This window comes from Sinohyriopsis cumingii, chromosome 7, assembly GCF_028554795.1.
Source record: "Sinohyriopsis cumingii isolate HCF-2022 chromosome 7, ASM2855479v2, whole genome shotgun sequence".
Classification (NCBI taxonomy): Eukaryota; Metazoa; Mollusca; class Bivalvia; order Unionida; family Unionidae; genus Sinohyriopsis; species Sinohyriopsis cumingii.
The window spans coordinates 41,125,143-41,197,231 of NC_142967.1; the positions used below are offsets into that span (position 1 = coordinate 41,125,143).

The 72,089-nt window shown below is 34.1% G+C and overlaps 4 protein-coding genes and 1 long non-coding RNA gene across 5 annotated transcripts in view; 3 read left to right on the plus strand and 2 right to left on the minus strand.

Moving 5' to 3' along the window:
* The first annotated feature begins 14,582 nt into the window (after positions 1 to 14,582).
* LOC149795091 (PI-stichotoxin-Hcr2g-like) lies at positions 14,583 to 19,478 on the plus strand. Its single transcript, XM_089964798.1, has 3 exons — positions 14,583 to 14,663; positions 17,585 to 17,696; positions 19,104 to 19,478. Exons 2-3 carry the CDS (start codon positions 17,603 to 17,605, stop codon positions 19,280 to 19,282), a joined length of 273 nt encoding a protein of 90 aa, XP_089820924.1. The 5' UTR covers positions 14,583 to 14,663; positions 17,585 to 17,602; the 3' UTR covers positions 19,283 to 19,478.
* Positions 19,479 to 27,345: 7,867 nt separating this feature from the next.
* Positions 27,346 to 32,259, plus strand: LOC149795092 (PI-stichotoxin-Hcr2g-like). The gene is made up of 3 exons (XM_089964799.1): positions 27,346 to 27,426; positions 30,366 to 30,477; positions 31,885 to 32,259. The coding sequence occupies exons 2-3, from the start codon at positions 30,384 to 30,386 to the stop codon at positions 32,061 to 32,063; spliced, it is 273 nt and encodes a 90-aa protein (XP_089820925.1). The 5' UTR covers positions 27,346 to 27,426; positions 30,366 to 30,383; the 3' UTR covers positions 32,064 to 32,259.
* Positions 32,260 to 33,777: 1,518 nt separating this feature from the next.
* On the plus strand, positions 33,778 to 45,219 carry LOC149795093 (uncharacterized). The gene is made up of 4 exons (XM_089963752.1): positions 33,778 to 33,903; positions 40,232 to 40,268; positions 43,253 to 43,364; positions 44,845 to 45,219. Exons 1-4 carry the CDS (start codon positions 33,778 to 33,780, stop codon positions 44,924 to 44,926), a joined length of 357 nt encoding a protein of 118 aa, XP_089819878.1. The 3' UTR covers positions 44,927 to 45,219.
* Positions 45,220 to 58,346: 13,127 nt separating this feature from the next.
* On the minus strand, positions 58,347 to 59,487 carry LOC149795094 (protein RRP5 homolog). The gene is made up of 2 exons (XM_089964034.1): positions 59,328 to 59,487; positions 58,347 to 58,577 (listed from the first exon to the last, which is right to left on the minus strand). The coding sequence occupies exons 1-2, from the start codon at positions 59,462 to 59,464 to the stop codon at positions 58,403 to 58,405; spliced, it is 312 nt and encodes a 103-aa protein (XP_089820160.1). The 5' UTR covers positions 59,465 to 59,487; the 3' UTR covers positions 58,347 to 58,402.
* A 10,893-nt stretch (positions 59,488 to 70,380) lies between these two features.
* LOC149795095 (uncharacterized) overlaps positions 70,381 to 72,089 on the minus strand; it is a 1,976-nt gene continuing 267 nt past the window's right edge. Inside the window, exon 2 of the long non-coding RNA XR_016422085.1 lies at positions 70,381 to 70,599. This is a non-coding gene — a long non-coding RNA (uncharacterized LOC149795095). The remainder of the gene's footprint in view (positions 70,600 to 72,089) is intronic.

Here is a 72,089-nt window from a genome sequence, read left to right on the forward strand (position 1 = left end):
CAGGATCAACCTGTAGCAGCTGTGGCCATCGTAGACCACCTCGTGGTCCACCACCTCGTTGATAAATTCGTTCAAACGCATCAGCTACTTCAGATGATGTTTTCGCTGATAGCGGCTCTGCTTCTTTATATCTACTTGCAACATCAACTACGGTTAGCGCGTACTTGTACGTTTTTCCACGTACAGTATCATGCGGTAAAAACAGAATATCAGCTTGATGAACTTCATTAGGAACACTGACATCGAAATACGAGTACTGAATTTGTTTAGGACGTGGTAGATAAATTTGCCATATTGCTTGTTTAGATAACCACGTTTTAGCAGTAGAATGTTTAACCGATGCTGCATCAGCAAGTTTACCAATTGCTGCTTTGCCTCTCCAGTATCCTCTCGGTGAATAATAAATTGATTCCATTATTAATTACCAGCCCCAATCGCTAATTTACCTTTCATCGAGGATCTTACTAACCAATTAGCTAATGATTCTCTAATATTTTTATTTTTTATAGAATTTAATGAATGAATTAATTTTACATCTGCAATATGCCTATCTTGTAGATTTTTACTTTTATAAGCTACATCATGAGCATGACAAGCTCGATCAATAGCGTTTATTGGTTCCTCGCCTGGTTTTGGTTGATCTTGATTATCGAGCCTGATATCGAGTCGAGTACCAGGACCGCAATAATTATATCCTGGTAGATGTTTTTCTCCGCTGTATTTAGCCCATGGAGCACCTGGAAACTTTGACATCAAATTAGCAATATCACCACCGCGCTTATTAGGTAAAAAGGAAAATTTCTTTCTACAGCATATAGAACATTTTCCACCGTACGCTATTTTTTTGTTTTTTGTTATAACTGTAGCTAAATCAATAGTTGGAGTTTTAACTTTACAGCGTAAACAATATAAATTCATGTTATAATATATATGGATATAATTGATTTCTCAGCAACTCGGCAACGAGAGCCAGTTAAGCATCATCCTGCGCTACCGAACTCCATCAGAATGATTATCATAGGACCATCTGGATCGGGTAAGACGCAATTATTACTTAATCTGATAATGAGATGGTTGAAATGGGATAAGTTGTATTTAGTAGCACCATCCGTTGATGATCAACGATGTTATGATGTACTTAAAGATTTCAATGAAAACGCGCGATTACTGGATGAAGATAATGATGTTATAGAGTTTATAACCGATATTGATGAAGCACCATCTGTAGATTCCATAAACGGATTTATTAATAATTTAGTTGTGTACGACGATGTGATGCTAGATAAACAATCAAATCCAGCCAGAATATTTTCCCGAGGGAGACATAAAAATACAGACGTGATCTATGTTACTCAACGATATACACAAATACCAAAAGTGATCAGAGACAACTGCAACATTTTAGTTGTGTTTAATGGCGTAGACACACACACGTTGCGAAATATTCATCAAACTTGGTGTGGTGGTGACATGGATATAATTAAATTCAAAAATTTCTTCTCACGAGCACAAGCTACCCCGCATGGATTTATAACAATAAATTTACATGATCCAAGAACAAGATATCGTGTGGGTATTGATAAAATATTTGGGTAACAGGGGTGATGATAAAATTAAATTTAATTAAATAGATAATGAACAACTGTGCGTGGCTGCGTCAAGGAACAACAGATAAATGCAACAAAAGGTGCCGTGGAGAATATTGCAAGAAACATAATTATCTTATAAAGAAAAACCCTCATGCTGGTCCACGAAGATGTGTTGGATGTAACAACGGCGTTAGAGGATTATATCAGATTTGTAAAAATTGCGGTGGAGATCGATACAGAAGTTTGATGATATATTATAAACACAGAAAAAACATAAATCCAAAAATAGAAAAACCACCATCAGAACTTGAATATTACTTGAAACATGGAACAAATTCCGAAGATTCAGATAAAGATGAAACAGATGAGGAAAAACGACAGCGAGAACGAGTTCAAAAATATTCATCAAACTTGGTATGGTGGTAAATTAATAGCAGCAGAGAGGGTACCTACCAACGTTGGTCGTCAAAAAAATAAACAAGAAATAAATAAACACGTAGAGTACTTTATTTTTTCAGCTACTATTTCGAACTGAGGTTTTATTGGCACAATCGGTAATTGCAAAAATAAACATCTCAAGGAAAGTTCATTTGTAAAATCTGGACCTTTCTACGAGATGATTTATTTGTTTGTTTTATTTATTTTGTCGGAATTCTATGGTCTGTTCACCCTCTCTGCTGCTCGTTGACAAGATGAATGTTAAGATTATTTTTTTTTTAAACATGCTACGTCAGTTAATGTAAGAAGACAGTAATTAAAAACATTAAAACGTACGTGCATAAAAACGTGTGTTTTTGAGGCGTATCAATCAATGTAGAAATTTTGCTTAGGTCAATTGCTGGTTCAAGTCGACAGAGTGAGATTATTTTTGTCATTCGTACGCCGAAATAAAGGCCTAGCGACAGTACGAATCAAATAATGAACATTCCTAGTTATGGTGACTTACACGTGTCTTTCCGTACAATGAGATAATCAAGCACTCCACTTATACTGACTTACATGTTTTCTTCCTTATGATCAGAATAGTAAATGATAACAAATTGACAAAGTCGTCTGGGTAAAAGGTCATTATACTTGGTATACAATGTAATTGTTTAAGACTTATTCCTATTTATTTTCCTGCCGTAGAAAGAGATTACAAAATATGTGGTTAAAATATGAATCACCTACGCAAATGACGTGATTAAATTACAAATTGTGTCACTTTAAAAATGTATGTTATGATATTATTTTTTTGTTATATGAAGATAAACATTATAGTACTTACTGTTTTGTTTCTTGTGAATTCGTCTTACTACTGTTGTTCAAATAAAAGAAACATACGTTTTATTTGATACAAAAGAATGCCCTTTATTTCAAATCAAATTGTTACGTGTATTGTTGTTATAATGCTGTGAATATTATTAACATTGATTACTTGAGTAATGCAAATTGAGTAAAATAATCATGATATTTTTCGATATTTTTCAAGTATGGTCGAGTTTTGTTTGTTTATTAATCCATACTAGTATGTGTTTCTGCTTTTTCTAAGTTCTTTCACAGATTTAAACAGCTTCGATTGTTTTGAAACCTATCTTTGTAATATATACGGTATTTGTTCTTCTTTAATAGCCTTTTAATATAATATTATCCCTCATCGGTATCTGTCTAAAAAGTATCATGTATACATATTTCTAAGTTTGACTAAGGTCACAAAATGGTATATGTACTGATAACTGCATTCTAATTATATCATATTGCACAAATGACGTGAATAGCCCTAAGGCTCGATATTCTTTATATTGTAAAACAATTCTGAATTAGTCCTTTCGATTATATATATATATATATATATATATATATATATATATATATATATATATATATATATATATATATATATATATATGTATGTATATGCATACATACATACATACATATATATACAATAAAGGAATTGCAATCTTTAGTACAACATTCTGCTCAGGAATGAGGCGATCTACAGCTGCCATTGTCTAACCAATCTTAATTATACCCCATTTCTAAAACTGTCCGCTTTCTCAAGATGTTTTGCCCAGTGTCGACTTCTGTTAAATAAAATATATAAAAATACTTGAGAGAATAATATTTAAGTAACAGTTACAAACATGTCACGTGTATTGACCTATCGGGAAAAATTTAAACAACAAAACAAACAAACCCTTTTCTCCGGCCCCTCCCTCCCCCGAAAGACAAACCAACAGAAAATGGTACACACAGTTATTAGAGACACTTTTCTTAAATCTGCATTTTTATCCTAAAAAATGATCATGACGACTGACAAAGTCGTCTAAGTTTGTCTTGGTTAGTTTCGCAAGTCAAGTTAAATACTTGTGTGACGATAGCTGATGTTTAGCTGTCGCGTTCAACAAAAAGGATCAATTAGGACATGACCATGTTTCAGAATGATGTAACAACTTCCCTGGGTCTGAAAAGTGTATTTATGGACGGATGAGTAAGAGTACAAGATTACAGTTGTCATTACACAACTAGACATGGAAGTCACCGTGAATAGAAGTGACAAAGTACTGATCTAATTGCACTTTATAACACGTGTAAATCATCATTAGTTCTGGTGCTAGGTTACTAGTCTCATTCAACGGATGAACACATGTAAGTCACCATTAGAACGAGCGCTAAAATACTGATCTCATTGTACGCGGGGAAACGTGTAAGTCAGCACAAGTATGAGTGCTAGATTTAATGATCTCATTGTACGGAAGGAAACATGTAAATCACTATAACTAGAAGTTCTAGATTACTAACCCCGTTGTACTGAAGGACACATTTAAGTCACTATAAGTAGGAGTACTAGATTACTAACCCCATTGTACTGAAGGACACATTTAAGGCACTATTTGTAGGAGTACTAGATTACTAACCCCATTGTACTGAAGGACACATTTAAGTCACTATAAGTAGGAGTCCTAGATTACTAACCCCATTGTCCCGAAGGACACATTTAAGTCACTATAAGTAGAAGTACTAGATTGCTAACACCATTTTACTAAAGGACACATTTAAGTCACTATAAGTAGGAGTACTAGATTACTAACCCCATTGTACTGAAGGACACATTTAAGTCACTATTTGTAGGAGTACTAGATTACTAACCCATTGTACTGAAGGACACATTTAAGTCACTATAAGTAGGAGTACTAGATTACTAACCCCATTGTACTGAAGGACACATTTAAGTCACTATAAGTAGGAATACTAGATTACTAACCCCATTGTACTGAAGGACACATTTAAGTCACTATAAGTAGGAGTACTAGATTACTAACCCCATGGTACTGAAGGACACATTTAAGTCACTATAAGTAGGAGTACTAGATTACTAACCCCATTGTACTGAAGGACACATTTAAGTCACTATAAGTAGGAGTACTAGATTACTAACCCCTTTGTACTGAAGGACACATTTAAGTCAATATAAGTAGGAGTCCTACATTACTTGATTCCGTACAATGAGATAGTAATCTGGCACTCGTACGTATGGTGAGAGTATTCTAGTACTCGTACGTATGGTGACTTATGTGTCCTTTCTTACGAAGAGATCAGTAATTTAGTACGCGCAGGTATGATTACTTATATGTGTACAAGGTTATCGGTAAACCATATCAACAAATAGCTATTGTAATTAGTGAATTTATCAAGGAGGTAAATTGTTTAAAGTATATACTTTCGGTGACATACATGTGTTCTTCCGTACAATGAGATCAGTAACGAAGCACTCCTACTTTCAGTGACATACCTCTGTACTTCCGTACAATGTGATCAGTAATTTAGCACTCCTACTTTCGATGACATACATGTATCCTTCAGCACAATGAGATGAGTAATCTAGCACCCCTACTTTCGGTGACATACATATGTGCTTCTGTACAATGAGATCAGTAATCTAGCACTCCTACTTTCTATGACATACATGTGTGCTTTCGTATAATGGGATCAGTAATCTAGCACACCTACCTTCGGTACCTTACATGTGTCCTTCCGTAGAAGGTGACTAGTAAAACATATAAAGAAATAGTTATCATAATTAGTGTAATTTTTCCACGAAGTGGGCTGACAATTTGTCCCTCTTCTGTGAGGGGAAGTGTTATGGTATATATACATAATAATAATAATAATATCAACATGCTCTCCTGTCCGACATGTAAATATTCACACCTGGGTGATTAGATTGGCATTTGGTCAAGTTAAATATTTTTGTGTAGGTAGTTGTTTCCTTTGTGATTTAGTTATACCAGTTTCGGGTCGACTCTGTTCTACAACGTATCACCTTGAGTAGGTTATTTCTTTGGTTTTTGTTATGAAGATTTAGTCTATCTGTATTATTCAATTTACCACGTAGAAAAACAATTTGTCTTGTTGTTTGTTTGCTCCCAAAATCTTTTTCCTTTCCTTCAAAATTCATATGAACTCGTACATCATCGTTAGCAAGGCAAAACCCCAAACCTAACTACAATACGAAAAAAGTGTTATCAATTTGTCAAACAAATCTAGTGTGTAGATAGTTATGTCAACTTCCTTGTAATTCATACGTAGGTGTAGCGAGGAAAACAATCTGATCGATATAGAGTAACATAAAACCTACATTTAAGCCACTTAGACCATTGTGTATAAATTCTTCTTCAAGTCGTTTACGAAAGAAGAAAAAAAAAAGTTAGACAGACATACACCTTGTCTTACACCAAGCACATAGCGATTCCTAAGTTGTTGTTGTTGTTGTGGGGTTTACGCCATTTTTCAGCACACGATAGGCTATACATGGCGGCCAGTATTAATGGTGGAGGAAGAACCCGGGAAAACCCCGGAAAGAACCACTGACCCACGAGAAGCTACTAGCAAGCTTTCTCACATACCCACATTGGCCGAATCTGAGACTCTAACCCACGCAGACAGAGGTGAGATGGCAGTGATCCGTAACGAAGAGCGCTTTAGACCACTCGGCCACTCGGGGCCCCCCATTCATGTGGCTTCTTAGGCGTTTCAGAATGACAGCAGTTAAACTTGTATTGGTCTTTTTAAGGACCAAAATAATTAAACTTGTAACGGACTTTTTATACCATAATAGTTAAACATGCAACAACCTTTTTTAGGACCATAAAGGCAAAACCTTGCAATTAACTTGTTCACGACCATAGTAATTAAACTTGCAAAAGTTATTGTACTTGGGTATCTATATATATATATATATATATATATATATATATATATATATATATATATATATATATATATATATATATATATTGAAGTATTCGTGTTTGATACAAAAGTCCTGGTAACTGCCACTTCTTTATTTTTATATTTCCACTTTAACATCAAACATTGCTTGTATGGCTTATAAATTAGTCTATTTGAGTTTTTAACTTGATTTTCATCTTAACGTATCCGACACTATCACTACCAAAGGATGGATCGTTCGTCTGCAGAGCGATAGTTGTTAAAGCAAAAGGATCACAATTATAACTCGGAGTCTTCTTTCTTAAATTCGCATTTATACAAATTAAAAAAACGGGGAGGAAAGATTTCTGTTACAACTTGACGTCTTCTTTCTTGGATTCGCATAAAAAAGAGGGGAGGGGAGATTTCTGATACAACTTGATGTTTTCTTCCTTGGTTTCCTCATAATGCATGCGTTGATTATCTAATGGGAATATGATGTGGCCATGAGTTGATGACGTTATAAATAAATGTGTGTGTGTGTTTGTGTGTGTGTGTGTGTGATTTGGATTTTGAATGTAGCTTTAATAATGTATCAGTCAGTGTTTAGTCATGTCTAGCACTGTGGCATCATGCCGCAGACATGTAGCATCATTTTCCACCTATTCATATCCTGACACTAGGCCGACAAGTCCTAACACCAGCCACTTAAGGCTGAGCGCCAAACGAGGCAGCTGTTAGTATCATTTCTGTAAGTCTTTGGTATGACTCGGTCGGGGCTCTAAACACTGGGCCACTACGGAAATATAAAGAGGATCTCAAATGAGTAACGATTTAATACTGAATATGTGAAATAAGCTAATAATTTTAAAATTTTGCCAGCATTGGCTCGCAAAAGCTGGGCATTATTCAACGAATTTCATAAATTGAATGTTAAACCATAACCCATTTAAGATTATCTGTCACATAGGTTTTAGTTAAAAGAGAAGAAATAGGTTAAAAGAGAAGAAGAAATAATTTTGTTTATTCTTGTCGACGCTGCAACTTTCAACTGTTGCGCGTGAAAAGAATAGTTCCAGGCGCTAGCTGAATGTACAATGCATAGTATATAACTAGTAAAATTTAAAAATATATATTTTTACAAATTATAATTCAAAGTGCAACTGACCTTTCAAATCGACAGAAATTTAACATAGACGTAATTTTCCCAACACTGGATTTCTTATGGAAGTTACTGTGTTATGTCACATGGTTCAATCAGATCAGGTTAGACGCGCCATTTCCATCCAGTTGGACGAGAATATCTACAATGTTTCCACATTGAATGTGATATTTCCACTACTATTGATGCAGTATTGTATATGGTAGAAAACGTTGCATTCCAGTTGTTTGATATCCATATAAAGGGGATGGGATGAGTAATGCATGCAGAAATTGTATTATATCTAGAGTGAAAATGTTGAGAATAATAATTATAGATTTGTTACCAGGATGTTTACATCGATTTGGAAGAATGATGTTGTTAGATAACTTTCTCTCAGTCGAGAGACTGACATTTGTCGACATTCTTCACGAAACAAAAGTGAGTTTATTTACTCCTATAGATTAACGTTTAAACTACGCTTGTCAAATATGCGGAGTGCCTGTTATTGGTTTGCACCCATTCCCGTACTCTTTTCAGTGAACGATACCTTTAATTTCATTTGTAACGAGCTCCCTTGAGCTAAAATGGCCATATTTCGACAGACGTAGCCTTTGTTTCTTCCCCAATGCCACTTGTGCAATCGATTCAAAAGAAGGCTGATAAATGTTGATAGTAACAGTAAAACGAAAGTTCCAGAAGGTTCGGCAAGGAAAATGTCCCCTATAGCAGCCAATCGGGATATTGCGCAAAAATTGCGCGGGATTATTTGGACCAATCAGGTTCACATAAAGTAATATCTTAACATGTTGATATATCAAACATATTAAAGCTTCACAAACTAAATGTAACGCGTAAAAACTATCTGATAAATTAGAAATGTCAGTGGATCATAGACAGATGGATATGTTACATGTGAATTACTACAAAATTGTTGATACGCTGAAATTTCGGAGCGTAGCAACTCTCTCTCTCTCTATATATATATATTATAATTAAATATCTAATTTTGTGTGAAAATATTCTGGCTTATTACCATAAACCACGACATTAGCGTGTGAAATTATTTTCCATTGTATTTAACCAGGTTTAAACTATGCGTGGGCACTGGCTACACCGGATTCAATTATGTCTATTACAATCTGGCATGGAAACAAAAAACTACTCAGGACGAGGTTCAAACTACTTTTTGGTTCAAACCAATTCTGAAATTTGTCTTCGCTGGAATGAAGACTGCTCTACTAGAAGTTTAAACAATTTCCGTTCCGGTTTTTAACATGCGCTGAAATTTGATTGTTCTGTACAAAGTTCAAACAATTTCATATCGCTTACTGTCGATAGAGACTTTCTTCTACATCATTTCCTCTTGCACAATTTGTTTTTAACATGACTGACACAAAAGTAAATAGAGGAGTTTCACAGCCGTCGATAATCAGAGGTAACGCGATACATCACATCGTCTCGATGATCTAAAGCGATGCTTGTGGTGAATAGTATTCGCACTTAGAATAGTGCACTATCAGTATCATATTATGGTCGGTCGGCCGGCTTAGCTAAGGTTTTATATATTTAAAGGTCATAGTTTGAAGTGGGAAAATCCCTTCACAATAGAATGAAAAATAAAAATACTAAAGAGGTCGATGAAGATAAAAACATTCTAAAAGCTAGATTTTATGCTCTTGATCCCATCCCCGAGGCCAAGAACTCGATCGAGTCTAACATGCATCATACAAAAAAATGTTCAAAACAGTCGGATTATACTAAATTAAATTACATATATTGGCCTTTCAAGGTTGATAATTACATAAGATTGTTTCCTTAGTAAGGGGCACTTTCGATGGCCCAAGGGCCACACCACCTTTGTTACCTCTCATATCACCTTGTGACGCCAATCATTTTGCTGGCAAGAGGATACGGATTGGCTAGCCGCATGCAGCCCGCGTAAAGTATGCTCTCAGTATAACTTTCGTCCTATCCTACATGATACAAAGGATGGGTGTGTGTGAACGGGGTGGGGGAGTTATATATAGTACAAGTTTGTCGACAAAGACGTAAAATAAAAGATGAAAAAATAAAATAAAATAAAAATTGGACCCAATGGACTAATGGGTCATCATCCAAAGTTTTTTTTAATACTCAAATATATGAGTCAACATGCAATGTTTCACCGTGGTTTTTGCACTCTACACCTTTTGGGCAACGACGTTACAATCTCAGCTTCGTTTTCGATGCGTTTCGAGCGCAGGAGACAAGACAGAGGATACTGTGATTGCATATCCTGAAAAAGTCTATTGTGTGTACAAGATTGGGAACAGAACGAATGATACATTCTTGCCTTGCAGGCGAACCGTCAATAATTTCTGAAATGTATCAATTTTAACATACGGATTTTAGTTTTGCTACCGTTAAACGAAAGCATTTGGTTCACTTGATCTTTTTCCCTAGTATGTTAATCAAATTCTAAGATGTAGAAATTGACTGTTTGACAGAGAGTTTCGAAAATTTGGGATGGGATTCAGAGACGCTCGTTATTTTACGTCATATAATTTTACAAAAAGCAAAAAAAGTCATGCTAAGTTCGTACGTACCACTGCACCAACGCTATACCAATAAATAGAGAAGCTCACGACTTTAAATTAAATTAAATTGGTTTTCTGTCCCTATTTTTAATTTAGGACTTTTTACATTTGTTAATTAAAAATATCAGAATTTTTGAAAATTTTGATGATACTTATATTTTTCGAGCGGTCAAACTTGTGCGATTCGTGATACTTTTTTAAGTTGGCTAACAACGCCACGTAGCATCCATTGTTTGTTGTAGGGAAAGGAAATGAGTGAATGGACGTGGGTACTCGCAAACGTAAACAGGTGTATTTTAATTTTTTCAGGATACAATTAGGATGAGCCAAGAACACGCATGTATTTTAACAATTTTGAGAAACTATAGTAATGTGGTGAATCATACCAGGAATTTCCTTACTATTTGTTACACTAGATAGATAGATAGATAGATAGATAGATAGATAGAAAGATAGATATATACACACATATGGGTCTATACCAGGCCTTTGTTTGCCCACCCCAGGTCTATTTTACTCGATGCTACATCGAGGCTACGTTTTTTTTTTTAGTTTCATATATTATTTCTTATGAGGGTAAATGGAACGAATGCTGATAAATGTCGTGACAGAAGGTTTATATTGCACTGCAAGTCAGCAAAAACAAAACCCAAATACGAAAAATAAATAAAACCAACCTCATAAAAATGATAGATACGTATCGTATCCATCTACATTCCCTCCACTCTATCATTACTGAATTAATTATACCAGTTTCGGGTCGACTCTGTCCTACAACGTATGACCTTGTATAGGTAATTTCTTGAGTGTTGTTATGAAGTATTAGTCTATCTGTATTATTCAATTCACCACGTAGAAAAACAATTTGTCTTGTTTGTTTGCTCCCAAAATCTTTTTTATTTCCTTGAAAATACATATGAAGTCGTACATCATCGTTAGCAAGGCAAAACCCCAAACCTAACTGCAATACGAAAAAAGTGTTATCAATTTGTCAAGCAAATCTAGTCTGTAGATAGTTATGTCAACTTCCTTGTAATTCATACGGAGGTGTAGACATTCACCTAGTCTTACACCAAGCACATATCCATTCCTAACTAGATCACATTGTCACACGCGAGATTTAGCAGATGAGTGCACTGACATCACAAGATTAAACGTTTTACAGCTTAATCTAAATTTTATTAATTAAAATCACACCTTTTATCTTACAACATAATGAAATGCATTAGAAAATCAATAGAAGCATAATAAAGTATATTTCTTAATGATACAAAACATATGGAATCAAACATTATTTTATATATTTATGGTCACTTTCACGCGTCTTTTCATGCAACAAGATTAGTAATCTTGCACTATTATTTATGGCCACTTAAACGTGACTTACTTTACGACGAATTCAGTATCCCAGCACTGATACTTATGGTGACTTACAAGTGTCCTTCTTTACGATGAAATCAGTATTCCAGCATTGATACTTACAGTGACTTACAAGTGTCCTTCTTTACGATGAAGTCAGTATTCCAGCATTGATACTTATGGTGACTTACAAGTGTCATTCCTTACGATGAAATCAGTATTCCAGCACTGATACTTACAGTGACTTACAAGTGTCCTTCTTTACGACGAAGTCAGTATTCCAGCATTGATACTTATGGTGAATTACAAATGTCCTTCCTTACGATGAAGTCAGTATTCCAGCATTGATACTTATGGTGAATTACAAGTGTCCTTCCTTACGATGAAGTCAGTATTCCAGCATTGATACTTATGGTGACTTACAAGTGTCATTCCTTACGATGAAATCAGTATTCCAGCACTGATACTTATGGTGACTTACAAGTGTCATTCCTTACGATGAAATCAGTATTCCAGCACTGATACTTATGTTGACTTACAAGTGTCATTCCTTACAATGATATCATTCATATGTCTCTCTACGTTATGGTGTCTTACCCTCGTTCTTCAGTAGAAGCTGATCTATAAATTATATCAGCAAATTGATAGAGGGCGGGTGGTGAAAATGGTCAATTTAACTGAGCTACAACATAATTATTTAAAACGTATTCTTATCTCCTTTTCTCATGTGGAAAGCGATTACAAAATATGTGCTTAAAATATGAAGCGCCTATGTAAATGATCTCATTAATGTTTAAGTTGTGTCACTTTACCAAGGCATGGTTTTAGAGTAAACTGTTGTTATGTGGAGTTAAACATTATAGTGCTCACTATTTTCTTTTGTCGTAATTTCGTTATAGCCTTATGTTAGAATATAAAAGCTTGTTTCCTCTTTAATGGTCTTTTAATAAATTATTTCTAATTTTTAATATATCATGTATGTATATTTTTAAGTATTTGTAAGGTTACACCACTCTATCTGTACTGTTAATTGCGTTCTGATTATCTCATATTATACAACTGACTTGAATACCCCATATGCTCGATGTTCTTAACATTCTTAAACAATTCGGAATTAGTCTTTTTGAACTGTGAATACACATCATGTAGAAATTGCAATATTGAATACAGCACCTTGCTCAGAAATAAGGCTATTTACAGCTGTCTTTGGCTTATCAATTTTACTTATACTGCATTTTTACTGTCCGTTCTCTCAATATGTTGTGCCCAACTTTCAACGTCTAATAAATAAAATATAAAAAACTTTCCAGATAATGAAATTTAAGTAACTTCTCCAGACATGTCACAGGTATTTACTCGTCGGGAAAAATTAAACAAACAAGCCCTCCTCCCCCACCCAAGGAACCAATAGAAAATGATAGACCCGCTTAATAGAGTCTCTTTTCCTACATCGGTAATTTTATTCTTAAAAACATCATGGTGACTGACAAAGTCTTCTAAGTATGTGGTGTAAAGTTTATTAAAATTGCACGACAAATATTCTGGTTAGTAAGATTTTAAACTGACCACAAGGCCTAACGGCGATTGGCAATTAATAATTACATAACATAGATTCCAATGACCAGAGGAACAATAAAAATTTCCTGTCGTGGCGTAAATCCAATTACCTAGCTATGCATGAATGAATCTTGGTGCAAGTGACTTTAATTATATAGCTAGATGTGAATTAATCTTATTGCCAAGCTATATGTAAATGAATCTAATTACATGGATAGGTGTAAATGAATCTATTGAATATCTAGATATAAATTATAGCTAGGTGTAAATGATTCTAATTACATAGTTAGGTGTTAAATGAATCTAATTACATAGCTTGGTGTAAATGACCCTAATTATATCGCTAGGTGTGAATGAATCTAACTTCTTAGCTAGGTGTAAATGAATCTTATTACATTATTTTGCGTGAATGAATCTAATTACATAGCTAGGTGTAAATGAATCTAATTAAATAGCCTGGTGTAAATGACTCTAATTATACAGATAGGTGTAAATGGATCTAATTACATAGCTAGGTGTAAATGACTCTAATTACATAGCTATGCATAAATAAATCTAATTACATAGCTAGGTGTAAATGACTATAATTACATAGGTGTAAATGAATGTAATTACATAGCTAGGTGTAAATGAATCTAATTACAAATCTATGCGTGAATGAATCGAATTACACAGCTTGGTGTAAATGACTCTTTGAAAATAAATGCAGATTTAAAGAAATAACTATAAAAATGTGCTCCATATACTTAAACGTCTTTTAATCACAGAGATATTTTTCATATATATATATATATATATATATATATATATATATATATATATATATATATATATATATATATATATATATAAACATGGGTTACTCTCCGACCTGTAAACGTTCACACCTGGTGTCAGTTTTATATGTACTAACTTCAATTTGGTTGTCATGACAGTTGATTTATAACTGTCGCGCAGCAAATAAAGAATCAATTAAGATATGGCCATGTTTCAAATTTGATATAGCAACTTCAAAAATCTCTTTGTTTTTTCAAAATTTTTCTTGTTTTCTCTCCATCAATTTCAGGTAAACACTTTGATCTGTGTAATATCGTGCATGTAATTTCATGATTTATTATGAAGTATTAGTTTGTTTGTACTATGCAGTAAATCATTTCAACACTATATAAAATCTGATTTGCAAATGAGTAACACATGCAGACTGATAGCATAAATTGCTCATAGCAAAACTCTTGGAGTGGTCAGGTACGACATTTATCAATAGATACAAATATTTACACACACACACACACACACACATGAATATTTTCTAGATTTATGTTAATTGTGTTTGCTCTTTTGAGGAGCTGTAAAAGTCATGTTAGGGCCTGGTGCAGACAAAAGACACACAACGAATATATGTATATGTTGAAATGGAAACAAGATCTGTTGTTTTCGCCATTGCCATTTCCTGCATAATAAGTATGTAATTGGAAACGGAGAATGGTTGAAACTGATCAATAAGTAAATAATTGGAAAGGGAAGAAAGTTAAAATAGATTAATAAATAAGGAAAGGGAAAGGGATAAATTTAACAAATGTCATGATACGATTATTATCATTATTATTACTATTATTATTATTAATATTATTATTATTATTATAACAGATGATATTGTAATTTTAATTCATATGTCAGCATGTTACATGTGTGTATGAGATGTTAGATATGGTGTGTATTAAAATGTACATTTATTGCTTTTTATGTAGATACATACTTTGATATAAACGTCTATGACAGCTATATATAGAGTGGTTAATGTATCTTTTATTTAGTCTTCGATTAATGTATACATTTGAGAGTACACGAAGTTAGTCTGCAGTCTCGTTTTCTCTCTTTCCGACTGTCTGTCTGTCGTAAAATATTGTTCAACCAGTAATTCCACTAATTTCATCCTCAAGCACAGTTCTTAATATATTTCTTATTTGTATTGCCATTATTTTTACATAATATTTGACTGACGCCAGGGGAAAAAACCAGATATAAAGCTGAAATCTCCTTAAAAGGGTCTTGCCTCATCTCTGAGGATATTTTAATAACTTTCTCAAAATTGATGAATTTCTCAAATATTTCTTTTCAAGAATAAAATGGTTTTCACGTGTTAAATGTTTAAATTAAAACAAACAATTGTGCACCTTTCCTTTGAGACTTTTAGTGAAACCAGACCCTAGTTTACACTTAGGTTACAACCAGGATAATTTTTAGATGACCATCTTTCTGCTGAAAGGATAGGTTTTATTTTGTACATTTTGGATACCTCGAACTGGATACATATGTGATCATTTCTGCTAACTCGAAAAGGATATAAATCTGATCATTCCTAATAACTAAAAGAGGATATAAATGGCATCACTTTTTATAACTCAAAGCGGATACAAATATGGTTATTTTAAAGAACTCAAAGAAGGTACAGTTGTGATCATTTCAAATAAATAGAGTAGCAGTGATTAAGATCAGGACATTTTTAAAAACTGTAATGTTGAATTTCAAATATTAAATTGCAAGTCTAATATACAGAACGTCGCTGTTATCAATGTGCGATAAGTACAACATCGGAAACTTTTAAAAGGAACTTCTCGAAATATGGAGAGAAAGAATGAAACACTCTGCAGAGCTACCTGTCCGATTTCGCAAAGAAATCTTACATTAGTCTGTATTTATCAACGACAATTTGCATTTAGATGAAATAAAAAAAGAAATCGATAGAAATATACAAAAATCTAGATGCAGATACTTTTTTTATTTTCCCTTATCTATCTCTCAGTGATTTTTAAATTTGAAAACTCAGCAGTGACTGTAGAAATCCAAAACGAAAAAATGCGGCACTAAAACTGTGATTTTAATAATTAGAAAAATGTATATGTGGATCTGTACACCCGTAATTGAATAATGTGGATACATTCATACATCTGGTCGGTCTGACATCAGAACTGCAGTTCAAATACATTGGTTGTCTTGGCTTGTTTTCAACGGCATTTTTATCATTTTATTTGACCATTTGTTGTAGACGTAATAGGATTTAAGTGCCTTTACCAAGAACATGCTGAGGCAGCCTGGGCTATGAATTATTGTCATTTCATTTAAAAGGCAACTAAAAACTATACTTGGAAAGTTTATTAAGTCTTTAGTTATAGTGGGTTCCTTTAAATTCATTTGGTTCAAGTTATAGTGGATACCGATTAAATTCATTTGGTGTTTAGTTATTATGGATACTCATTAAATTCATTTGGTGTTAAATTATAGACAACACTCATTAAATTCATTTGGTATTTAATTATGGTAGATACCCTTGGCTATGAATTTTGTAATAATCTAAATATTTTGTGTACTTACTGACAAATGGATATTAAAAATCATTTTCTTAATGGCTATTCTATATGAATCAATTACTGTTTTCCAAATTTCATGCTTTGCGAAATTCAAAAGTATGGTCCATCATATTGATCCGTATTTCCTATAACCACATTTGAATAAGATGGGCAATGTGTTCTGAGTAAAATATGAGGTGCATCTTTCATATGGTAAACTGTGTTGACAGTTGTGATAAAACCTAAATGTCCTTAATATAAAGACATCTTAAAATAAACACAAAAAGCAAAGAATATTATTACAATTGAACTGAAATACGTTATTAATCTTTTTCTTATAATAAATTAGTAAGCAACTTTAAAAGATTTGATATTTTTCTTTTCTTTTGTTCCACGAATCTTCTGAGTTCTGAAATGTAATGATAATTGAACTCTTTAAAAAAAAAGAATGAATCATTGCCAGAACATTTGAATTATGGAAGGTTGCAGTGTTGAAGATCATACTGCGCGACATATGCTTTCTTTGTACCTATATTGTGTTATATATTCTTTGTGTTATACCTATAGTGCCCGACATAGGCTTTCTGTGCATATATTTCTCTACATGCTCTTTTTGTGTACCTGTCTTTCCAGATATAGTCTTTACCTATATCTATATTGTCTTATATAATCTTTCTGTGCAAGTATATTGCCCGACATCCTCTTTAGATACACAACGGAAAGTCATTCGTAGGCTTCTTATTTTTACTTGCGACATATTTAAGAGTAACAAGCTTGCGCATGTTTTCACTTCAGTTTTGTATTTGCCTCTATTAACAGATAAGGAAATAGCCTGCCATGAAGTACAAAGCTTTATCCATTCTGTGCTTCCTGATACTCTGCATGGAGCTTTCACAAGCTGTTCGTCCTTGGTACCCACCAAGCATCAAGAGTGAGTATCTGATCTTAACCTTGTAGTTTTCACTCGGCCTTGAAGTGGTACTCTTCCCTCAGCCTTAAGGTGATACTCTTCACTCAGCCTTAAGGTGATACTCTTTACTCGGCCTTAAGGTGGTACTCTTCTCTCGGTCTTAAGGTGGACGACAACGAACAAAGCTAACAATGTTAACTAAATACATTATTAACCGTGCTTTCTATGACTCTCAAGGCAGTATAGTACTTTCATCCTTAGCTGCTCTATTTTTTGTTGAAATAAAACGTTTCATAATATATGTACTATATTCTTGTGTTAGGTCAATTATTGTTGAGTTGCTACTTGAGAACAGGGCAAATTAATTGTATCTATATACTTTTTCAAGTAAATCTCTCCGATCGCTGAATTTTGTGCAACAGCAGGGTTGTCTTTTGATGTTCTCATCAAATGTGTCTGTATCGTACAAGAATTAGTCAACTAGAAGTACCTCTTGTTCACGAATGAATATGGTGAAATAGAAATTAAGGTTGCGACCATCTAACCTCCTTACTTCTACTGCGTCGGGAAAACCCTTGTTTACACTTTGGTCAGCATCACGGGCCAACAACCAAGGTGATCTAAACGTTTGAACAAGAAACATGTACCTGGAGAAAGCACAAACAAAACACATCCTGATTTAAAAGTCCAAATCAATTGGAGGCGATCAATCTTGGAAGGATAAGATAAAAAATAAAAGCAAAAAATATAGATTGGGTATTACCGAAGTAACATTTTAGCAGCCTGTATAAAGTTGAAATCTAATCCGAGAGGATTTTGGTGTTGGGGTGAACATTGCTAATGAATCATTTTTTTATAGTTTGCTAAATAAATAATCTACATGTCGGTGCTTATAAACTTTATTGTGATTTTCATCGACAGTATTATCTTGAAAGAGATCTCTGAGTCATTGATATAAAACGACTACCTTCAGGTATGAGTGTTATTGCTAGTAAACATTTGAATCTCAAGAGAAGACTTCATGTTATTTGCTATTTTCAGTGAGCCCTAGAATGTCTCAGAGATAGCATGAAATACTTGTGTCAACTTCCCATCGTATTATCTGATGCAGACCATTCAGATGCGTTGTATACACGTACAAACATTGGCAATTGTAAACTGCATTGAGATGATGTTAATATGCCAGATACCCTTGAAAACATAAAGGTAATACGTTCTGATAGCTTAGTGTGTTTTCGTGTGCAAATCCATTTGGTTCCTTGCTAAGTCGTTGATAGGATTTCATATTATATATTTACCATATGTCTGCCAAAAATTAACCCGTGAGGATCACGAGCTGACTATATTAACAGAGCAACTGCCTAGATACTGTATTACTGAACATATTTGTAAATTCTTGCTGTTGTAATTCTATCTATTTTCCTACAGGATGTTTCAAGCCACCAGTTACTGGGCCGTGTTATGCTCTTTTCTGGCGTTGGTATTACAACTCCCTTACAGGCAGATGTGAGCAGTTCGTGTATGGAGGCTGCGGAGGCAACGACAACAATTTTGAGTCTCGTTGGCAATGCTATAATGCATGTGGCTTCTTAGGCGTTTCAGAATGACAGCAGTTAAACTTGTATTGGTCTTTTTAAGGACCAAAATAATTAAACTTGTAACGGACTTTTTATACCATAATAGTTAAACATGCAACAACCTTTTCTAGGACCATAAAGGCAAAACCTTGCAATTAACTTGTTCACGACCATAGTAATTAAACTTGTGAAAAACATTTTGCAAAATAAAGTAGCATTAAATGCACCGTCTAACTGTCCTTTTGTTTCCTATTGCAAAAGTTATTGTACTTGGGTATATATATATATATATATATATATATATATATATATATATATATATATATATATATATATATATATATATATGTATGTAGATATAGATATATTGAAGTATTCGTATTTGATACAAAAGTCCTGGTAACTACCACTTCTTTATTTTTATATTTCCACTTTAACATCAAACATTGCTTGTATGACTTATAAATTAGTCTATTTGAATTGTTAACTTGATTTTGATCTTAAAGTATCCGACACTATCAATACCGAAGGATGGATGGTTCGTCTGCAGAGCGATAGTTGTTAAAGCAAAAGGATCACAATTATAACTCGGAGTCTTCTTTCTTAAATTCGCATTTATACAAATTAAAAAAACGGGGAGGAAAGATTTCTGTTACAACTTGACGTCTTCTTTCTTGGATTCGCATAAAAAAGAGGGGAGGGGAGATTTCTGATACAATTTGGTGTTTTCTTCCTTGGTTTCCTCATAATGCATGCGTTGATTATCTAATGGGAATATGATGTGGCCATGAGTTGATGACGTTATAAATAAACGTGTGTGTGTGTGTGTGTGTGTGTCTGAGTGTGTTATTTGGAGTTTGAATGTAGCTTTAATAATGTATCAGTCAGTGTTTAGTCATGTCTAGCACTGTGGCATCATGCCGCAGACATGTAGCATCATTTTCCACCTAGTCATATCCTGACACTAGGCCGACAAGTCCTAACACCAGCCACTTAAGGCTGAGCGCCAAACGAGGCTGCTGTTAGTACCATTTCTGTAAGTCTTTGGTATGACTCGGTCGGGGCTCTAACCACTGGGCCACTACGGAAATATAAAGAGGATCTCAAATGAGTAACGATTTAATATTGAATATGTGAAATAAGCTAATAATTTTAAAATTTTGCCAGCATTGGCTCGCAAAAGCTGGGCATTATTCAACGAATTTCATAAATTGAATGTTAAACCATAACCCATTTAAGATTATCTGTCACAAAGGTTTTATCGTCATGGAAATAGTTAAAAGAGAAGAAGAAATAATTTTGTTTATTCTTGTCGACGCTGCAACTTTCAACTGTTGCGCGTGAAAAGAATAGTCCCTGGAGCTATCTGAATATAGAACGCATAGTATATAACTAGTAAAATTTAAAAATATATATTTTTACAAATTATAATTCAAAGTGCAACTGACCTTTCAAATCGCCAGAAATTTAACATAGACGTAATTTTCCAAACACTGGATTTCTCATGGAAGTTACTGTGTTATATCACATGGTTCAATCAGATCAGGTTAGACGCGCCATTTCCATCCAGTCGGACGAGAATGTCTACAATGTTTCCACATTGAATGTGATATTTCCACTACTATTGATGCAGTATTGTATATGGTAGAAAACGTTGCATTCCAGTTGTTTGATATCCATATAAAGGGGATGGGATGAGTAATGCATGCAGAAATTGTATTATATCTAGAGCGAAAATGTTGAGAATAATAATTACAGATTTGTTACCAGGATATTTACGTCGATTTGGAAGAATGATGTGGCTAGATAACTTTCTGTCAGTGGAGAGACTGTCATTTGTCGACATTCTTCACGAAACAAAAGTGAGTTTATTTACTCCTATAGATTAACGTTCAAACTACGCTTGTCAAATATGCGGAGTGCCTGTTATTGGTTTGCACCCATTCCCGTACTCTTTTCAGTGAACGATACCTTTAATTTCATTTGTAACGAGCTCCCTTGAGCTAAAATGGCCATATTCCGACAGATGTAGCCTTTGTTTCTTCAAAATGCCACTTGTGCAATCGATTCAAAAGAAGGCTGATAAATGTTGATAGTATTAGTAAAACGAAAGTTCCAGAAGGTTCGGCAAGGAAAATGTCCCCTATAGCAGCCAATCGGGATATTGCGCAAAAATTGCGCGGGCTTATTTGGACCAATCAGGTTCACAAAAAAGTAATATCTTAACATGTTGATATATCAAACATATTAAAGCTTCACAAACTAAATGTAACGCGTAAGAACTATCTGATAAATTGGAAATGTCAGTGGATCATAGACAGATGGATATGTTACATGTGAATTACTACAAAATTGTTGATACGCTGAAATTTCGGAGCGTAGCAACTCTCTCTCTCTCTCTCTCTCTCTCTCTATATATATATATATATATATATTATAATTAAATATCTAATTTTGTGTGAAAATATTCTGGCTTATTACCATAAACCACGACATGAGCGTGTGAAATTATTTTCCATTGTATTTAACCAGGTTTAAACTATGCGTGGGCACTGGCTACACCGGATTCAATTATGTCTATTACAATCTGGCATGGAAACAAAAAACTACTCAGGACGAGGTTCAAACTACTTTTTGGTTCAAACCAATTCTGAAATTTGTCTTCGCTGGAATGAAGACTGCTCTACTAGAAGTTTAAACAATTTCCGTTCCGGTTTTTAACATGCGCTGAAATTTGATTGTTCTGTACAAAGTTCAAACAATTTCATATCGCTTACTGTCGATAGAGACTTTCTTCTACATCATTTCCTCTTGCACAATTTGTTTTTAACATGACTGACACAAAAGTAAATAGAGGAGTTTCACAGCCGTCGATAATCAGAGGTAACGCGATACATCACATCGTCTCGATGATCTAAAGCGATGCTTGTGGTGAATAGTATTCGCACTTAGAATAGTGCACTATCAGTATCATATTATGGTCGGTCGGCCGGCTTAGCTAAGGTTTTATATATTTAAAGGTCATAGTTTGAAGTGGGAAAATCCCTTCACAATAGAATGAAAAATAAAAATACTAAAGAGGTCGATGAAGATAAAAACATTCTAAAAGCTAGATTTTATGCTCTTGATCCCATCCCCGAGGCCAAGAACTCGATCGAGTCTAACATGCATCATACAAAAAAATGTTCAAAACAGTCGGATTATACTAAATTAAATTACATATATTGGCCTTTCAAGGTTGATAATTACATAAGATTGTTTCCTTAGTAAGGGGCACTTTCGATGGCCCAAGGGCCACACCACCTTTGTTACCTCTCATATCACCTTGTGACGCCAATCATTTTGCTGGCAAGAGGATACGGATTGGCTAGCCGCATGCAGCCCGCGTAAAGTATGCTCTCAGTATAACTTTCGTCCTATCCTACATGATACAAAGGATGGGTGTGTGTTAACGGGGTGGGGGAGTTATATATAGTACAAGTTTGTCGACAAAGACGTAAAATAAAAGATGAAAAAATAAAATAAAATAAAAATTGGACCCAATGGACTAATGGGTCATCATCCAAAGTTTTTTTTAATACTCAAATATATGAGTCAACATGCAATGTTTCACCGTGGTTTTTGCACTCTACACCTTTTGGGCAACGACGTTACAATCTCAGCTTCGTTTTCGATGCGTTTCGAGCGCAGGAGACAAGACAGAGGATACTGTGATTGCATATCCTGAAAAAGTCTATTGTGTGTACAAGATTGGGAACAGAACGAATGATACATTCTTGCCTTGCAGGCGAACCGTCAATAATTTCTGAAATGTATCAATTTTAACATACGGATTTTAGTTTTGCTATCGTTAAACGAAAGCATTTGGTTCACTTGATCTTTTTCCCTAGTATGTTAATCAAATTCTAAGATGTAGAAATTGACTGTTTGACAGAGAGTTTCGAAAATTTGGGATGGGATTCAGAGACGCTCGTTATTTTACGTCATATAATTTTACAAAAAGCAAAAAAAGTCATGCTAAGTTCGTACGTACCACTGCACCAACGCTATACCAATAAATAGAGAAGCTCACGACTTTAAATTAAATTAAATTGGTTTTCTGTCCCTATTTTTAATTTAGGACTTTTTACATTTGTTAATTAAAAATATCAGAATTTTTGAAAATTTTGATGATACTTATATTTTTCGAGCGGTCAAACTTGTGCGATTCGTGATACTTTTTTAAGTTGGCTAACAACGCCACGTAGCATCCATTGTTTGTTGTAGGGAAAGGAAATGAGTGAATGGACGTGGGTACTCGCAAACGTAAACAGGTGTATTTTAATTTTTTCAGGATACAATTAGGATGAGCCAAGAACACGCATGTATTTTAACAATTTTGAGAAACTATAGTAATGTGGTGAATCATACCAGGAATTTCCTTACTATTTGTTACACTAGATAGATAGATAGATAGATAGATAGATAGAAAGATAGATATATACACACATATGGGTCTATACCAGGCCTTTGTTTGCCCACCCCAGGTCTATTTTACTCGATGCTACATCGAGGCTACGTTTTTTTTTTTTAGTTTCATATATTATTTCTTATGAGGGTAAATGGAACGAATGCTGATAAATGTCGTGACAGAAGGTTTATATTGCACTGCAAGTCAGCAAAAACAAAACCCAAATACGAAAAATAAATAAAACCAACCTCATAAAAATGATAGATACGTATCGTATCCATCTACATTCCCTCCACTCTATCATTACTGAATTAATTATACCAGTTTCGGGTCGACTCTGTCCTACAACGTATGACCTTGTATAGGTAATTTCTTGAGTGTTGTTATGAAGTATTAGTCTATCTGTATTATTCAATTCACCACGTAGAAAAACAATTTGTCTTGTTTGTTTGCTCCCAAAATCTTTTTTATTTCCTTGAAAATACATATGAAGTCGTACATCATCGTTAGCAAGGCAAAACCCCAAACCTAACTGCAATACGAAAAAAGTGTTATCAATTTGTCAAGCAAATCTAGTCTGTAGATAGTTATGTCAACTTCCTTGTAATTCATACGGAGGTGTAGACATTCACCTAGTCTTACACCAAGCACATATCCATTCCTAACTAGATCACATTGTCACACGCGAGATTTAGCAGATGAGTGCACTGACATCACAAGATTAAACGTTTTACAGCTTAATCTAAATTTTATTAATTAAAATCACACCTTTTATCTTACAACATAATGAAATGCATTAGAAAATCAATAGAAGCATAATAAAGTATATTTCTTAATGATACAAAACATATGGAATCAAACATTATTTTATATATTTATGGTCACTTTCACGCGTCTTTTCATGCAACAAGATTAGTAATCTTGCACTATTATTTATGGCCACTTAAACGTGACTTACTTTACGACGAATTCAGTATCCCAGCACTGATACTTATGGTGACTTACAAGTGTCCTTCTTTACGATGAAATCAGTATTCCAGCATTGATACTTACAGTGACTTACAAGTGTCCTTCTTTACGATGAAGTCAGTATTCCAGCATTGATACTTATGGTGACTTACAAGTGTCATTCCTTACGATGAAATCAGTATTCCAGCACTGATACTTACAGTGACTTACAAGTGTCCTTCTTTACGACGAAGTCAGTATTCCAGCATTGATACTTATGGTGAATTACAAATGTCCTTCCTTACGATGAAGTCAGTATTCCAGCATTGATACTTATGGTGAATTACAAGTGTCCTTCCTTACGATGAAGTCAGTATTCCAGCATTGATACTTATGGTGACTTACAAGTGTCATTCCTTACGATGAAATCAGTATTCCAGCACTGATACTTATGGTGACTTACAAGTGTCATTCCTTACGATGAAATCAGTATTCCAGCACTGATACTTATGTTGACTTACAAGTGTCATTCCTTACAATGATATCATTCATATGTCTCTCTACGTTATGGTGTCTTACCCTCGTTCTTCAGTAGAAGCTGATCTATAAACTATATCAGCAAATTGATAGAGGGCGGGTGGTGAAAATGGTCAATTTAACTGAGCTACAACATAATTATTTAAAACGTATTCTTATCTCCTTTTCTCATGTGGAAAGCGATTACAAAATATGTGCTTAAAATATGAAGCGCCTATGTAAATGATCTCATTAATGTTTAAGTTGTGTCACTTTACCAAGGCATGGTTTTAGAGTAAACTGTTGTTATGTGGAGTTAAACATTATAGTGCTCACTATTTTCTTTTGTCGTAATTTCGTTATAGCCTTATGTTAGAATATAAAAGCTTGTTTCCTCTTTAATGGTCTTTTAATAAATTATTTCTAATTTTTAATATATCATGTAAGTATATTTTTAAGTATTTGTAAGGTTACACCACTCTATCTGTACTGTTAATTGCGTTCTGATTATCTCATATTATACAACTGACTTGAATACCCCATATGCTCGATGTTCTTAACATTCTTAAACAATTCGGAATTAGTCTTTTTGAACTGTGAATACACATCATGTAGAAATTGCAATATTGAATACAGCACCTTGCTCAGAAATAAGGCTATTTACAGCTGTCTTTGGCTTATCAATTTTACTTATACTGCATTTTTACTGTCCGTTCTCTCAATATGTTGTGCCCAACTTTCAACGTCTAATAAATAAAATATAAAAAACTTTCCAGATAATGAAATTTAAGTAACTTCTCCAGACATGTCACAGGTATTTACTCGTCGGGAAAAATTAAACAAACAAGCCCTCCTCCCCCACCCAAGGAACCAATAGAAAATGATAGACCCGCTTAATAGAGTCTCTTTTCCTACATCGGTAATTTTATTCTTAAAAACATCATGGTGACTGACAAAGTCTTCTAAGTATGTGGTGTAAAGTTTATTAAAATTGCACGACAAATATTCTGGTTAGTAAGATTTTAAACTGACCACAAGGCCTAACGGCGATTGGCAATTAATAATTACATAACATAGATTCCAATGACCAGAGGAACAATAAAAATTTCCTGTCGTGGCGTAAATCCAATTACCTAGCTATGCGTGAATGAATCTTGGTGCAAGTGACTTTAATTATATAGCTAGATGTGAATTAATCTTATTGCCAAGCTATATGTAAATGAATCTAATTACATGGATAGGTGTAAATGAATCTATTGAATATCTAGATATAAATTATAGCTAGGTGTAAATGATTCTAATTACATAGTTAGGTGTTAAATGAATCTAATTACATAGCTTGGTATAAATGACCCTAATTATATCGCTAGGTGTGAATGAATCTAACTTCTTAGCTAGGTGTAAATGAATCTTATTACATTATTTTGCGTGAATGAATCTAATTACATAGCTAGGTGTAAATGAATCTAATTAAATAGCCTGGTGTAAATGACTCTAATTATACAGATAGGTGTAAATGGATCTAATTACATAGCTAGGTGTAAATGACTCTAATTACATAGCTAGGTGTAAATGACTATAATTACATAGGTGTAAATGAATGTAATTACATAGCTAGGTGTAAATGAATCTAATTACAAATCTATGCGTGAATGAATCGAATTACACAGCTTGGTGTAAATGACTCTTTGAAAATAAATGCAGATTTAAAGAAATAACTATAAAAATGTGCTCCATATACTTAAACGTCTTTTAATCACAGAGATATTTTTCATATATATATATATATATATATATATATATATATATATATATATATATATATATATATATATATATATATATATATATATATATATATATATAAACATGGGTTACTCTCCGACCTGTAAACGTTCACACCTGGTGTCAGTTTTATATGTACTAACTTCAATTTGGTTGTCATGACAGTTGATTTATAACTGTCGCGCAGCAAATAAAGAATCAATTAAGATATGGCCATGTTTCAAATTTGATATAGCAACTTCAAAAATCTCTTTGTTTTTTCAAAATTTTTCTTGTTTTCTCTCCATCAATTTCAGGTAAACACTTTGATCTGTGTAATATCGTGCATGTAATTTCATGATTTATTATGAAGTATTAGTTTGTTTGTACTATGCAGTAAATCATTTCAACACTATATAAAATCTGATTTGCAAATGAGTAACACATGCAGACTGATAGCATAAATTGCTCATAGCAAAACTCTTGGAGTGGTCAGGTACGACATTTATCAATAGATACAAATATTTACACACACACACACACACACACACACACACACACACACACATGAATATTTTCTAGATTTATGTTAATTGTGTTTGCTCTTTTGAGGAGCTGTAAAAGTCATGTTAGGGCCTGGTGCAGACAAAAGACACACAACGAATATATGTATATGTTGAAATGGAAACAAGATCTGTTGTTTTCGCCATTGCCATTTCCTGCATAATAAGTATGTAATTGGAAACGGAGAATGGTTGAAACTGATCAATAAGTAAATAATTGGAAAGGGAAGAAAGTTAAAATAGATTAATAAATAAGGAAAGGGAAAGGGATAAATTTAACAAATGTCATGATACGATTATTATCATTATTATTACTATTATTATTATTAATATTATTATTATTATTATAACAGATGATATTGTAATTTTAATTCATATGTCAGCATGTTACATGTGTGTATGAGATGTTAGATATGGTGTGTATTAAAATGTACATTTATTGCTTTTTATGTAGATACATACTTTGATATAAACGTCTATGACAGCTATATATAGAGTGGTTAATGTATCTTTTATTTAGTCTTCGATTAATGTATACATTTGAGAGTACACGAAGTTAGTCTGCAGTCTCGTTTTCTCTCTTTCCGACTGTCTGTCTGTCGTAAAATATTGTTCAACCAGTAATTCCACTAATTTCATCCTCAAGCACAGTTCTTAATATATTTCTTATTTGTATTGCCATTATTTTTACATAATATTTGACTGACGCCAGGGGAAAAAACCAGATATAAAGCTGAAATCTCCTTAAAAGGGTCTTGCCTCATCTCTGAGGATATTTTAATAACTTTCTCAAAATTGATGAATTTCTCAAATATTTCTTTTCAAGAATAAAATGGTTTTCACGTGTTAAATGTTTAAATTAAAACAAACAATTGTGCACCTTTCCTTTGAGACTTTTAGTGAAACCAGACCCTAGTTTACACTTAGGTTACAACCAGGATAATTTTTAGATGACCATCTTTCTGCTGAAAGGATAGGTTTTATTTTGTACATTTTGGATACCTCGAACTGGATACATATGTGATCATTTCTGCTAACTCGAAAAGGATATAAATCTGATCATTCCTAATAACTAAAAGAGGATATAAATGGCATCACTTTTTATAACTCAAAGCGGATACAAATATGGTTATTTTAAAGAACTCAAAGAAGGTACAGTTGTGATCATTTCAAATAAATAGAGTAGCAGTGATTAAGATCAGGACATTTTTAAAAACTGTAATGTTGAATTTCAAATATTAAATTGCAAGTCTAATATACAGAACGTCGCTGTTATCAATGTGCGATAAGTACAACATCGGAAACTTTTAAAAGGAACTTCTCGAAATATGGAGAGAAAGAATGAAACACTCTGCAGAGCTACCTGTCCGATTTCGCAAAGAAATCTTACATTAGTCTGTATTTATCAACGACAATTTGCATTTAGATGAAATAAAAAAAGAAATCGATAGAAATATACAAAAATCTAGATGCAGATACTTTTTTTATTTTCCCTTATCTATCTCTCAGTGATTTTTAAATTTGAAAACTCAGCAGTGACTGTAGAAATCCAAAACGAAAAAATGCGGCACTAAAACTGTGATTTTAATAATTAGAAAAATGTATATGTGGATCTGTACACCCGTAATTGAATAATGTGGATACATTCATACATCTGGTCGGTCTGACATCAGAACTGCAGTTCAAATACATTGGTTGTCTTGGCTTGTTTTCAACGGCATTTTTATCATTTTATTTGACCATTTGTTGTAGACGTAATAGGATTTAAGTGCCTTTACCAAGAACATGCTGAGGCAGCCTGGGCTATGAATCATTGTCATTTCATTTAAAAGGCAACTAAAAACTATACTTGGAAAGTTTATTAAGTCTTTAGTTATAGTGGGTTCCTTTAAATTCATTTGGTTCAAGTTATAGTGGATACCCATTAAATTCATTTGGTGTTTAGTTATTATGGATACTCATTAAATTCATTTGGTGTTAAATTATAGACAACACTCATTAAATTCATTTGGTATTTAATTATGGTAGATACCCTTGGCTATGAATTTTGTAATAATCTAAATATTTTGTGTACTTACTGACAAATGGATATTAAAAATCATTTTCTTAATGGCTATTCTATATGAATCAATTACTGTTTTCCAAATTTCATGCTTTGCGAAATTCAAAAGTATGGTCCATCATATTGATCCGTATTTCCTATAACCACATTTGAATAAGATGGGCAATGTGTTCTGAGTAAAATATGAGGTGCATCTTTCATATGGTAAACTGTGTTGACAGTTGTGATAAAACCTAAATGTCCTTAATATAAAGACATCTTAAAATAAACACAAAAAGCAAAGAATATTATTACAATTGAACTGAAATACGTTATTAATCTTTTTCTTATAATAAATTAGTAAGCAACTTTAAAAGATTTGATATTTTTCTTTTCTTTTGTTCCACGAATCTTCTGAGTTCTGAAATGTAATGATAATTGAACTCTTTAAAAAAAAAGAATGAATCATTGCCAGAACATTTGAATTATGGAAGGTTGCAGTGTTGAAGATCATACTGCGCGACATATGCTTTCTTTGTACCTATATTGTGTTATATATTCTTTGTGTTATACCTATAGTGCCCGACATAGGCTTTCTGTGCATATATTTCTCTACATGCTCTTTTTGTGTACCTGTCTTTCCAGATATAGTCTTTACCTATATCTATATTGTCTTATATAATCTTTCTGTGCAAGTATATTGCCCGACATCCTCTTTAGATACACAACGGAAAGTCAGTCGTAGGCTTCTTATTTTTACTTGCGACATATTTAAGAGTAACAAGCTTGCGCATGTTTTCACTTCAGTTTTGTATTTGCCTCTATTAACAGATAAGGAAATAGCCTGCCATGAAGTACAAAGCTTTATCCATTCTGTGCTTCCTGATACTCTGCATGGAGCTTTCACAAGCTGTTCGTCCTTGGTACCCACCAAGCATCAAGAGTGAGTATCTGATCTTAACCTTGTAGTTTTCACTCGGCCTTGAAGTGGTACTCTTCCCTCAGCCTTAAGGTGATACTCTTCACTCAGCCTTAAGGTGATACTCTTTACTCGGCCTTAAGGTGGTACTCTTCTCTCGGTCTTAAGGTGGACGACAACGAACAAAGCTAACAATGTTAACTAAATACATTATTAACCGTGCTTTCTATGACTCTCAAGGCAGTATAGTACTTTCATCCTTAGCTGCTCTATTTTTTGTTGAAATAAAACGTTTCATAATATATGTACTATATTCTTGTGTTAGGTCAATTATTGTTGAGTTGCTACTTGAGAACAGGGCAAATTAATTGTATCTATATACTTTTTCAAGTAAATCTCTCCGATCGCTGAATTTTGTGCAACAGCAGGGTTGTCTTTTGATGTTCTCATCAAATGTGTCTGTATCGTACAAGAATTAGTCAACTAGAAGTACCTCTTGTTCACGAATGAATATGGTGAAATAGAAATTAAGGTTGCGACCATCTAACCTCCTTACTTCTACTGCGTCGGGAAAACCCTTGTTTACACTTTGGTCAGCATCACGGGCCAACAACCAAGGTGATCTAAACGTTTGAACAAGAAACATGTACCTGGAGAAAGCACAAACAAAACACATCCTGATTTAAAAGTCCAAATCAATTGGAGGCGATCAATCTTGGAAGGATAAGATAAAAAATAAAAGCAAAAAATATAGATTGGGTATTACCGAAGTAACATTTTAGCAGCCTGTATAAAGTTGAAATCTAATCCGAGAGGATTTTGGTGTTGGGGTGAACATTGCTAATGAATCATTTTTTTATAGTTTGCTAAATAAATAATCTACATGTCGGTGCTTATAAACTTTATTGTGATTTTCATCGACAGTATTATCTTGAAAGAGATCTCTGAGTCATTGATATAAAACGACTACCTTCAGGTATGAGTGTTATTGCTAGTAAACATTTGAATCTCAAGAGAAGACTTCATGTTATTTGCTATTTTCAGTGAGCCCTAGAATGTCTCAGAGATAGCATGAAATACTTGTGTCAACTTCCCATCGTATTATCTGATGCAGACCATTCAGATGCGTTGTATACACGTACAAACATTGGCAATTGTAAACTGCATTGAGATGATGTTAATATGCCAGATACCCTTGAAAACATAAAGGTAATACGTTCTGATAGCTTAGTGTGTTTTCGTGTGCAAATCCATTTGGTTCCTTGCTAAGTCGTTGATAGGATTTCATATTATATATTTACCATATGTCTGCCAAAAATTAACCCGTGAGGATCACGAGCTGACTATATTAACAGAGCAACTGCCTAGATACTGTATTACTGAACATATTTGTAAATTCTTGCTGTTGTAATTCTATCTATTTTCCTACAGGATGTTTCAAGCCACCAGTTACTGGGCCGTGTTATGCTCTTTTCTGGCGTTGGTATTACAACTCCCTTACAGGCAGATGTGAGCAGTTCGTGTATGGAGGCTGCGGAGGCAACGACAACAATTTTGAGTCTCGTTGGCAATGCTATAATGCATGTGGCTTCTTAGGCGTTTCAGAATGACAGCAGTTAAACTTGTATTGGTCTTTTTAAGGACCAAAATAATTAAACTTGTAACGGACTTTTTATACCATAATAGTTAAACATGCAACAACCTTTTCTAGGACCATAAAGGCAAAACCTTGCAATTAACTTGTTCACGACCATAGTAATTAAACTTGTGAAAAACATTTTGCAAAATAAAGTAGCATTAAATGCACCGTCTAACTGTCCTTTTGTTTCCTATTGCAAAAGTTATTGTACTTGGGTATATATATATATATATATATATATATATATATATATATATATATATATATATATATATATATATATATATATATATATATATATGTAGATATAGATATATTGAAGTATTCGTATTTGATACAAAAGTCCTGGTAACTACCACTTCTTTATTTTTATATTTCCACTTTAACATCAAACATTGCTTGTATGACTTATAAATTAGTCTATTTGAATTGTTAACTTGATTTTGATCTTAAAGTATCCGACACTATCAATACCGAAGGATGGATGGTTCGTCTGCAGAGCGATAGTTGTTAAAGCAAAAGGATCACAATTATAACTCGGAGTCTTCTTTCTTAAATTCGCATTTATACAAATTAAAAAAACGGGGAGGAAAGATTTCTGTTACAACTTGACGTCTTCTTTCTTGGATTCGCATAAAAAAGAGGGGAGGGGAGATTTCTGATACAATTTGGTGTTTTCTTCCTTGGTTTCCTCATAATGCATGCGTTGATTATCTAATGGGAATATGATGTGGCCATGAGTTGATGACGTTATAAATAAACGTGTGTGTGTGTGTGTGTGTGTGTCTGAGTGTGTTATTTGGATTTTGAATGTAGCTTTAATAATGTATCAGTCAGTGTTTAGTCATGTCTAGCACTGTGGCATCATGCCGCAGACATGTAGCATCATTTTCCACCTAGTCATATCCTGACACTAGGCCGACAAGTCCTAACACCAGCCACTTAAGGCTGAGCGCCAAACGAGGCTGCTGTTAGTACCATTTCTGTAAGTCTTTGGTATGACTCGGTCGGGGCTCTAACCACTGGGCCACTACGGAAATATAAAGAGGATCTCAAATGAGTAACGATTTAATATTGAATATGTGAAATAAGCTAATAATTTTAAAATTTTGCCAGCATTGGCTCGCAAAAGCTGGGCATTATTCAACGAATTTCATAAATTGAATGTTAAACCATAACCCATTTAAGATTATCTGTCACAAAGGTTTTATCGTCATGGAAATAGTTAAAAGAGAAGAAGAAATAATTTTGTTTATTCTTGTCGACGCTGCAACTTTCAACTGTTGCGCGTGAAAAGAATAGTCCCTGGAGCTATCTGAATATAGAACGCATAGTATATAACTAGTAAAATTTAAAAATATATATTTTTACAAATTATAATTCAAAGTGCAACTGACCTTTCAAATCGCCAGAAATTTAACATAGACGTAATTTTCCAAACACTGGATTTCTCATGGAAGTTACTGTGTTATATCACATGGTTCAATCAGATCAGGTTAGACGCGCCATTTCCATCCAGTCGGACGAGAATGTCTACAATGTTTCCACATTGAATGTGATATTTCCACTACTATTGATGCAGTATTGTATATGGTAGAAAACGTTGCATTCCAGTTGTTTGATATCCATATAAAGGGGATGGGATGAGTAATGCATGCAGAAATTGTATTATATCTAGAGCGAAAATGTTGAGAATAATAATTACAGATTTGTTACCAGGATATTTACGTCGATTTGGAAGAATGATGTGGCTAGATAACTTTCTGTCAGTGGAGAGACTGTCATTTGTCGACATTCTTCACGAAACAAAAGTGAGTTTATTTACTCCTATAGATTAACGTTCAAACTACGCTTGTCAAATATGCGGAGTGCCTGTTATTGGTTTGCACCCATTCCCGTACTCTTTTCAGTGAACGATACCTTTAATTTCATTTGTAACGAGCTCCCTTGAGCTAAAATGGCCATATTCCGACAGATGTAGCCTTTGTTTCTTCAAAATGCCACTTGTGCAATCGATTCAAAAGAAGGCTGATAAATGTTGATAGTATTAGTAAAACGAAAGTTCCAGAAGGTTCGGCAAGGAAAATGTCCCCTATAGCAGCCAATCGGGATATTGCGCAAAAATTGCGCGGGCTTATTTGGACCAATCAGGTTCACAAAAAAGTAATATCTTAACATGTTGATATATCAAACATATTAAAGCTTCACAAACTAAATGTAACGCGTAAGAACTATCTGATAAATTGGAAATGTCAGTGGATCATAGACAGATGGATATGTTACATGTGAATTACTACAAAATTGTTGATACGCTGAAATTTCGGAGCGTAGCAACTCTCTCTCTCTCTCTCTCTATATATATATATATATTATAATTAAATATCTAATTTTGTGTGAAAATATTCTGGCTTATTACCATAAACCACGACATGAGCGTGTGAAATTATTTTCCATTGTATTTAACCAGGTTTAAACTATGCGTGGGCACTGGCTACACCGGATTCAATTATGTCTATTACAATCTGGCATGGAAACAAAAAACTACTCAGGACGAGGTTCAAACTACTTTTTGGTTCAAACCAATTCTGAAATTTGTCTTCGCTGGAATGAAGACTGCTCTACTAGAAGTTTAAACAATTTCCGTTCCGGTTTTTAACATGCGCTGAAATTTGATTGTTCTGTACAAAGTTCAAACAATTTCATATCGCTTACTGTCGATAGAGACTTTCTTCTACATCATTTCCTCTTGCACAATTTGTTTTTAACATGACTGACACAAAAGTAAATAGAGGAGTTTCACAGCCGTCGATAATCAGAGGTAACGCGATACATCACATCGTCTCGATGATCTAAAGCGATGCTTGTGGTGAATAGTATTCGCACTTAGAATAGTGCACTATCAGTATCATATTATGGTCGGTCGGCCGGCTTAGCTAAGGTTTTATATATTTAAAGGTCATAGTTTGAAGTGGGAAAATCCCTTCACAATAGAATGAAAAATAAAAATACTAAAGAGGTCGATGAAGATAAAAACATTCTAAAAGCTAGATTTTATGCTCTTGATCCCATCCCCGAGGCCAAGAACTCGATCGAGTCTAACATGCATCATACAAAAAAATGTTCAAAACAGTCGGATTATACTAAATTAAATTACATATATTGGCCTTTCAAGGTTGATAATTACATAAGATTGTTTCCTTAGTAAGGGGCACTTTCGATGGCCCAAGGGCCACACCACCTTTGTTACCTCTCATATCACCTTGTGACGCCAATCATTTTGCTGGCAAGAGGATACGGATTGGCTAGCCGCATGCAGCCCGCGTAAAGTATGCTCTCAGTATAACTTTCGTCCTATCCTACATGATACAAAGGATGGGTGTGTGTGAACGGGGTGGGGGAGTTATATATAGTACAAGTTTGTCGACAAAGACGTAAAATAAAAGATGAAAAAATAAAATAAAATAAAAATTGGACCCAATGGACTAATGGGTCATCATCCAAAGTTTTTTTTAATACTCAAATATATGAGTCAACATGCAATGTTTCACCGTGGTTTTTGCACTCTACACCTTTTGGGCAACGACGTTACAATCTCAGCTTCGTTTTCGATGCGTTTCGAGCGCAGGAGACAAGACAGAGGATACTGTGATTGCATATCCTGAAAAAGTCTATTGTGTGTACAAGATTGGGAACAGAACGAATGATACATTCTTGCCTTGCAGGCGAACCGTCAATAATTTCTGAAATGTATCAATTTTAACATACGGATTTTAGTTTTGCTACCGTTAAACGAAAGCATTTGGTTCACTTGATCTTTTTCCCTAGTATGTTAATCAAATTCTAAGATGTAGAAATTGACTGTTTGACAGAGAGTTTCGAAAATTTGGGATGGGATTCAGAGACGCTCGTTATTTTACGTCATATAATTTTACAAAAAGCAAAAAAAGTCATGCTAAGTTCGTACGTACCACTGCACCAACGCTATACCAATAAATAGAGAAGCTCACGACTTTAAATTAAATTAAATTGGTTTTCTGTCCCTATTTTTAATTTAGGACTTTTTACATTTGTTAATTAAAAATATCAGAATTTTTGAAAATTTTGATGATACTTATATTTTTCGAGCGGTCAAACTTGTGCGATTCGTGATACTTTTTTAAGTTGGCTAACAACGCCACGTAGCATCCATTGTTTGTTGTAGGGAAAGGAAATGAGTGAATGGACGTGGGTACTCGCAAACGTAAACAGGTGTATTTTAATTTTTTCAGGATACAATTAGGATGAGCCAAGAACACGCATGTATTTTAACAATTTTGAGAAACTATAGTAATGTGGTGAATCATACCAGGAATTTCCTTACTATTTGTTACACTAGATAGATAGATAGATAGATAGATAGATAGAAAGATAGATATATACACACATATGGGTCTATACCAGGCCTTTGTTTGCCCACCCCAGGTCTATTTTACTCGATGCTACATCGAGGCTACGTTTTTTTTTTTTTAGTTTCATATATTATTTCTTATGAGGGTAAATGGAACGAATGCTGATAAATGTCGTGACAGAAGGTTTATATTGCACTGCAAGTCAGCACAAACAAAACCCAAATACGAAAAATGAATAAAACCAACCTCATAAAAGTGATAGATACGTATCGTATCCATCTACATTCCCTCCACTCTATCATTACTGAATTAATTATACCAGTTTCGGGTCGACTCTGTCCTACAACGTATGACCTTGTATAGGTAATTTCTTGAGTGTTGTTATGAAGTATTAGTCTATCTGTATTATTCAATTCACCACGTAGAAAAACAATTTGTCTTGTTTGTTTGCTCCCAAAATCTTTTTTATTTCCTTGAAAATACATATGAAGTCGTACATCATCGTTAGCAAGGCAAAACCCCAAACCTAACTGCAATACGAAAAAAGTGTTATCAATTTGTCAAGCAAATCTAGTCTGTAGATAGTTATGTCAACTTCCTTGTAATTCATACGGAGGTGTAGACATTCACCTAGTCTTACACCAAGCACATATCCATTCCTAACTAGATCACATTGTCACACGCGAGATTTAGCAGATGAGTGCACTGACATCACAAGATTAAACGTTTTACAGCTTAATCTAAATTTTATTAATTAAAATCACACCTTTTATCTTACAACATAATGAAATGCATTAGAAAATCAATAGAAGCATAATAAAGTATATTTCTTAATGATACAAAACATATGGAATCAAACATTATTTTATATATTTATGGTCACTTTCACGCGTCTTTTCATGCAACAAGATTAGTAATCTTGCACTATTATTTATGGCCACTTAAACGTGACTTACTTTACGACGAATTCAGTATCCCAGCACTGATACTTATGGTGACTTACAAGTGTCCTTCTTTACGATGAAATCAGTATTCCAGCATTGATACTTACAGTGACTTACAAGTGTCCTTCTTTACGATGAAGTCAGTATTCCAGCATTGATACTTATGGTGACTTACAAGTGTCATTCCTTACGATGAAATCAGTATTCCAGCACTGATACTTACAGTGACTTACAAGTGTCCTTCTTTACGACGAAGTCAGTATTCCAGCATTGATACTTATGGTGAATTACAAATGTCCTTCCTTACGATGAAGTCAGTATTCCAGCATTGATACTTATGGTGAATTACAAGTGTCCTTCCTTACGATGAAGTCAGTATTCCAGCATTGATACTTATGGTGACTTACAAGTGTCATTCCTTACGATGAAATCAGTATTCCAGCACTGATACTTATGGTGACTTACAAGTGTCTTTCCTTACGATGAAATCAGTATTCCAGCACTGATACTCATGTTGACTTACAAGTGTCATTCCTTACAATGATATCATTCATATGTCTCTCTACGTTATGGTGTCTTACCCTCGTTCTTCAGTAGAAGCTGATCTATAAATTATATCAGCAAATTGATAGAGGGCGGGTGGTGAAAATGGTCAATTTAACTGAGCTACAACATAATTATTTAAAACGTATTCTTATCTCCTTTTCTCATGTGGAAAGCGATTACAAAATATGTGCTTAAAATATGAAGCGCCTATGTAAATGATCTCATTAATGTTTAAGTTGTGTCACTTTACCAAGGCATGGTTTTAGAGTAAACTGTTGTTATATGGAGTTAAACATTATAGTGCTCACTATTTTCTTTTGTCGTAATTTCGTTATAGCCTTATGTTAGAATATAAAAGCTTGTTTCCTCTTTAATGGTCTTTTAATAAATTATTTCTAATTTTTAATATATCATGTATGTATAATTTTAAGTATTTCTAAGGTTACACCACTCTATCTGTACTGTTAATTGCGTTCTGATTATCTCATATTATACAACTGACTTGAATACCCCATATGCTCGATGTTCTTAACATTCTTAAACAATTCGGAATTAGTCTTTTTGAACTGTGAATACACATCATGTAGAAATTGCAATATTGAATACAGCACCTTGCTCAGAAATAAGGCTATTTACATCTGTCTTTGGCTTATCAATTTTACATATACTGCATTTTTACTGTCCGTTCTCTCAATATGTTGTGCCCAACTTTCAACGTCTAATAAATAAAATATAAAAAATTCTCCAGATAATGAAATTTAAGTAACTTCTCCAGACATGTCACAGGTATTTACTCGTCGGGAAAAATTAAACAAACAAGCCCTCCTCCCCCACCCAAGGAACCAATAGAAAATGATAGACCCGCTTAATAGAGTCTCTTTTCCTACATCGGTAATTTTATTCTTAAAAACATCATGGTGACTGACAAAGTCTTCTAAGTATGTGGTGTAAAGTTTATTAAAATTGCACGACAAATATTCTGGTTAGTAAGATTTTAAACTGACCACAAGGCCTAACGGCGATTGGCAATTAATAATTACATAACATAGATTCCAATGACCAGAGGAACAATAAAAATTTCCTGTCGTGGCGTAAATCCAATTACCTAGCTATGCATGAATGAATCTTGGTGCAAGTGACTTTAATTATATAGCTAGATGTGAATTAATCTTATTGCCAAGCTACATGTAAATGAATCTAATTACATGGATAGGTGTAAATGAATCTATTGAATATCTAGATATAAATTATAGCTAGGTGTAAATGATTCTAATTATATAGTTAGGTGTTAAATGAATCTAATTACATAGCTTGGTGTAAATGACCCTAATTATATCGCTAGGTGTGAATGAATCTAACTTCTTAGCTAGGTGTAAATGAATCTTATTACATTATTTTGCGTGAATGAATCTAATTACATAGCTAGGTGTAAATGAATCTAATTAAATAGCCTGGTGTAAATGACTCTAATTATACAGATAGGTGTAAATGGATCTAATTACATAGCTAGGTGTGAATGAATCTAATTACATGGATATACGTGAATGAATGTAATTGCATAGCTATGCGTGAATGAATCTAATTACACAGCTTGGTGTAAATGACTCTAATTACATAGCTATGCATAAATAAATCTAATTACATAGCTAGGTGTAAATGACTATAATTACATAGGTGTAAATGAATGTAATTACATAGCTAGGTGTAAATGAATCTAATTACAAATCTATGCGTGAATGAATCGAATTACACAGCTTGGTGTAAATGACTCTTTGAAGATAAATGCAGATTTAAAGAAATAACTAAAAAAATGTGCTCCATATACTTAAACGTCTTTTAATCACAGAGATATTTTTCATATATATATATATATATATATATATATATATATATATATACATATACATACATGGGTTACTCTCCGACCTGTAAACGTTCACACCTGGTGTCAGTTTTATATGTACTAACTTCAATTTGGTTGTCATGACAGTTGATTTATAACTGTCGCGCAGCAAATAAAGAATCAATTAAGATATGGCCATGTTTCAAATTTGATATAGCAACTTCAAAAATCTCTGTTTTTTCAAAATTTTTCTTGTTTTCTCTCCATCAATTTCAGGTAAACACTTTGATCTGTGTAATATCGTGCATGTAATTTCATGATTTATTATGAAGTATTAGTTTGTTTGTACTATGCAGTAAATCATTTCAACACTATATAAGATCTGATTTGCAAATGAGTAACACATGCAGACTGATAGCATAAACTGCTCACAGCAAAACTCTTGGAGTGGTCAGGTACGACATTTATCAATAGATACAAATATTTACACACACACACACACACACACACACACACACACACTTGAATATTTTCTAGATTTATGTTAACTGTGTTTGCTCTTTTGAGGAGCTGTAAAAGTCATGTTAGTGCCTGCTGCAGAGAAAGACACACAAAGAATATATGTATATATGGAAATGGAAACAAAATCTGTTGTTTCTGGCCATTGCCATTTCCTGCATAATAAATAAGTAATTGGAAACGGAGAATGGTTGAAACTGATCAATAAGTAAATAATTGGAAAGGGAAGAAAGTTAAAATAGATTAATAAATAAGGAAAGGGAAAGGGATACATTTGACAAATGTCATGATACGATTATTATTATTATTACTATTATTATTATTACTATTATTATTACTATTATTATTATTACTATTATTATTATTATTATAACAGATGATATTGTAATTTTAATTCATATGTCAGCATATTACATGTGTCTATGAGATGTTAGATATGGTGTGTATTAAAATGTACATTTATTGCTTTTTATGTAGATACATACTTTGATATTAACGTCTATGACAGCTATATATAGAGTGGTTAATGTATCTTTTAATTTAGTCTTTGATTAATGTATACATTTGAGAGTACATAAAGTTAGTCTGCAGTCTCGTATTCTCTCTTTCCGACTGTCTGTCTGTCGTAAAATATTGTTCAACCAGTAATTCCACTAATTTCATCCTCAAGCACAGTTCTTAATATATTTCTTATTTGTATTGCAATTATTTTTACATAATATTTGACTGACGCCAGGGGAAAAAACCAGATATAAAGCTGAAATCTCCTTAAAAGGGTCTTGCCTCATCTCTGAGGATATTTTAATAACTTTCTCAAAATTGATGAATTTCTCAAATATTTCTTTTCAAGAATAAAATGGTTTTCACGTGTTAAATGTTTAAACTAAAACAAACAATTGTGCACCTTTCCTTTGAGACTTTTAGTGAAACCAGACCCTAGTTTACACTTAGGTTACAACCAGGATAATTTTTAGATGACCATCTTTCTGCTGAAAGGATAGGTTTTATTTTGTACATTTTGGATAACTCGAACTGGATACATATGTGATCATTTATGCTAACTCGAAAAGGATATAAATCTGATCATTCCTAATAACTAAAAGAGGATATAAATGGCATCACTTTTTATAACTCAAAGCGGATACAAATATGGTTATTTTAAAGAACTCAAAGAAGGTACAGTTGTGATCATTTCAAATAAATAGAGTAGCAGTGATTAAGATCAGGACATTTTTAAAAACTGTAATGTTGAATTTCAAATATTAAATTGCAAGTCTAATATACAGAACGTCGCTGTTATCAATGTGCGATAAGTGCAACATTGGAAACTTTTAAAAGGAACTTCTCGAAATATGGAGAGAAAGAATGAAACACTCTGCAGATCTACCTGTCCGATTTCGCAAAGAAATCTTACATTAGTCTGTATTTATCAACGACAATTTGCATTTAGATGAAATCAATAAAGAAATCGATAGAAACAGACAAAAATCAAGATGCAGATACTTTTGGTTTTTTATTTTCCCTTATCTATCTCTCAGTTATCGTGATTTTTCAAATTAAAAACTCAGCAGTGACTGTAGAAATCCAAAACGAAAAAATGCGGCACTAAAACTGTGATTTTAATAATTAGAAAAATGTATATGTGGATCTGTACACCCGTAATTGAATAATGCGGATACATCCATACATCTGGTCGGTCTGACATCAGAACTGCAGTTCAAATACATTGGTTGTCTTGGCTTGTTTTCAACGGCATTTTTATCATTTTATTTGACCATTTGTTGTAGACGTAATATGATTTAAGTGCCTTTACCAAGAACATGCTGAGGCAGCCTGGGCTATGAATTATTGTCATTTCATTTAAAAGGCAACTAAAAACTATACTTGGAAAGTTTATTAAGTCTTTAGTTATAGTGGGTTCCTTTAAATTCATTTGGTTCAAGTTTTTGTGGATACCCATTAAATTCATTTGGTGTTTAGTTATTATGGATACTCATTAAATTCATTTGGTGTTAAATTATAGACAACACTCATTAAATTCATTTGGTGTTAAATTATAGACAACACTCATTAAATTCATTTGGTGTTTAATTATGGTAGATACCCTTGGCTATGAATTTTGTAATAATCTAAATATTTTGTGTACTTACTGACAAATGGATATTAAAAATCATTTTCTTAATGGCTATTCTATATGAATCAATTACTGTTTTCCAAATTTCATGCTTTGCGAGATTCAAAAGTATGGTCCATCATATTGATCCGTATTTCCTATAACCACATTTGAATAAGATGGGCAATGTGTTCTGAGTAAAATATAAGGTGCATCTTTCATATGGTAAACTGTGTTGACAGTTGTGAGAAAACCTAAATGTCCTTAATATAAAGACATCTTAAAATAAACACAAAAAGCAAAGAATATTATTACAATTGAACTGAAATACGTTATTAATCTTTTCCTTATAATAAATTAATAATCAACTTTAAAAGATTTGATATTTTTCTTTTCTTTTGTCCCACGAATCTTCTGAGATCTGAAATGTAATGATAATTGAACTCTTTAAAAAAAAGAATGAATCATTACCAGAACATTTGAATTATAGAAGGTTGCTGTGTTGCTTTCTTTGTACCTATATTGTGTTATATATTCTTTGTGTTATACCTATAGTGCCCGACATAGGCTTTTTGTACATATATTTCTCTACATGCTCTTTTTGTGTACCTGTCTTTCCAGATATAGTCTTTACCTATATCTATATTGTCTTATATAATCTTTCTGTGCAAGTATATTGCCCGACATCCTCTTTAGATACACAACGGAAAGTCAGTCGTAGGCTTCTTAATTTTACTTGCGACATATTTAAGAGTAACAAGCTTGCGTATGTTTTCACTTCAGTTTTGTATTTGCCTCTATTAACAGATAAGGAAATAGCCTGCCATGAAGTACAAAGCTTTATCCATTCTGTGCTTCCTGATACTCTGCATGGAGCTTTCACAAGCTGTTCGTCCTTGGTACCCACCAAGCATCAAGAGTGAGTATCTGATCTTAACCTTGTAGTTTTCACTCGGCCTTAAAGTGGTACTCTTCCCTCAGCCTTAAGGTGATACTCTTCACTCAGCCTTAAGGTGATACTCTTAACGCGGCCTTAAGGTGATACTCTTTACTCGGCCTTAAGGTGGTACTCTTCTCTCGGTCTTAAGGTGGACGACAACGAACAAAGCTAACAATGTTAACTAAATACATTATTAACCGTGCTTTCTATGACTCTCAAGGCAGTATAGTACTTTCATCCTTAGCTGCTCTATTTTTTGTTGAAATAAAACGTTTCATAATATATGTACTATATTCTTGTGTTAGGTCAATTATTGTTGAGTTGCTACATGAGAACAGGGCAAATTAATTGTTTCTATATACTTTTTCAAGTAAATCTCTCCGATCGCTGAATTTTGTGCAACAGCAGGGTTGTCTTTTGATGTTCTCATCAAATGTGTCTGTATCGTACAAGAATTAGTCAACTAGAAGTACCTCTTGTTCACGAATGAATATGGTGAAATAGAAATTAAGGTTGCGACCATCTAACCTCCTTACTTCTACTGCGTCGGGAAAACCCTTGTTTACACTTTGGTCAGCATCACGGGCCAACAACCAAGGTGATCTAAACGTTTGAACAATAATTAAATTGAAACATGTTCCTGGAGAAAGCACAAACAAAACACGTCCTGATTTAAAAGTCCAAATCAATTGGAGGCGATCAATCTTGGAAGGATAAGAAAAAAAATAAAAGCAAAAAATATAGATTGGGTATTACCGAAGTAACATTTTAGCAGCCTGTATAAAGTTGAAATCTAATCCGAAAGGATTTTGGGGTTGGGGTGAACACTGCTAATGAATAATTTTTTATAGTTTGCTAACTAAATAATCTACATGTCGGTGATAATAAACTTTATTGTGATTTTCATCGACAGTATTATCTTGAAAGAGATCTCTGAGTCATTGATATAAAACGACTACCTTCAGGTATGAGTGTTATTGCTAGTAAACATTTGAATCTCAAGAGAAGACTTCATGTTATTTGCTATTTTCAGTGAGCCCTAGAATGTCTCAGAGATAGCATGAAATACTTGTGTCAACTTCCCATCGTATTATCTGATGCAGACCATTCAGATGCGTTGTATACACGTACAAACATTGGTAATTGTGAACTGCATTGAAATGATGTTAATATGCCAGATAACCTTGAAAACATAAAGGTACTACGTTCTGGTAGCTTAGTGTGTTTTCGTGTGCAAATCCATTTGGTTCCTTGCTACGTAGTGGATTGGATTTCATATTATATATTCATTCCTCATGCTAATTCACCATATGTCTGCCAAAAATTAACCCGTGAGGATACGTTCAGGTAGTGATCCATCACGAGATGATTATATTAACAGAGCAACTGCCTTGATACTGTATTACTGAACATATCTTTGTATATTCGTGCTGTTGTAATTCTATCTATTTTCCTACAGGATGTTTCAGGCCACCAGATTCTGGGCCGTGTTTTCCTCGTTTCTGGCGTTGGTATTACAACTCCCTTACAGGCAGATGTGAGCAGTTCCTGTATGGAGGCTGCGAAGGCAACGACAACAATTTTGAGTCTAGTTGGCAATGCTATAATGCATGTGGCTTCTTAGGCGTTTCAGAATGACAGCAGTTAAACTTGTATTGGTCTTTTTAAGGACCAAAATAATTAAACTTGTAACGGACTTTTTATACCATAATAGTTAAACATGCAACAACCTTTTTTAGGACCATAAAGGCAAAACCTTGCAATTAACTTGTTCACGACCATAGTAATTAAACTTGTGAAAAACATTTTGCAAAATAAAGTAGCATTAAATGCACCGTCTAACTGTCCTTTTGTTTCCTATTGCAAAAGTTATTGTACTTGGGTATATATATATGTATATATCTATATATATATATATATATATATATATATATATATATATATATATATATATATATATATATATATATATATATATATATGTAGATATAGATATATTGAAGTATTCGTGGTTGATACAAAAGTCCTGGTAACTGCCACTTCTTTATTTTTATATTTCCACTTTAACATCAAACATTGCTTGTATGACTTATAAATTAGTCTATTTGAGTTGTTAACTTGATTTTCATCTTAAAGTATCCGACACTATCACTACCAAAGGATGGATCGTTCGTCTGCAGAGCGATAGTTGTTAAAGCAAAAGGATCACAATTATAACTCGGAGTCTTCTTTCTTAAATTCGCATTTATGCAAATTAAAAAAACGGGGAGGAAAGATTTCTGTTACAACTTGACGTCTTCTTTCTTGGATTCGCATAAAAAAGAGGGGTGGGGAGATTTCTGATACAACTTGATGTTTTCTTCCTTGGTTTCCTAATAATGCATGCGTTGATTATCTAATGGGAATATAATGTGGCCATGAGTTGATGACGTTATAAATAAATGTGTGTATGTGTTTGTGTGTGTGTGTGTGTGTGATTTGGATTTTGAATGTAGCTTTAATAATGTATCAGTCAGTGTTTAGTCATGTCTAGCACTGTGGCATCATGCCGCAGACATGTAGCATCATTTTCCACCTAGTCATATCCTGACACTAGGCCGACAAGTCCTAACACCAGCCACTTAAGGCTGAGCGCCAAACGAGGCAGCTGTTAGTATCATTTCTGTAAGTCTTTGGTATGACTCGGTCGGGGCTCTAAACACTGGGCCACTACGGAAATATAAAGAGGATCTCAAATGAGTAACGATTTAATACTGAATATGTGAAATAAGCTAATAATTTTAAAATTTTGCCAGCATTGGCTCGCAAAAGCTGGGCATTATTCAACGAATTTCATAAATTGAATGTTAAACCATAACCCATTTAAGATTATCTGTCACATAGGTTTTATCGTCATGGAAATAGTTAAAAGAGAAGAAGAAATAATTTTGTTTATTCTTGTCGACGCTGCAACTTTCAACTGTTGCGCGTGAAAAGAATAGTCCCAGGCGCTAGCTGAATGTACAATGCATAGTATATAACTAGTAAAATTTAAAAATATATATTTTTACAAATTATAATTCAAAGTGCAACTGACCTTTCAAATCGACAGAAATTTAACATAGACGTAATTTTCCAAACACTGGATTTCTCATGGAAGTTACTGTGTTATGTCACATGGTTCAATCAGATCAGGTTAGACGCGCCATTTCCATCCAGTTGGACGAGAATGTCTACAATGTTTCCACATTGAATGTGATATTTCCACTACTATTGATGCAGTATTGTATATGGTAGAAAACGTTGCATTCCAGTTGTTTGATATCCATATAAAGGGGATGGGATGAGTAATGCATGCAGAAATTGTATTATATCTAGAGTGAAAATGTTGAGAATAATAATTATAGATTTGTTACCAGGATATTTACGTCGATTTGGAAGAATGATGTTGTTAGATAACTTTCTGTCAGTCGAGAGACTGGCATTTGTCGACATTCTTCACGAAACAAAAGTGAGTTTATTTACTCCTATAGATTAACGTTTAAACTACGCTTGTCAAATATGCGGAGTGCCTGTTATTGGTTTGCACCCATTCCCGTACTCTTTTCAGTGAACGATACCTTTAATTTCATTTGTAACGAGCTCCCTTGAGCTAAAATGGCCATATTTCGACAGACGTAGCCTTTGTTTCTTCCCCAATGCCACTTGTGCAATCGATTCAAAAGAAGGCTGATAAATGTTGATAGTAATAGTAAAACGAAAGTTCCAGAAGGTTCGGCAAGGAAAATGTCCCCTATAGCAGCCAATCGGGATATTGCGCAAAAATTGCGCGGGATTATTTGGACCAATCAGGTTCACATAAAGTAATATCTTAACATGTTGATATATCAAACATATTAAAGCTTCACAAACTAAATGTAACGCGTAAGAACTATCTGATAAATTGGAAATGTCAGTGGATCATAGACAGATGGACATGTTACATGTGAATTACTACAAAATTGTTGATACGCTGAAATTTCGGAGCGTAGCAACTCTCTCTCTCTCTATATATATATTATAATTAAATATCTAATTTTGTGTGAAAATATTCTGGCTTATTACCATAAACCACGACATTAGCGTGTGAAATTATTTTCCATTGTATTTAACCAGGTTTAAACTATGCGTGGGCACTGGCTACACCGGATTCAATTATGTCTATTACAATCTGGCATGGAAACAAAAAACTACTCAGGACGAGGTTCAAACTACTTTTTGGTTCAAACCAATTCTGAAATTTGTCTTCGCTGGAATGAAGACCGCTCTACTAGAAGTTTAAACAATTTCCGTTCCGGTTTTTAACATGCGCTGAAATTTGATTGTTCTGTACAAAGTTCAAACAATTTCATATCGCTTACTGTCGATAGAGACTTTCTTCTACATCATTTCCTCTTGCACAATTTGTTTTTAACATGACTGACACAAAAGTAAATAGAGGAGTTTCACAGCCGTCGATAATCAGAGGTAACGCGATACATCACATCGTCTCGATGATCTAAAGCGATGCTTGTGGTGAATAGTATTCGCACTTAGAATAGTGCACTATCAGTATCATATTATGGTCGGTCGGCCGGCTTAGCTAAGGTTTTATATATTTAAAGGTCATAGTTTGAAGTGGGAAAATCCCTTCACAATAGAATGAAAAATAAAAATACTAAAGAGGTCGATGAAGATAAAAACATTCTAAAAGCTAGATTTTATGCTCTTGATCCCATCCCCGAGGCCAAGAACTCGATCGAGTCTAACATGCATCATACAAAAAAATGTTCAAAACAGTCGGATTATACTAAATTAAATTACATATATTGGCCTTTCAAGGTTGATAATTACATAAGATTGTTTCCTTAGTAAGGGGCACTTTCGATGGCCCAAGGGCCACACCACCTTTGTTACCTCTCATATCACCTTGTGACGCCAATCATTTTGCTGGCAAGAGGATACGGATTGGCTAGCCGCATGCAGCCCGCGTAAAGTATGCTCTCAGTATAACTTTCGTCCTATCCTACATGATACAAAGGATGGGTGTGTGTGAACGGGGTGGGGGAGTTATATATAGTACAAGTTTGTCGACAAAGACGTAAAATAAAAGATGAAAAAATAAAATAAAATAAAAATTGGACCCAATGGACTAATGGATCATCATCCAAAGTTTTTTTTAATACTCAAATATATGAGTCAACATGCAATGTTTCACCGTGGTTTTTGCACTCTACACCTTTTGGGCAACGACGTTACAATCTCAGCTTCCTTTTCGATGCCTTTCGAGCGCAGGAGACAAGACAGAGGATACTGTGATTGCATAACCTGAAAAAGTCTATTGTGTGTACAAGATTGGGAACAGAACGAATGATACATTCTTGCCTTGCAGGCGAACCGTCAATAATTTCTGAAATGTATCAATTTTAACATACGGATTTTAGTTTTGCTACCGTTAAACGAAAGCATTTGGTTCACTTGATCTTTTTCCCTAGTATGTTAATCAAATTCTAAGATGTAGAAATTGACTGTTTGACAGAGAGTTTCGAAAATTTGGGATGGGATTCAGAGACGCTCGTTATTTTACGTCATATAATTTTACAAAAAGCAAAAAAAGTCATGCTAAGTTCGTACGTACCACTGCACCAACGCTATACCAATAAATAGAGAAACTCACGACTTTAAATTAAATTAAATTGGTTTTCTGTCCCTATTTTTAATTTAGGACTTTTTACATTTGTTAATTAAAAATATCAGAATTTTTGAAAATTTTGATGATACTTATATTTTTCGAGCGGTCAAACTTGTGCGATTCGTGATACTTTTTTAAGTTGGCTAACAACGCCACGTAGCATCCATTGTTTGTTGTAGGGAAAGGGAATGAGTGAATGGACGTGGGTACTCGCAAACGTAAACAGGTGTATTTTAATTTTTTCAGGATACAATTAGGATGAGCCAAGAACACGCATGTATTTTAACAATTTTGAGAAACTATAGTAATGTGGTGAATCATACCAGGAATTTCCTTACTATTTGTTACACTAGATAGATAGATAGATAGATAGATAGATAGATAGATTGATAGATAGATAGATAGATAGAAAGATAGATATATACACACATATGGGTCTATACCAGGCCTTTGTTTGCCCACCCCAGGTCTATTTTACTCGATGCTACATCGAGGCTACGTTTTTTTTTTTAGTTTCATATATTATTTCTTATGAGGGTAAATGGAACGAATGCTGATAAATGTCGTGACAGAAGGTTTATATTGCACTGCAAGTCAGCAAAAACAAAACCCAAATACGAAAAATAAATAAAACCAACCTCATAAAAATGATAGATACGTATCGTATCCATCTACATTCCCTCCACTCTATCATTACTGAATTAATTACTCGTGAATGACATCATAAAAACACTAAACTTAAATGCTATTGACGCCTCATTCTCGTGACATTCTGTTTTAATATTTGTGGGGCATAATTGATTATATTGCTTTCTAAGTATATCGTGCGATTTCATTTAATTCATCATGAAGATTAATAGCATTGTTAATAATCCGTAATATTAGTATACCGTTGAGTCTCATTGTAATTTACTTGCATTTCACCTTTAATCGTCTCTACCGAGATCAACTGGCATCTCTACTAGAAGTAACGTAAAAACACGAATGAACGTAAAGCCAGTGGACCTCAGGATACACTAATCTCGACTAAGACTTTAGACTGCGTTAATTCGCGAGGAGTAGAAAACGTGAGTTATAGGACTCACGGTACTAATTCAGTTCCCATAGTAAACCTATGCAAACACCATGATATTAAAAAATCAATAACTTTAAATTTTTGAGTGCTCATGATCAAACCTATATTTATCAGTATAAATGAAACCTGGTAGCCAGCTTCTGTGTAGAGGAGAGGATATGAGCCGCGGCATTTTCTGGACCTGCATGTGTTTGAAACATGTGCTTTCAATTCCGCACCAAAGAGTCAGGTACTAATTTTAGTAATGAGTGTCCCAAAGTCAAAACTGTTAAAGGACTGAAATTCCATCAATAAAACAATGTCTCTATTTTTTCTCTTACAATTAGGATAAGCTCTCAAAAGATCCTTTCTCCTACAACATAACTTACACTATTAATCAATCATGGTCAGCCTAACCATATATACTCTATCTTAGGTTCACCCATTTCCAGACTGGTTCCCATTTTTCCATACCATTAGTACCGTGTGTCCTAAAATATCTTTCGGTTATCAATAAAATACCTCCCCCATAAAATAATAATAAGCAAAATTTCAGTTGGTTAGCTTTGTGTGTTGTTGTCCTTGTGTTGTAGCTGTTGCTTTTTGTATCGTTCTTTTTCATCCTCTTTTTCTCCTTCAGAATATAATTTTATCTTCATTTTGCAACATCTTTATTTTCAAGAATAATGTGAGAGGAAATTTTCTGATTGGCTTGCCTCACAGAGAATGGGTGAACGAACAACTCTATATATAAAACTCCTGTACAGACCAGCCCGTGACGGCTGTCGTGGTTATATCTCTGTGTACAACAATCAAAGCTGATAAAAACATGAATTCAACAGTTGCATTATTTTTTGTCTTTTATGAAGGAAACAAAGTCAGAGGTTTTATAGTTGATCAATGTGTCCATGACACTGGTGTATCAGTTCAAATATAAGAAGTAGAAAGAACTAATGAAAATAATGTGAAGTATTCACAACAATTATGTGTTATATAGTAATCCAAAATCAAATGTAAAATCAATAAAATCAGCACCAGAAGATATAACTTCTTATAAACAAATGGCAAAAGACTGTTAGTACCGTATGTACTCGCTTATAAGACTAGTCTAAATGAAAACCACCGAGACACAGATCTGCCGTCGCATAATGTGCCAGCAGATCTGGTTCTGTGCTTTTTGTTAGGAGTAATCAGTATTAAAAAAACAACATAAACCCTCATCTGCAGGAACTAGATGATATATCGAATCAGGACCTTTGCAATCTTACTCGATTTATAGGTGAGTACATGCGATAATCAATTAAGCTGAGGAGTCTTTGTCGGATAACGTAAGACAAAATGGGTATTAATAGCCCTTATCTCATCCTAATCATGGAGTTGAGTGCTGGAAATCCAGGTTTTATGACTATAAAAGTCAATAATACATTTAACTGGCATCCAAAAGTTCTTCATAAAATTATACTTTGGAAATAAAAGTTTGCCTGATGGGCAACCAATGACAATACATTTCTAAATGATATTGTAGAAATTTGAAAATAGACCCATTTTACAATTTGTTTGTTGGATGAGTTGCCATTTCCGATATTAATCATTGAAAATCAACACGTAACTTTCACTGCTGGGTGTAGGTTGTTTACGTTGACCATGAAGTGGAGACTGGCGTTGGAAGTAGTTGTTCAAGTTTGAAAAAAATGGTTGTTTCATATTTAAATGAACTGTGCCATCGATAATTTTAATCAAACAAGTAGTTTCTAGGCAAACAAGATTTATCAGAAGAGAACAACTTTATGTTGAAACTGCATGGCCTACTCTAGCAGAGAGACAAAACACAAAAGAATCTCCGCACCTTTTATAAAACTTATCAGCAACCAGTCTCTGGATTATGTAATTGATTTACACCCAACTTGTTCACGAGACACAGTGCCTTATAATCGGAGAAACTCAATAACAATGTAAAAGCTCTTTGTTTAAAAAAATCTCATTTCCAAAAACGTTTCAACTCATGCAACAATCTGTCACAATCCACAAGAAATAGTTAAACTATACTAACCTTTAAAACAGAAACTACTCTTTAATAAACATTCCTACTCTGGACACTTAACTCCTAACCACTCTTAACTACTGTCATCAACATCAAATACTTTTCCATCTCCACATGCTCCAAAACCAGGGCTGACTTGGAAAATAAATATGAAACTTTTCTCGACTTCAACCAGTGCACCGTTTTCTTAGTTTCGTCTTTGTTTAGTTTGCACAAAATTCCATTTCAAATTACGAATTTACATTTGTAACAATTAGGAAACTTTTGAAACAAAAGATGTATAACTTAACCTTAAATAACAAACACATTTTTTATGTCCACGATTTTACTGATTTCTTAACTGAAAATATCATAAACTACCATCATTGCAGTGTCATTTCTCATACCAATTTTCCAGTTTGCTGAATATAATAACGAACAACAGGATTGAAATTCATGACTCTTTGCTCTTTTAAATTAACAATTACGTAACTATTATTTGCATCAAGCTTTAAGTAACATAACAGTAGGAATAATTTTTGGAAAAAATATGTATGTTTTACGATCCTATTTCGCATAAGTTTTTCCAATTTTGCGTAAAATATTTACATGAAAAAAGTATAGATTTAAAAAATCTAGCATTATTTTAATAAACAATACATTCTTTCATTTAAATTTAGGCAATATATTCTTTTATCTTTAATTTTTTTCTCTAGAGTTTTGATAGCAATTCACTTACAAGGCATTTATATTTTGCACAAAATGTATTTATAATCTATATATCATGAAAGGACACAATATTTTTAATGTGTCTTTAAAAAAGAAAGGATAAATAATTCAAGAAAATATGATCAATAATTCTGAATTAAGAGTTATTTCACAAATGTAATAAGAATGGGAAATAATTCCGTTTTGCAAAAAGCTGTTATTTTAAGCTCCATTTCTTAAAATAAACCACATTATACATTAGAAACCTACTCTTATTACAAATAATTCATTGTCATGGCACTCTTTAAATGCTTTAAAATAAAGGCTGAATATGAAATGATTTTCACAAAACTTTCAATGATTTTGCACTGCATAGCCTTCCAAAATTTGAAGCTGTATGCTTTGCGTTTTCACTAGATATCTGACATATATAAAAACATGCTTGATGCATACATGTATATTTTTCCTAGTACAAATAAGGGCAGAATATAATATCAATTTCCCAGGAGTGAGCGAATCGTTTTGGAGTTTTGAGATTTTGCGAGATATCGCGAGATCATTATTTTCAAGCATTGTGAAACTGGCCTATCAAATGCATTCAAGGTCTCAAAAAGGTGCATGCCGTACATGGCTGAAATCAATCTTTGGAAAAGTAAAGCTAACACAGTCAGGGGTAATAACAGTAATCAATGATGTGCATGATCATAGGTAATAACATCTGTCAGTTATGTAAATGATCACAGTTAATAACACCTGTCAATGACATTACAGATCATGAATGATACCTGTCAATGATGTAAATGATCTAGGGTGACAACACCTATTAATGATTTCATTGATCACTGGTGATAAAACTGTCAATGATGCAAATGATCAAGGTAATAACACATGTCAATGACATCATTAATCATCATGGGTAATAACACTTGTCAATAATGAAAATTATTATGGGTAAAAACACCTGTCAATGACAGTATTGATCATGAATAATACTAGTTATCAATAATGTAAATGATCTAGTGTGACAACACCTGTTAATGATGGCACTGATCATGGGCAATAACACAGTGCAATCATGTCAATGATCAAGGTAATAACACCAGTCAATGATGTAAATGATGAAAGGTAAAAGCACCTGTCAATAACGTCATTAATCATGGTTAATAACACCTGTACATGACGTAAACTATCAAGGGTAATAACACTTGTCAATGACGTCATTGATTAAGGGTAATAACAAATCTCAATGATGTCGTTGAAAGGAAAATGCATTCAAGATCTTATCAACACCAAGGTGCATTCTAAAGTTTGGTTGAAATCCACAATTCCTTAGAAAAGTTATGTTTAAGAAAACAACAACAACAAAAACATTTAAGAAGATGGAAAATCAGTGTCAACAACTCAACTAAATTGATCATTCAGTGTCTCATCGGTATCAACGTGCATGCCAATGGAAATTTAACAAGCCATAACAATGTATTGCTGTTGAAACGAAAACCAGGAAGTTTGACAACTCTCAACCCCTGTACATGATTAGGTGCTGTAGTAATTAAGACCATAAAGATGGACAACTTTCAACCCAGTACATGATGGGATGCTGTAGAAATCAAAGCCAGGAAGATGGACAACCCTCAACCCAGTACATGATGGGATTCTGCAGAAAACAAGGCCAAGACAATGGACAACACTGGAACACTGGAAATCAAATTCTTTCAAGAAATTGTCAATATGTGTGTAATTTTGATTTAAACATAGCTTTACCAATCTTTCAATCATATCACAATCATATCACAATAGTGAAGTCTAGTACCGGGGCATCCGGGGCATCCTGCCGTTGACATGTATCATGATGTCCCACCCAGTCACATTATCCTGACACCTTTCAGACCAGTCCTAACACTAACCTCCTAATGTTGAGACCAAGCCAGGCAGCTGCTAGTACCATTTTTATAAGTCTTTGGTATGACTCGGGTGAGGTTTGAACCCACGAACTCCTGCATCAGAGGCAGACGCTCTAACCACTTAGGACACCAGAGCAATCTGAACTTGTCAGTGTAAAGAAACATAATAAATTTGGTTGAATCCAGCTAACCTTAGTCCAGATATGTTGTGACAACCAAACACAGCTGGACAGGCAATCAAGGGTCATAACTCTTGCAAATGATGTTATGGAACACTGGAAATCAAACTCTTTCATTGTGTCCTTTATACAAAGTCATAAGTCAAATTTTATTGAATCCCCATATTGAGATGATCCAAAACTCTGCAAAAATTTTACTCTCTCACTGAGATGACACATGTGTGATGATGTACTTTGAAAATTAAGGGACTGAAACAATATATCAGACTGCATTAGTTTTAATTTTGGATGTTGGAATTACAATGACTATTTAAAATCTAAGATAAAACTATCAAATCTCTGCATTGTCCAAATGCAGCAACTCAGTAGAAACCTTCTTCCCTGTGTCATTCTATTAGTGATGATTCACAAACAGTAAACACTTTAATGACTTAGTCCATGCATGTTAGGTGTCATAGTCTTAATGACTTATTCCATATATGTTAAATGTCATAGTCTTAATGTCTTTATCCATACATGTAATTGTCATAGTCTTAGTCCCTTAGTCCATCCACATAAGTGTCATAGTCTTAATCACTTAGTCCATACATATTAAATGTCATTGTCTTAATTACTTAGTCCATCCATGTAAATGTCATAGTCTTAATGACTAAGTCCATACATGAAAGTGTCATAGTCTTAATGACTTATTCCATATATGTTAAATGTCAGTCTTAATGACTTAATCCCTACATGTAAGTATCATATTATTAATCACTTAGTCCATCCATGTAAGTGTCAGTAATAATCACTTAGTCCATCCATGTAAGTGTCAGTAATAATCACTTAGTCCATCCATATAAGTGTCAGTCTTAATCACATAGCCCATATATGTAAGTGTCAGTCTTAATCACTTAGTCCATCCATGTAAGTGTCAGTCTTAATCACTTAGCCCTTATATGTTAAATGTCATAGTCTTAATCTCTTAGTCCATATATGTTAAATTTCATATTCTTAATGACTTAGTCCATACATGTAAGTGTCAGTTTTAAACACTTAGTCCATCCATATAAGTGTCATAGTCATAATGATTTAGTTCACAATGTGCCAGTCTTAATGACTTAGACCATACATGTCATAGTCTTAATGACTTCGTCCATGAATAAAGTGTCGTAGTCTTAACAACTTTTCCACAAGGTGTCAGTCTTAGTGACTTAGACTATACATATATGTCATAGTCTTAATTACTTACTCCAAACATGTATGTGTCATAGTCTTAATGACTTTTTTTCATGACTTAGTCCACACACCACAGTATTAAAATGTCTTAGTCCATACATGTGTGCTGTCTTAATGACTTAGTCCAGAGTGGTCCAATATCGTTAACACCTGACCACATGGATCAAAATGTAAAACATGTGGGCCATATGTGAAATATATTATAGTCATTATGCTAGAATTATAGAAGTGACTTTTGTATGAGTGCAGGCCACAAAATATAGCCTGTAGCTGGAACACTTTTACTAGATACATATAAATGTCATAGTCATCATGACTGAGTTTGTAAATAAAGTGTCATAGTCTCAATGACTTAGTCCATACATATAAATGTCATAGCCATCATGACTTAATCTGTAAATAAAGTGTCATAGTCATCAAGACTTTGTAAATAAAGTGTCATAGTCTTAATGACCATGTCCATACATGAAAGTGTCATAGTCATCAAGACTTAGTCTGTAAATAAAGTGTCATAGCCATCATGACTTAGTCTGTAAATAAAGTGTCATAGTCATCAAGACTTTGTAAATAAAGTGTCATAGTCTTAATGACCATGTCCATACATGTAAGTGTCATAGTCTTGCCTCAGCTTCACATCCATATGTATGCAAGTAACTTTCTGTACAAATATCCATCTGTACACAGTAATATTCTGCACACAAATCCATATGTATGCAAGTAAATTTCTGTACGAATGTCCATCTGTACACAGTAATGTTCTGCACACAAATCCATATGTCTGCAAATAAATCAATGAGTCTGCAAGAACTTTTTAAACATAATTGACTGTTCTGGTGGCCTAGTGGTTAGAGCAGCTGCAACAGATGCAGGAGGTTGCAGGTTCTGACCCCAGCCAAGTCATACCAAAGACTTATTAAAATGGTATTAACAGTTGCCTCGCTAGTGCAGAAATACCAGGGAACATAAAGTGAAATATTGTTAAAGCTACTTTAAAAAACCAAAACACACACAAATGAAATCTAGGTCAGAACAATGCTTTTTTTTCCAATGTAGTTTCTGAAGCCTCACGTATCTTTCATGGCACATTTGCATCATCTATCCAACACTGAAAGGCCCCTATGCCAGGATACAGCATATTTTTAAAGATCAATTGGCTAAATGTTTTCTACTTTCAGTAATGGCAGCCATGGTTCATAGTGGAATGGAATCATTTGTATAAATCTAAAAGGCACTCAAGTGATTACACTGTGAAATCTGTTTAAATTCTGTTCAGTCATTATTCATCAGACATTATTAAAGGTTTGTCTATTGTTAATAATGGTGGCAATATGTTATGGTGAATCTTAACAAATTCAAAAAAAGAATATTTTCTGTCAATTTTGGTCAAGATCTCTTCAGCAGAAAAAGTAATTCAAATATATTGTTCTATTTTTAGTAATGTCAGCCACATCTGATCATTTGATATAATCATTTCTACTGAACTGAAAGGAACAAAAGCCAGGATGCTTTTTTGTGAAGTTTGTTTTTGGAATCAAGTTGTTTAAAGGTTTTCTAATTTTAGTAACAGTGGCTAGGTTTCACAGTCGATCACCAAAATCTGAGCAAATATGAAAGGTCTTCATACTAAGATCATTCCAAAACATGCATCAAATTTGTTTGGTGGTTTTTAAGAAGTCATTTGAAGGCTTTTATTTTAATCATGGGAGACATATCTGATGACAGAACTGCATTAAAAGTTTAAAGGCCTTTATAAAGCTAGCAATTGTTGGTGGATGACAAGCAGATTTTTCTATTTTTAGTAACAGTGGCCATCATTAGAAGTCACTTACTAGAGACTTTGCAAGACAAATAGTGCAAAAACCAGTGACAATTTTCAATCATCATTCATACTTTTTATTAATAAAGTGGAATACAATAATGCCTACATAGTGACTGAACATGAAAAAGAAAAGTGGCTGTCATCATTCCTCTTTAAAACGCTTTTTCACTTTGTTATGTAGTTTGAAACATGCAAGTTATATATATATATATATATATATATATATATATATATATATATATATATATATATATATATATATATATATATACATAGTTGAAGAAATATTAAGCAATTGTTCATTCTGAAGACAAAATATACAAAGTTAATGTTATTCATAAATACATATTTCATCAAATGACATTAAATTACAAGATAATATTCAAATGAGTCATGTGTTGTCTTGATCAGCAATTATATAACCGCCATTCAATCATCCACATCTACATAACCCCGAGATTCAACAAATTCTAATGCCGTTTGTTTTACTGCATTAACGGTAGCATCAGTTCCATGTTGCTGCTCAAAGTCCAAGTGCTTCTTGAAGAAAAACTTCATCTTTTTCGCTGACATCTTCAAACTGATCACTCGTTCATATAAGTGCCTGCAACATAACATAACGAAAATACAGAAATAGTATATATCTACATGTAAATGAACAATCTGGATTTAGTTAAAGACCATATTCCTACACAAATATTACTAATCTTTTATCTTGATTCTTCTCATGATTGTGTGTGTGTGTGTGTGTGTGTGTGTACAAGTGTGATTTAGACTTTTAACATAGCTTTAACAATTTCAGTCATATCACTACGATATCTGCAGTGCTAAGTTTATAATGATGTCACATTGGGGCATCATGCCACAGACATGGGGCATCATGCCACAGACATGTAGCATCATTTCCCACACAGTCACATTATCCTGAAACCAGGATGACCAGACCTAACACTTACCTCTTAATGCAGAGTGCCAAGCGAGGTAGCTGCTAGTTTTCACGATTTCATTATTTATGTAAAATTCTATGTTTGAATGCTATTATAATAAATGCATTGAAATATGAATGTTATCATTAGGTGTTTATTTTGTAAATAAAAATGTATTTACCATTTCCACCCCATACTCCTTTGATTAATTCTGGAATGACCCAAATAGTTACCTTTTGAAACTGGGATTTAACTTGTGAGGAATGAAACAGACAGGCAGACAGAATAAGAGAGACTAAACATCAGCAGTTACAAAAAATCCTTTCCCATTCTTTACATGAAGTGAATAATGAATGGAAAACTGAGTAAATCACATACAATTAAATGCTATCTTTTAGTTTAAGAAAAAAAAAAAGTTCACTGCATACCTGGCATTTTCAATATTTCCCTGTTTGGTCTCCATATCTATATAAACTGACCAAAGATCAGTTCTTTTTGGATAGTTGCTAAGGATGTTCTCAAACATTGTCTTCCCTCGCTCTGGATCACCATGCTTAAATTCCATTTGAGAAACTATGGCTATCACCTCAACATCTGTAAAAGAAGACAATTATAGCATAAAATACTGAAGTAAAATAATTCATGCCTTTCTAATAAAGCGCTTGTCATCACCTTTCAGATTCATGCCTTTCTACAAGGGCAACTTACATCACCCTTCACATTCATTCCTTTCTACCAAAGCACTTGTCATCACCTTTCACATTCATGCCTTTCTACAAGGGCAACTGCCATCATCCTTCAAATTCATGCCTTTCTACAAAAGCAACTGCCATCGCCTTTCACATCCATGCCTTTCTACAAAAGCAGCTGCCATCACCCTTCAAATCCATGCCTTTCTACAAAAGCAACTGCAATCACCCTTTACATCCATGCCTTTCTACAAAAGCAACTGCCATCACAATCCCATACACTCAGTCAAAATGCCTCGAAACTAGCAGTATCTCCAATTGGGATGATTCATATTAAGATTTCACACTTAACTGAAATATATACTATTCTCACCTAAATGAGATGGTCTTGAGGGCCCGTTCAGCTACGGCTCTGGTCTTGTCAATTTCTGCCGTCTCCAGATGAAACGCAGTGTAGCGGAGCTACACCATTGAGCTGTTAGGAGACTGAAGAACAAGCCTGTCAAACGCATCAGCTGTCTGTGGGACTTGCTCTCCCTCCAACTGCTTTCGCGTAAACTAAAACAGTTAACATATTTTTTTTGAAATATGCAGAAAAAAGTGCTGATATCCATTATGTCAATCATCAATAATAATAATAATAATAATAATAATAATAATAATAATGAGGACTTTGTATAGCGCCTAATCTTTAGAAGCTCTAAGCACTTTACAACATTAGACAACACCTATAACATGAAAAACATACATAATGATATTATTACAAAACACAAACACCATGAAATTAAAAACATAAAAAACATGCTGAAAATATTTAAGGTAGGGAATATGATTAGGGCTCTAAGTTTGTTCTTGCAGTCGAAATGAATGTGTTTTAAGAGCACTCTTGAATAGGATCAGTGTGTCTTTGTGTCTATAAATAATAAATCAATAAATGACTGGGAAGGAAATTTTTAATAAGATATGTGCTTGTAAAATGTATGTGCGCACACAATGAAAATGTCCATGACCAAGGTAAATTCTATTTAAAAACAAGGTAAACACTGTTTCCATTTATGACAGATGATTTTGCCAAATGATGATAAATAAACAGCTGGATATTTCAACTGGTGCAAAAAATACTGATATTCCTTTGGTACTGAAGGGATTCCATTCTTAGACTAAAAGTATGTGAGAATAAGAAGCTAGATACAAAACTTAATTTAATTTTATCATTTTGCAATTTAATGATAGATACTGCATGTACATAGACTAGATGAGCCTGGAATTTTTCAAATTTAAAATAAATAAAATGTAGATAGACCCAGCTGTAATTTTGTTGTTTCTATTTGAAGGTAAAACAAATTAATAATGACAGCCCAAATTAATGCATATTATGATGAAATTCTGTTACAGACATTTGTCTCTCAGGTTTTGTTCATTTCAGGTTCCGCTAACATAATACATACATTTGAAGAATACAGCTTCATGCTCACCTCAAATAACTTTTTCTCTTCTTCCTGTTTCTCCAGATGAATCTGTTCTTTACTGTTCTTGGGATCCTCTTGGTGCAACAAAAAAAAAAAAGAAAAAAAAAAGAAAAAAAAAAAACAATCATAAAACTTAGGTTTACTACTTACTGTGACAGCTTTTACTACATTAAAGCCATTTCAATAAAGTCATACCAAAAGCCTAACAAAGCAAGTTTCTACCAATGTAAATCATGAAATATTAGGAAGCATTTGGCAAATTTAGTGAGGGACATTATTTATCTACTAAAATCTGATTCCCAATCCAACTTTGTGATAAAAGATCATGGTATGTTTACACCAAGGATTTCAAATATGCAGCCCATGGGATGCATGCAGCCCACCAAGCCGTATCATGTGGCCAGCAAGATGATTGGCATCACAAGGTGTCATGAGAGATAACAAATGTGGTAAAGCCCAAGGGCCATTGAAAATGCCCGCATGCGGCCCTCAGGGTGCTTTGAGTTTAAGACTCCGGGTTTACATGCTACACTAAATGCATCGTGGATTATGAGAAATGGATGTTGTGGTCATTGTGGACTGTTCATGTTGTGGCTCATAGTGGAAGGATTCCGTTTCATTGCAGCAATGTAATTATATAATAATGGACATCCACTACATCATGTGGAACTTAACAGATCAGCTATAGTACACTGTACAGAATGTTCTAATTAACTGAACACAATGGCATTTATTATTTCAGACCTACTCGCTACGTAATCATGTACACATATTGCGAGAGATGAAAAATAGTTTTCTGAATAAAGAATCTTGAGACTATTCAGGTGCTTTACAAAATCGTCAATGTTTAATAACAGTACTGAGAGAGAGAGAGAGAGAGAGAGAGAGAGAGAGAGAGAGAGAGAGCACAGTGTAATTCCATCAGTAAATTAATTCTTACCTGAATTTCCTCTTCATCCGAGTCATCTACACTTTTTCCCTGGCTTCTTGCTGTCTCTTTCAGCTTGAAATCTGCATAGCATGAAAACGTATCTGGCAGATGCAGTCTAGGTAGATCAGATGAATAAACACATGGTTTCTGAAAATACATGGAACAAACCTTATAGAAATGCATAACTTCCACAAAAAGACATTGAAGGGATAATACACAGATATTTTATTACCATTTGATTGGTCTTATTGGGATACAAATAAGTAGCCAGTTTGTAGAGGAAGGCATTTTGGAATAAAATATGTAACTGCTCTGTCATGCAACAGAGGGGCTGTATTAGAGAAGTTTCCCTTATTCAATTTATAAATTCCAACAACTGATTCTATAGTCTCAAATAAAGTAAAACATCAATTATCCAGATTATTTGCTTGCATGGACTATTACCGTGTTCCTCAAGTTTTTGCTTATTACAATGTGCAAGTATCTTAAATGAAACTAACCTGCTGAACATGATGAAATCATTAACCAAAGTAACAGCTTAATAGAAATCAGAAACATAAACTAATAAAATCTCATAAATTTTAGTCACAATCATATTATGAAAAACTCAATTATCTTTTTATGGAAAAAAAATAAATGTAATAGGGAGACAGAGAGATATAAAGAGAAGAATGATTTTTTATACTAGACTGTTAGTGAGTGCCACTGTATGCAATTTGTCATTCAGATATCCCAGTCTAATCAAATGAAGATAAAAGATTCCCAACAGTCAAATTAAAGGAATTTGCAGTCAAAACCTATGTAATGAACTGTCAATCAATGACCAATGAGGGCTTAATGGGTGATAAAGGTTAATAACCTACCAGCACAGGTGTAAATAGAATCCAAGTCAGCTGAGATTACCTTCATCAAGACACTTTGGCACTTGTATTCACAAGACTACACATAAAATGACCACCCATCACAGCTAAGTTATCATTTCATCACATGAAAAGTTCTCCGATTGCTGTGAAATGTAAACTGAAATCTTGTCATGAATTTTAGTATTTAATTCTAGTATCTTAATTATTTTTATTGTTTCTATTATTTCTGCTCCATAAAATCTCACTGCTCCAGTGGCCTCATGGTTAGAGTGTCCGCCTCAGATGCGGGTTAGAACCTTGGCCGAGTCACAGCAAAGATTTAAATAAATGGTACTAACAACTGCCTCGCTGGGTGCTCAGCATTAAGAGGTTAGTGTTAGGACTGGTCAGCCTGGTGTCAGGATAATGTGACTGAGTGGGTCATTATACTACATGTCTGCAGCATGATCGATGCCACTGTGCTAGGTATCATTATTAGCTGCCGCACTGCAGACATTGTAACGAAATCCCTGATTTTTTTTTAAAGCTACCTTAAAAATCCAAATCAGACACTCAACCCATAACATGTAAACTGTATACAAGATATTAATATTTACTTACACGTTCAACATAAAATTACTGGATCAATCAAATGCAGATACTTCCATTCACAGTTTGACTTTTTCACCCAAATTCAATGATCTGAGTGATCAATGAACTGGTTGAAATCCGTATCCCTTATGTTTTAAAGTTATAACAAAGATGGTGTGGACCGTGGGCCATCGAAAATACCCTCATGTGGACCTCAGGCTGGTTTGAGTTTGAGATCGCTGATTTAAACCGTCTAACCTAACCTTTCCACTAACCTTGAGACTGCAACCTGGAATCCACTAAAATTACATGGCTACCACATGATATAGACAAGTGATTCCAAGCTTGATGAATTTTCAGCCAGTATTTTAAGAGAATAAGTTATGGACAAATAGAAGGGTGAACAGAATGAGGGTATCATATTATTTTTCACATTTAAAAAAGCATTTAGATATAAATAAAAAAGGTCTTCATAAATGTTATGTACAGAAAATATTAAATTATAATTAAGCAAACTTTGTTATGACCCAACTATAACAAAAAAATGAATATCCAATTCAATACAAATGAGAATAACAGCAACAAACACAACAAAAATTGCAATATGTTGAGTCTTACCTTGGGATCTGACTCCGAATCTGACTCTTGCTTGATATCAACTCCACTATCTGTGTCACTGACATTCACACCTGATGACAGTGACCTACCAACCTTCTTGGTGATGTCCATACTCGTAGCCATGTCACATTCTGCGGATTTGTCTCTCTTTGCTTTTTTTACATTGACAGTACTTGCAGAATCAGATAGCAATGCTTTACTCTTCCTTTTTGCAGTTTTCTTTTTGTCTGATCAAAATAAATATGCCAGAATTATATTATTAAACTGATCATCTTTCAGCTACTTTCTTTCAATAACTCAGAATTTTCTAAGTTTATGTTTGCATTGTTTCTGATGAAATTAATAAAAATGTATTTGGATAATTAATTCAGCACCCAAGATTTTCTGCTTCTGCCCATCAGCAAATATATATAAGGATTACTAAATAGAATACTGATAATTTGCACATCCAAGGGAAAAAGCATATATATCCAAGAAATCTGTAATTCTGGCCAACAAGATTGGACATATAATTAGAAACATTTTTCCAGGTCTTAAACACAAGTAGAGCAATCCCGGGTGTTCAATGCAACCAAGTACAAACAAACAACAGTCTTAAATACAAGTTTGAGGAATTCATTAATATTGCTGACTACTATCCCTGTATGATGACTATCACATCGATATGTCTGACAATTACATCTATATGACTGATCATTACACCTGTATGGCTGACCATTATATCTTTGTGGCTGATCATTACATCTGTATGCCTGACCATTACATATGTATAACTGACAATTTCATCTGCATGGCTGACCATTACACCTGTATGGCTGACCATCACATCATTATGTCTAACCATTACATATTTATGACTGACCATTACATCTGTATGGCTGACCATTACACCTGCATGTCTGACAATTACACCTGTATGTCTGATCATTATACAGTATGGCTGACCATTAATTACATCTGTATTTGAGCTAAAAAAAATGGTAGCTATACCTTTAGCAACTTTCTTCTTGTCTTTCGTTTCCTCAACATCAAGCCCAAAAAGATACATCTTCACCTTAGGTTTCCCTCTGATATGTTATATGAAAGATGAAAGAATCATAAAGGCACAAAAGATAGCAGAGGGAATGTTGAAAATCATTTTGTAAAAATTACTTCTTTCCAACAGAGAACTTTCCTTGAGAATGATACACTACAGGTATGTCAATCGGAATTTTCAATTTGGTAAATTCATAAACCAGTATGAAAATGAATGTAATATACCTTCTTATCTGCTTATCTGCAAAATGCAAACAGCACATGCCCTGACCTACTGGTGTATAATATCCTAGTCTATGTTTTTATTCCATTGCTTATTTCTAGCAAACTGGAGAACCAGGTCTGTTAAATATATTATGTGCTGATAGATCTAGGTCTATGTTGTTGGCAGTTAGATCTGACTTACATTCAATTATATCCATTACCCCTTGTATAATGTGCACTCAACAGTGACTGATAATCAAGTATAAACATTACCGCTTGTATAATGGACACTCAACAGTGACTTATATTGAAACATAAACACAACCCTTTGTACAATGGGCACTCAACAGTGACTTATATTTGAGTATATATGTTATCTGTTGTATAATGGGCACTCAAGTACTAACACTGTAGACCCAGACATACCTTCACAAAATGTGCTGGCAGAATGGGGTCTATAATATCTGCTTCAAATCTTAACCTTAGCCATGCTGAATTGTTCTTTCAATAACAAGTGCCCAATGCTGTATTGCTTTAAGATTTCACCAGTGTGTAATGTATTGCCTAAATACATGGGAATGATTAGAGAATCCCTCAAAAGCTGTATAAATAATGAAACTGTGGACTTAGAGTTGAGTTAATGGAAATGTTGAAATTTTAAAAACTACAATTTTTTACCAGTCTGGCAAAAGGTATTTAAAAGTGGAATTTTCTTTACATGCTTTAATTACGAACTTATGGGAAATTGAATGACATGTTGCTGAATTGTAGGAAATTATGGCTTAATTAATTATAATATGTATTTGATATCAATACTGTAATATGTGCATCAGGCCTTCTGTGTTATAACAATATGTGCATTGCATGCATCTGTGTCTGTTTTGGGATATATATCATAGCTTTATCAATTTTTTAGTCATGTTGCTATGATGTCTGTAGTGTGGCAGTTTATAGTGATGTCTAGCACTGGGGCATCATGCTGCAGACATGTAGCATGATGTCCCACCCAGTCACATTATCCTGACACCAGGCCAACCAGTCTTAATGCTAACATCTGAATGCTGAGTGCCTAGCGAGGCAGCTATTATACCAGTTTTATAAGTCTATGGTATGACTCAACTGTGATTTGAACCCACGATTTCCTGCATCCAAGGCAGACACTCTAACCACTAGGCCATTGGAGTAGTCTGCATTACAACATGTTTTCTGTATGATAACTCTGTGAAGCAAATTTATTGTGCTTACATATTTTTTTATTAATCTGTTTGTTACCGTAATGACCGAAAACATGTATATGCTTACATCAATGAAGAACTTGAATTTGGTGTTACAGAAACAAAGTTGAAATTTGATATAATGTCATGCATGGGTGAGGGTAGTTTGGGGAGAGGTGGGCACATAAGGATGTACTCTGAGGATAAGAATAGTTTGGGAAGATGTACTGTAAGGATTTGGATAGTTTGGGGAGAGGTGGGCACATGATGATAATGGTAGTCTGGGGAGAGGTGGGCACATAAGGATGTACTATGAGGATAAGAATAGTTTGGGAAGATGTACTGTAAGGATATGGATAGTTTGGGGAGAGGTGGGCACATAAGGATGTACTCTGAGGATAAGAATAGTTTGGGAAGATGTACTGTAAGGATATGGATAGTTTGGGGAGAGGTGGGCACATGATGATAATGGTAGTCTGGGGAGAGGTGGGCACATAAGGATGTACTATGAGGATAAGAATAGTTTGGGAAGATGTACTGTAAGGATATGGATAGTTTGGGGAGAGGTGGGCACATAAGGATGTACTCTGAGGATAAGAATAGTTTGGGAAGATGTACTGTAAGGATATGGATAGTTTGGGGAGAGGTGGGCACATGATGATAATGGTAGTCTGGGGAGAGGTGGGCACATAAGGATGTACTATGAGGATAAGAATAGTTTGGGAAGATGTACTGTAAGGATATTGATAGTTTGGGGAGAGGAAGGAACATGAGGATCTACTATGATAAGGATAGTTTGGGGAGAGGGAGGCAATAAGGATAAGGATAGTTTGGGAGAGGAGGGCAATAAGGATAAGAATAGTTTGGGGAGAGGGAGGCAATAAGGATAAGGATAGTTTGGGGAGAGGAAGGCACATGAGGATAAGGGTAGTTTAGAGAGTGGTGGACACATAAGGATGTACTGTGGAGATAATGATAGTTTGGGAAGAGGGAGACACATTTGGATAGTTTGCAGACAGAGGTCCATATGAGGATAAGGGTACTTTGGTAAGAAATTGGGCACATGAGGGTGTACCGTGCAGATAACAACAGTCTGGTGAGAAAGGGGCACATGAGGATGGTGTACCATGATGATATGGGAGTTTGTGAAGAGGGGGCACATTAGTGTAAGGGTAGTCTGCAAACTGCTGGGCACAAGATGGTGTACCATAATGATATGAAAGTTTAGGAAGAAGAGGGCACATGAGGGTGATTTTGAGGATAAGGGTAGTTTGAGGAGAGGGAGCAAATGAGGGTGCATAATATACAATTACCTCATGATCTGTACAGTGACTACTTTTCCAGGGAAATAGTCCTCTGCTGAGTCTTTGAATTGCACAAATCCTGCTACATCATGGCCAACACTGCAATGATGAGATGTAGGAAAGTGACACAGATCTTATTTACACTATATGATTGGATAATTCAGTCAAGTATAGTTAATTTTTCCAGAAAGGCATGCAATGCTGGTATTCAAAATGATTAATGTATTTACATGCTAAATATCATGACTAATTTTGCTGACATAAAAATTGAGACTTGCCAGATAAAGATATCTCAAATATATTTTGGATTCTAGACATAAATTGACAAGAGACTGAATTTACTGATAATTATTTTCTATATAATAACAGATCTGATGTCAGCCATTTCAAATTATCAAGGCTCATATGCTGATGTTGTCCATTTCTCCATGGTTCCTCTAGATTGAAAACCACCCTCCATGGTTCCTCACTCATAAACTCTATTTGAGAACCCATACATTGTCTCTTTATAATGCATAAGTTATTCCTTAATGACTCATAAATTGTATGTTAATGACTCATAAATTGTATCTTGATAATTTATAAATTGTATCTTGATAACTCATAAATTGCATCTTAATGACTCATACATTGTATCTTAATGACTCACAAATTGTATCTTGATAATTTATAAATTGTATCTTGATAACTCATAAATTGCATCTTAATGACTCATAAATTGTATCTTGATAACTCGTAAATTGTCTCTTGAAAATACATAACCATAGATTACATTGTCAAACTCACAAACCGTGTCTTGATAACTCATTAATTGTATGCTAATGACTCATACACTGATTAATTAACTTCAACGAAAATTAAAATATATCAAAAGTGGTCAATTCTACAGAATGAATCATGTGCTGTAGACAGAATTGCTTACATGGTGGTCAGAATCAGAATTAACCAGCTTGATTTGACTGGATAAAATTAACCGTTCTTCTGTTATCTATAGTTCCCATCTAACGTTCTTAAGACAGGCATATGTATCTTCCTCCAAAATGCAGACTGGATAAGCAATTTTTAAATAAGGCTGTAAAACTAGGTAAAAGGATCAGCTTGTGAGCCATAGGCTGCACAAGCCTGGATTAAAATCTCTACCAGCCCTTGACAGGGGTAGAAAATATTAATAGTCAGATGTGGATGTACAGGAACAAGAATCTCAGAGTGGTTGGAATATGGTCAATTTACCACCATGAAAACTTGTCCATTTACCAATATGAAAACTTGTTGCTACCCTACCATGAAATCTTATCCATTTACCACCATGAAATATTGTTTTCCGTTTACCCCCATGACAAATTGTGTTTATAACCATGAAAAGCTGTTGACCATTACTGCCCCAAAAAATTCCTTTCCATGTACCACCATAAAAATTTGTCCATTTACCAACATGAAAAGGTGTTGTCCATTTACCACCATGAAAAGTTGTTGTCCATTTACCACTATGAAAATTTGCTGAGTATTTCAAAATAAATTTTTCAAATCTTTAAATGATCAAATGAACACCATGTGTTTACCATCATACCTGACAACCAACTGGTCTGGCATCTGTCTGGTGATGTAGCCCCTAAGGACCTGTCCGTGGGTCAACTGAGAGTAACTCTGGATGTCAGGATCCTTCACATCAGAGAGATTTTTACTTGGCGTTAACCTGGAACAGAAACATCTGAAAAATGACCTTGATGCACACTACATATACAGCATCATGCTGACATGCTGTTAAACCAAACACATTACATGTGCATACAAAGCAGAGAAGACATAATTTTAAAAAATTCCTTTTTATACCATAACAAGCAGATTAAAAAGAATTCATTGTACAGTTCTTGAAATCTAGACTTTGAATAATCATTGTATAGAATACATATGGCATGTCAAAATCTCTTACAGTCATGAGCAAAACATAAAAATAATCAAACACAGAAAAATGTGAAATGTGCATCACAGTAACCTCCTGTAAGGGTAAGGTAGCAAGAGTGCCAAAAAAAACTATTTGCTCATAAACCAAATGCAAAAAGGCATGCTACTGTACGATCATGAGCATCATGCTAATGTACCATTATGAGAAACATATTAATACACCAGCATGAGGACTTAATGTACCATCTTGAGGGGCATGCTAATTTACCATTATGAGAAGCATATAAATGCACCAGCATGAGGACTTAATGCACCATCTTGAAAGGCATGTAAATGTACCAATATGAGGACTTAATGTACCATCTTGAGAGGCATGTTAATGTACCAACATGAGGACTTAATGTACCATCTTGAAAGGCACGTTAAAATACCAGCATGAGGACTTAATGTACCATTTTGAGAGGCATGTTAATGTACCAGCATGAGGACTTAATGTACCATCTTGAAAGGCATGTTAATGTACCATCTTGAGAGACATGTTAATGTACCGTCATGATATGCATATTAATGTTTCAGTAAATACAACTAAATTGAAGTGAATATGATCCCTAAAATTATCTCACTTCAAATTCTCGGATTTCTCTGCACACACTCACATACCTTGATTTTCGTAGAGATATCCTACATCTGTTCCCTGTTGACATGGTCAGCACTTAGCATTTAACAACCTGGCCCACATGATGTGTTTTAACTGGAGAGTCTGTGAAATCACCCTGGAGGTCTGTTAAACTCGCAAATCCTTTGTAAGAGTGTGGCAGCAAAACAGTCAGTCCCAAACCCTCTGATATCCCCACTATCTTCCCTTTAGTGATACAACCCTCTTTCATCTCTATATTAGAACCTATTTTCAGGATCAAAATACAATTGAAAAGATAATAGCAAATGTATTGTATGCAAGGAAATAATATTCTTTATAATGCTTTATTAAAACAGTGTTAGTAACCTCCAGATCTCAGATTCAATTTTTGTCAAGAAACTTGATTTCTGAATCTGCTACATCAGCTAGCTAACAACTTTACAACTGTTTTTTTTTTCTCTCTTATGGAACCCCATGTGTTTTCATCATTCTACTTACATTGGAGGGGGAAGTTATTCCAAACAATTATGCTATGTCTGTGTTTCAATTTTAAGCAGAAATATGTCACAAATGCCTTGTAATGGATGCTGATGTTATTCTTGACGAATCTGTATGCATGGTGCTTGAATATCAGCTTGCACATGTAAAACAAATATTGATGTTAGAGCTCTGGGCTGTGTTCATTTAAAGGACTACCAAGCACTGCTAGGCTAGAATGCAGTTTGGTGCAGAGAGAGGGCATCTGTGTTCATTTAGGGGACAACTAAGAACTGATAGGTTCATTTGATATGGGATCTGTGTTCAGTAAGGGGACAAGCAAGCACTGCTAAGTGCATGAGAGAGGGCATCTGTGTTCATTTAGGGTACTACTACCAAGTTCTGCTATGTTCAAGAGGGAGGTATCTGTCTGTGTTCAGTTAGAGGACTATCAAGCACTGTCAGGTTGGAATTCAGTCTGGTTCAAGAGAGGGCAGGTGTGTTCAGTTAAAGGACTATAAAAGGATTGCAAGGTTGGAATGCACTTTGGTTAAAGAGAGAATGCATCTGTATTCAGTTAGAGAACTATCAAGCACTGCTAGATAAGAATGCAATTAGGTTCAAAAGAGAAAGCATCTGTATTCAGTTAGGGAACTATCAAGTGCTCCTAGATTGGAATGCAATTTGCTTAAAGAACTATCAAGCGCTGCTAGGTTGGAATGCAGTTTGGCTAAAGAACTGTCAAGCACTACTAAGTAGGAATGCAGTTTGGTTCAAGAGAGAGGGCATGGTTGTTCAGTTGAGGGACTGCCATGCATTACAAGGTTTGAATGCAGTTTGGTTAAAGAGAGAGGGCATGTATATTCAGTTAGAGAAATATCAAGCATTGGTTAGGATGGAATGCAGTTTGGTTCAATAGACAGGGCATATGTGTTTAGTTGGAAAACTACCAAGCACTGTTAGCTTTAAATGAGAGGGCATCTGTGTTTAGTTAGAGGACTACGAAGTACTGCTAGGATGTATTGCAGTTCAGTTAAAGAGAGACGGCATTGGTGTGCAGTTAGAGAACTACCTAGCAAATGCTAGGTTTCAATTTCTCTTGATTATTAGCTTCTGTTCTGAATAAGACAGACATACTGACCCCTTTAATGATGCCCTTTTGTGATGCCCTATTTCTCTTGACCATTAGCTTTTGTTCTGAATAACACAGACTGACCCTTTAATAATGCCCTTCTGTGATGCCCAATTTCTCTTGAACATTTGCTTATTCTCTGAAT

Coding starts and splice junctions, on each gene's coding strand:
- LOC149795091 (XM_089964798.1), top strand. CDS start 17,603: ATGAAGTACAAAGCTTTATCCATTCTGTGCTTCCTGATACTCTGCATG. Junction 17,697..19,103: donor GTACCCACCAAGCATCAAGA/GTGAGTATCTGA, acceptor ATTTTCCTACAG/GATGTTTCAAGCCACCAGTT.
- LOC149795092 (XM_089964799.1), top strand. CDS start 30,384: ATGAAGTACAAAGCTTTATCCATTCTGTGCTTCCTGATACTCTGCATG. Junction 30,478..31,884: donor GTACCCACCAAGCATCAAGA/GTGAGTATCTGA, acceptor ATTTTCCTACAG/GATGTTTCAAGCCACCAGTT.
- LOC149795093 (XM_089963752.1), top strand. CDS start 33,778: ATGTTGAGAATAATAATTACAGATTTGTTACCAGGATATTTACGTCGA. Junction 40,269..43,252: donor AAAACTCTTGGAGTGGTCAG/GTACGACATTTA, acceptor CTCTATTAACAG/ATAAGGAAATAGCCTGCCAT. Junction 43,365..44,844: donor GTACCCACCAAGCATCAAGA/GTGAGTATCTGA, acceptor ATTTTCCTACAG/GATGTTTCAGGCCACCAGAT.
- LOC149795094 (XM_089964034.1), bottom strand. CDS start 59,464: ATGGAATTTAAGCATGGTGATCCAGAGCGAGGGAAGACAATGTTTGAG. Junction 58,578..59,327: donor GGAAATATTGAAAATGCCAG/GTATGCAGTGAA, acceptor GTTATGTTGCAG/GCACTTATATGAACGAGTGA.